The 70,973-nt window shown below is 32.7% G+C and overlaps 7 protein-coding genes and 2 long non-coding RNA genes across 12 annotated transcripts; 6 read left to right on the top strand and 3 right to left on the bottom strand.

Moving 5' to 3' along the window:
* Positions 1-2,814: 2,814 nt before the first annotated feature.
* On the bottom strand, positions 2,815-8,232 carry LOC107918966 (uncharacterized). Its single transcript, XR_001690319.2, has 4 exons — positions 7,824-8,232; positions 7,660-7,745; positions 7,444-7,576; positions 2,815-3,033 (listed from the first exon to the last, which is right to left on the bottom strand). It is a non-coding gene; the product is annotated as an uncharacterized lncRNA (long non-coding RNA).
* Positions 8,233-19,050: 10,818 nt separating this feature from the next.
* Positions 19,051-23,531, top strand: LOC107920593 (calcium/calmodulin-regulated receptor-like kinase 1). Of its 2 annotated transcripts, none has more exons than XM_016850379.2 (8): positions 19,051-19,222; positions 19,971-20,337; positions 20,883-21,036; positions 21,624-21,750; positions 22,205-22,290; positions 22,426-22,497; positions 22,673-22,876; positions 22,954-23,531. In XM_016850379.2, the coding sequence occupies exons 2-8, from the start codon at positions 20,024-20,026 to the stop codon at positions 23,287-23,289; spliced, it is 1,293 nt and encodes a 430-aa protein (XP_016705868.1). In that variant the 5' UTR covers positions 19,051-19,222; positions 19,971-20,023; the 3' UTR covers positions 23,290-23,531. The 2 variants fall into 2 exon arrangements, with proteins under 2 accessions (XP_016705868.1, XP_016705869.1); XM_016850380.2 differs by having other exon boundaries at positions 19,215-19,861.
* Positions 23,532-40,981: 17,450 nt separating this feature from the next.
* Positions 40,982-42,506, top strand: LOC107920167 (histone H2A.6). Its single transcript, XM_016849715.2, has 2 exons — positions 40,982-41,428; positions 41,952-42,506. The coding sequence occupies exons 1-2, from the start codon at positions 41,240-41,242 to the stop codon at positions 42,165-42,167; spliced, it is 405 nt and encodes a 134-aa protein (XP_016705204.1). The 5' UTR covers positions 40,982-41,239; the 3' UTR covers positions 42,168-42,506.
* A 28-nt stretch (positions 42,507-42,534) lies between these two features.
* On the top strand, positions 42,535-52,730 carry LOC107920168 (formin-like protein 5). 3 transcript variants are annotated; one of them, XM_041109063.1, is made up of 7 exons: positions 42,535-44,585; positions 45,357-46,092; positions 46,176-46,815; positions 46,895-47,088; positions 48,045-48,280; positions 48,475-49,365; positions 49,453-52,730. In XM_041109063.1, the coding sequence occupies exons 1-6, from the start codon at positions 44,382-44,384 to the stop codon at positions 49,342-49,344; spliced, it is 2,880 nt and encodes a 959-aa protein (XP_040964997.1). In that variant the 5' UTR covers positions 42,535-44,381; the 3' UTR covers positions 49,345-49,365; positions 49,453-52,730. The 3 variants fall into 3 exon arrangements, with proteins under 3 accessions (XP_040964997.1, XP_040964996.1, XP_040964995.1); XM_041109062.1 differs by having other exon boundaries at positions 42,536-44,585; positions 45,357-46,089; positions 49,493-52,730; XM_041109061.1 differs by having other exon boundaries at positions 42,536-44,585; positions 49,493-52,730.
* On the top strand, positions 51,440-52,730 carry LOC107918497 (21.7 kDa class VI heat shock protein). Its single transcript, XM_016848068.2, has 2 exons — positions 51,440-51,811; positions 52,158-52,730. The coding sequence occupies exons 1-2, from the start codon at positions 51,505-51,507 to the stop codon at positions 52,436-52,438; spliced, it is 588 nt and encodes a 195-aa protein (XP_016703557.1). The 5' UTR covers positions 51,440-51,504; the 3' UTR covers positions 52,439-52,730.
* LOC107918496 (photosynthetic NDH subunit of lumenal location 3, chloroplastic) lies at positions 52,688-53,929 on the bottom strand. The gene is made up of 3 exons (XM_016848066.2): positions 53,499-53,929; positions 53,095-53,381; positions 52,688-52,997 (listed from the first exon to the last, which is right to left on the bottom strand). Exons 1-3 carry the CDS (start codon positions 53,782-53,784, stop codon positions 52,899-52,901), a joined length of 672 nt encoding a protein of 223 aa, XP_016703555.1. The 5' UTR covers positions 53,785-53,929; the 3' UTR covers positions 52,688-52,898.
* Positions 53,930-54,348: 419 nt separating this feature from the next.
* Positions 54,349-57,463, top strand: LOC107920326 (transcription factor ILR3). The gene is made up of 5 exons (XM_016849983.2): positions 54,349-54,798; positions 55,954-56,016; positions 56,517-56,594; positions 56,687-56,849; positions 56,985-57,463. Exons 1-5 carry the CDS (start codon positions 54,659-54,661, stop codon positions 57,255-57,257), a joined length of 717 nt encoding a protein of 238 aa, XP_016705472.1. The 5' UTR covers positions 54,349-54,658; the 3' UTR covers positions 57,258-57,463.
* Positions 57,464-57,531: 68 nt separating this feature from the next.
* On the bottom strand, positions 57,532-60,848 carry LOC107920325 (probable galacturonosyltransferase 12). The gene is made up of 6 exons (XM_016849982.2): positions 60,310-60,848; positions 59,471-59,523; positions 59,220-59,375; positions 58,543-59,136; positions 58,135-58,431; positions 57,532-58,042 (listed from the first exon to the last, which is right to left on the bottom strand). Exons 1-6 carry the CDS (start codon positions 60,521-60,523, stop codon positions 57,758-57,760), a joined length of 1,599 nt encoding a protein of 532 aa, XP_016705471.1. The 5' UTR covers positions 60,524-60,848; the 3' UTR covers positions 57,532-57,757.
* Positions 60,849-64,690: 3,842 nt separating this feature from the next.
* LOC107919747 (uncharacterized) lies at positions 64,691-65,681 on the top strand. Its single transcript, XR_001690443.2, has 2 exons — positions 64,691-65,138; positions 65,439-65,681. It is a non-coding gene; the product is annotated as an uncharacterized lncRNA (long non-coding RNA).
* The last annotated feature ends 5,292 nt before the right edge of the window (positions 65,682-70,973 follow it).

Raw genomic sequence — 70,973 nt, 5'->3', positions numbered from 1 at the left:
GAAGGTCTATCAGTTCTCTTAAAAAGGGCATCTGTTAATAGTAGTGTAACTACCCAATAGTCAAGGGTGTCGAAAAGTGTATTTTCGGGACTCCATTTTTGTAAATTGGACCCGTAAATATTTTAAAAAATATTTATGAGGTTAGTTTAGTAGCTAATTAATTTTTTTGATTAGTAAATTTTGTAAAATTAGGAGTTATTAAGGTACAGGGACTAAATCGCGTAAGGGTTAAAAGTTGAATTATATATTGAAATAAATTAAAAGGACCAAAGAAGCAATTATGCCATTATTTCATTTAAAGTGGACGGTTATAATGAACATTTATGACATGTGTATGTATTATATATTATGTTAATATAATATATATATGTTATAATAAATAAATTGTATAAAATGTATGTATATTATATAATAAGAAATAATAATAATAGTTATAATAATAAAACAAAAAAAAAGAGAAGATTCATTCTCAGATTCATTCTCTATTACATACAATTAGAAAAGAAAGAAAAAGAAAAAAAGAAGACTCACGCACGGCTAGGAAATTTGGGGTTCAAGCTTAAATTGGTTAGTGCAATTTAGTCCCTATACTTGTAATTTTTACGTTTTTAGAATCTCGGTACTTAGGGCTACCTGACCCATATTGCAATTTTTAGTATTGTTCAAGATTTTAGATGTCAAAATTGTGGAATTAATTGTTGATTTTGAACAATATGGACTAAATTTTGAAAAATTTGAAATTAAGGGGTCGAATTGGAAAATAGGAAGCTAAATGTGGTCCAGAGTGAAATTAGTATAAAAATATGAAGTTAATTGTGAAGGTTAAAATTAGTCCCGGTTTCGGGACTAAATTAAAGAATAAGCAAAATATAGTGTGAAAATTGAAATTTAATGTAAAGTTGAAATGTGTAATATTAATGTGATTTAATTGTTTTATTCCGTAGCTAACATTGTATCGGAATCCTCGAGTAAAAAGGGGAAGGATAAAATCGACATCGAATAGGTCAAAATTCACAGTTTGTGTTTCTATAATCCAAATTAAATAGTAGATTATTGCATATATAATTGTTTACATATGGTAAGCATTTGAGGTGGGTACTTTGGTACTTAGGAATTGAATTAAATTCATAATTGAAATTAAATGGATTGATTTTGTATATTATGAAACATATTGATTATGAATATATGTGTATTGAGAAAAATGTGATTTTTATCAAATTGAATATATGCTTATATGTGATGATATACATTCATGAAATTGAGACATTGGTTGTATTGAAAAGTGAAATGAATCCCTATTAACTATATCGGGCTGAGTCGAATATAGATGGCATATCATAGGATAAGAAGAGTTCAGGGATTACTTCGACCTCAAGTCGATGAGGTACTGGGTGTCAATTTGCTTCGATTTAACCAATGAGACACTGGATGTCAATTTATATAGCGTTGGGCGCGGTTATTACTTCGAATTTATCTGATGAGGCACTGGGTGCCAAACTAGTGTGTTGGTTGGATCCATGTATCCGTCTGAGTCCATGTCGTGTTAATAGGGGAAAGTAAAATAATAATTTATGTGATTGATATTGAAATGGAAAAGATGAGAAATGACTATGAGATGAGAAAATATTGAAATGACAAATATGTGAAATGATTATGAGATGAGAAATGAGATATGAAATGATGAATTGAGATGTGAAACTTGAATGAATTCAAGTATTGATGAAAGATATGAATCATGCCATTACATGAAATGATGTATTCAAATGTGAAATGAAATGCCATTGATATATATATTTGGATATGTGAAATCTTAATAGATGTGAATAAGGAATGAGCAAGAATTATATTACTGAATTGAAATTTTTAAACATAGCTTACTTGTTGCATATTGCTTGTTAAATACTTATATCAAGTTTATATTATTCAGATTATAGAAATATCATTGAGTTTTACTCAGCGTGTGATTTTATTTTCTGTGCGCAGGCTAGGTACTGTTCGAATTATTTCTGACTCAGCATCAAATCACAAATCCCAAGTTCAAGTATGGTGATATTTCATTTTGTAATGGCATGTACCTAGGGAGTCTTTTGTTGATATTGTTTATAAGATGTTGTTGACTTAGTTGCTAGTGAAACAATGATTAAATGTGTATATGGTTGTGGTTGAGGCTATGTCGGTATGTTAGTCTAGTTTATATTTTGGTATGTGATAGTTTAAAGTTTGGTTGTAACACCCCTAACTCGTATCCGTCGCCGGAACAGATTTACAGAGCATTATCAGAATTTATAGATCAAATAAATAGATATTTCACATCATATAGCATTCACATCAAAAACCAATTAAAATCACTCATATCGTCCCTTATATGAGCCTTCGAGGCCCAAAATACACATTAGAAATAACTCAAGATCAAATCGAAAACTCAGAAAATTTTTCGAAAAATTTTAAAACTTTCTAAGATGCAAGGGACATACGTCCGTGGGATAGACCGTGTGCCACACATGGCTGAGACACACGCCCGTGTCTCTGCCCGTGTAGACGAAATTAGGCCATTTCCAAGGCCACATTTCTCACCCAATTTCTCTTCCACCTTCATTGACACTTTAACACATTCACAAACTAATACAAAACATTCAAATCAAGCCAAAACTAGATCATATACATGACATATCAATACATATGTTTAACTATCCAATTTACTAAAATAACCATACATACATATTGGCATATTTTACCATTTATAACATCACAAACCAATCACTAACATGTATATATGATTTTCTACATTCATCCATTTCAAATACACATCAAACATATTAAGGTCATTTTTACAAATCAAAACATACCATTTACAAGCCATACAAATGGCTAGTTTTTAACCAAACACATACATATATACATGCCATCATTGGCCAAATTTAGCCTATACATGCCATTATAACCAAAAGTAATTTAATATTTATACCAAAATGAGCTGAAGGATAGTGTGATGATGCTCCGACCAGCTTCCAACCAATTCGAGCCTCCGAATTACTATAAAACAGGAAAAATAAAATAGAGTAAGTTTTTAAGCTTAGTAAGTTCGTATAACAAGAAATTACCATTCTTTTACATCTAATGTAAGCATACAAAATACATCCAAAGAAATTTGGCTAATAGCCTAAACACATACTTCATCAAACATGTTAGTCGTTTATTTCACATGAATATCAAGAAACATGTATGAGTTCATCAAATATCAAATTTCCATTTATTTCGTGTATATACGGATAATGATTCATTTCGAATTCATATATTTTCTTATGTTAGGATTTTGCCCATTGAATTATTTAAAATGTTGATGGATACACAGGTAGTACACACAAGGTGTACATAACTATAACCAGTCAATTCATATACAAGAATGCTCATACAAACATGTAAACATGAAGCTCTTTCGAGCCATATAACGGGAAGCTCATCCGAGCCATAATCGAAAAGTTCAAGCGAGCTAATATCGAGAAACTTCAGAGAGCCAATTAATTGGGAAGATCATGAAAGAGCCTTTAATCGGAAAGCTCCAAAGAGCCATATATCGGGAGGCTCATAAAAGTTGCAGTGTGTACACAACACATGCAGGATCACAACCAATCAGGATGCTTCGAAGAGCTATTAATAGAAAGCTCGCAAGAACCACTTAACGGGAAGCTCATGAGAGCTAATAAAGGGACATTCTTTCAAGTTGTGGTGTGTGCACAACACATGCCGGACCACAACTAATACGGGAACCCTGTATCCATCAAATTTCATTTATTCAAACAGGACTTAATACTTGTCGGTCATCGTCAGATATGTGATTACTTTTATATACAGAGAAATAACACAGTCACATACATATTATTCAATTTAACATTTAAACATACAATTTAATTATATGAACTTACCTTGACAAGTGTTCGTGTACGCAAAATCTACTAATCTGACACTTTTTCTTTTCCTCGATCTAACTCTGTATTTGGTCTATCCAGATTTATATGAATGAATTTAACATCAATTTAATACAATTCATACTCAATTCAATCCAATACACATCTTTGGAAAAATTATCATTTTGCCCCTATACTTTTAATTAATTATAATTTCGTCCCTAAGCTCAAAAAATGAAATTCATAAAATTTAATCCTTATTACAAGCCTAGAAAATTTATATATATCAATAGTAGCCCATTAATTCCATAAATTCATAATTTTTCATGAATTTAACATCTTTTCAATTTAATCCCTAAATCACGATTTCATCAAAATTCTTTAACAAAATACTTTTAAATACCCAACAACATCTCAAAACCATCATATAATAACTAAAATAATATAAACTCATCAATGGTAACTTCCAAAACTTTCAATAAAATCAAAAACTAAGGTAAAGGTTACTTGGACCTAATTGTAACAATCTCAAAAACATAAAAATTTCAAGAAACGGGTAAAGATTTGACTCACATGAAGCAAAAATTGAAGAACCAGATTAAACCCTCTCTCCCATGGTTGTTCTTGGTCAAATTTGTTGGTAAAAATGTCTAGAAACCTTTAATTTTCAATTTGTTTCATTTTAATTTGGCAAAACTTACACTTTTACCATTAATTGGTTTTTATTTATTAATTTTGCCGCCTCATCCACTTAATTTAGGCATATTTATGCCTTAAGTTATTCTGTATTTATTATTTAACCTATTTAACCACTTAATTATCATAATTAGCAAGTTTTGCACTTTTTTCAAGTTAGTCCTTTTTAACAAATTAGACATGTAATCGGTAAAATTTCTTAACGAGATTTTCATAAGACATTTCTATCATACCATAGACTATAAAATAATAGTAAAATAAATTTTCTTCTGACCTCAAATTTGTGGTCCCGAAACCACTGTTTTGATTTTATTGAAAACGGGTTGTTACATTGGTAGTTTAGCATAATACTTGGTATGTGCTTAACTTTATATTTGGTAACTTTAGAAGTTGAAAGTTAGTTTAAATATAGTAAATGTGATATGAAAGAAAGTCTTGAATGTTTGATGTGTTGTTAATGTATTTAAACATATAAAATGTGGTACCAATGAGGGTACACTTGTTAGGCATATTAGGTGATGAATTTGGTATATTTTGGGCATGTTTATTCGTATTTTGAATAGGTTAAATGATTGGTAATTGAGTTTCTTAGTTCCCAAGTAAGTAGGAAATGGTAAACTTGAGTTTTAAGGTACTTTTGGGTGCACACTGCCTGGTCACACGAGTTTGTGTCGCACACGAGCAATACACATGGGCATGTGTCACATATGGATGTGTGACCCCAAGTTAGAGAGTCACACAGCCTGGCCACACAGGTGTGTGACCCTAAAATCAAAATTTTTGTAATTATTTTCTAAATTTTTAGAATTGTTTCAAATTAGTCCCTGCCTATTTTTAAACTACTTTTAAGGTCCTGTAGACTCGAAATAGGGGCTATAAGAGTAATTTTTATTCTATATTGGGGTGGATCAACAAACATAAATTAAGTGCATTCCATTAACATCATCGAAGATAAATTAAAAAGATAATCGTAGACGAACTACGGATCAATACTCTGATGCTAATAATTGGAATAGTCTTGTATGTATCTGAATTCTGACATTCAATAAGGGATAAAATAGTGATAAGAATGTAGACAGTGGAAGACTAAGTTTAGCAATGTATAAATAGTGATAAGAGTGTAGACAGTAGAAGACCAAGTTTAGCATTGTATAGCCTAGATCATTATTCGATTGTATAATATTCTAGTATGATATGATCTGATTGTTTGTGACTTGCCTCTGTATATTATATTGCTAATGGCTAGTATATATATGTGTAATTATGACTGATTAATTGTATGACATGTTAGTAATACCCGTGACCCTAATCCGACGGCAGAGAGAGGTTAGGGGTGTCACACGTAGTCTCAAAGGTGTTCGTATAAATCGGTATGCTTCGCTTATCACCCACCTGCTATTTGCGGATGATAGTCTCATATTTGGAGAGGCAACATTAGAAGGAGCTCGTCTTCTAAAGGAGATTCTAGACACATATGCTAGCAGTTTAGGCCAGCTAATAAACTATGACAAATCGGGTACGTTTTTCAACGCCAATGTGAATCAAGAAAATAAAACAAATGTGTGTAGAACTTTGGGGGTTAATTCAAGCATCAATCCCAAAAGATATCTAGGCCTTCCTTTAATTGTTGGTAGAAATAAAATGGTAGCGTTTAAAGATCTGAAAGAGAAGATGATTAAACGGGTGTTAAGTTGGAGTTCACGAATGTCGTCTATCGGGGGTAAGGAAGTTCTAATTAAAGCAGTTTTGCAAGTTATTCCTATGTATGCAATGTCTTGCTTTCTATAGCCTAGTTCTTTTTGCAAGGAATCAGAAGCAGTGATTGCTAGGTTCAGATGGCAGAAAAAAGCTAGCAAGGCTAGTTAACATTGGTGCTCGTGGAAAGATCTTTATGTGCCAAAGAATGATGGAGGGATAGGCTTTAAGGATATATCAAAATTCAACATTGCATTATTAGCGAAGCAAGGATAGAGATTGATGGAAAATCCTACCTTTTTAACGGCAAGACTAATTTGTACAAAGTATTATCGGGATTCAAATTTTCTTGAGGCTTCACTGGGTTCAAACCCGTCTCTAATATGACGCAGTATTTGGTGCTCTAAATCCCTGTTATAATCGGGCCTTCAATGGAGGATTGGATCAGGAGTTTCTATTTTAATTTGGTAGGACTACTGGTTACTAGGGGATTGAAACAAAAGGATCATCACAACTTCAGTGGTAGAGTTGAATCGGATTAGTGACTTGTGATTACCAGGGTCCAAATCATGGAATAATGATTTAATTTGTGGGATTTTTAATGATGAGAAAGCGCGGCGAATTGTAAGTATTCCTATTCCTCTAAATGATCAACATGATAAGTTGATTCGGTTTCACGAAAAATCATGGATTTATTCAATCAAGAGTGGCTACATAACCCTCATTGAGTCTCAAAACGTTGAAGTGTTGGAGTGAAAGTTGTATAAATAGATTTGGAGCTTACAATGTCTAGCAAAAATCAAGATTTTGGTGTGGAAATTTGTTTAAAATTTTGTTCCAAATTTTGAGAATTTGCCCTTCCAAAAATTATAATCGATAATCGTTGTTTACGTTGTCGTGATTACAATGAATCTAATATCCATTTAGCTCATGATTGTTCTTTAGCTAAACAAGTGTGGATGAAATTAAACTATCAATGGTCAATTTTAGTTGCAAATTTCAATTTTAATGAGTGGTTAAATTGGCTCTCTGAAAATCCAGCCAGTAGCAGCAGAGAAGAAATTGCAATATTAATTTGGACTATTTGGTACTTTCGTAACAAACTTGCACATGAGAAACTAACACAGAGTGCGGACAAAGTAGTTACCTTCATCAGGGGTTTCGGTATGGAATATCGAGAGCTGTCATCGAATCTTCAACATCCCAGACCTAGGGATATGATCTACTGGAACCCCCTTCATCGGGTTGGGTAAAAGTAAACATTGATGCTTGTTTCCTGGCTACAAGACAAAAGACAGTATCGGGTTTTATCATCAGAAATGAAGAGGGTGACATCATGGGTTCAAATTTTTTAGTCCATCACCTCGTAGGGTCTGTGGCTTTGGCTGAAGCAACCGCTCTGTTACACAGCGTCCAGTTTGCGTCGGAGATGGGCTTCAGATATGTTATCTTTAAAAGTGACTCAAGACTAGTTATCAACAACATCAATACAAACTAGGAAGACTACTCAGAAACTCGACCGCTTACCTGTGATTTGAAAGCTCGGGCAAAGAGGTTCTTGGCGTGTCATTTTCAATTCGTCGCGCTTGAGGGCAACTCCGTGGCGCATGCAATGGCGAGGAAGGTATGCAGAGGCTAGAAGACTGTTTTTGGGTAGAGGATGCACCGGTGAAAGCTTCTAATTTAGCAATTTCTAATTGTCGCTCCCACCGACCGCCATAGTCAACAGCTTTTTCTTTTTGTTTCTGGATTGAGGACTTTACGATTTGTCTGGCAAAGCAAGCCTCAATCTCCTTCTCGACGATTTCGCTGAAGGGGAAGATTTTATCGTTGTTTGGTCTTCTCTGTGGTTTTTCTGGAACGAGTTTGTTTGGTAAAGATTCTAGAGTGTTTTTGATTTTGTGATTTATTTTACCAGATATTTTTTACTTTGTTTTGCTTTATTTCGGTTTTGTTGGTTTATTTTGTTTTGGACCAGACCTCATATGTTTTTGTTTTAGACTTGTTTGTTTTCTGGCCCATTTCTATAAAACCAAACAGATTACTTTTCAAAAAGAAATATTTATTATATGAATAGATTTTTTTTATTTTTATATAAAACGATAAAAACACTCTCAAAATAATATAATTTACTTTATAAAGTATTATATTTTAGCCATTATCCATCTAAGTTTATATCTGGTTGACTTGTGATACCAACTTAATTAAGTACTTAATATATAGTATAGATGATTTAGTGTCTAATGATATTAATTATTATAATATTAAAAGGAAAAACATAAATAACATATCTTTTGAATTTAATGAAAAATCATATTAAGTATAAAAAACTTCTTAAAGTAACAATTAAAGGGTTAGTATTTGGTACATGGGTAATATACTTTTTTTTTTTATTTCACAAGTAGCCTTAAAAAATTGACATGTGTCTATTTTTTAAAAAATATTTATTTTTTAAAATTTTACTATATTCCTAGAAAACACTTATTAGCCTCTAACCCTACTTATGGTATCTAAAAACTTCACTACTATACTAAATATTTTCATAATTAAATAGCTTTTATTAACTTATTGAGACGAAAGATATTCTAAATAAATTGTATAAAACATTAATCATATTAGTTAGAAATAAATTATAAATTAATTAATTAAGTCATTCTCTCATCACTGGTTATGATGCATGAACTTGCAAAGCCAACTTTCTAAAAGCAATTTCTTTCAAAGAAAAAAAATCATATAGATTCAATACAAAGTAGAAAGGAAAAAATCATAATTAAAATTAGATTTAATTTAAATTACAAAGAATTGAAAGGAGAAATACATTTTAACTTTCATCAAAATAAATATCGACAGTTGTGTGACTCAAATCTCGTTTGATTCGATTTGAAAAGTTCAATGGGCAACTCACTTGTTAAGAAAATAAAATAGAGAAGCAAAATAGGGGGTCTCGCAGTACAAACCATACCACACAAGTTGAATTGTATACTTCTTCTATTAGATATTGATTATAACAGGATTGTTTAGCCCTTAAATTGTGTAGTCAAAAACCTCTTGTATTGTTGTTTACACATCCACACGAAGTACTGTTTTTTACAATATTATATTATATTTTATAAATAATTTTTTTTTAAATTATAATATATTTTTAACTATTAAAGTTTACTACAAGTCTGTGTATCATAGTATAAAGTTCATTGTAATCCATCTACTATTAAAAGAAACAAATTAATCTCTATATATTTGAAAATCTTACATTATAGTCTCTGCGTGTTAACTTTACTACTATTGGAATTACAAGGCTTAACGGTGACTAACGTGACATTGAATCAAAATTAAAAAGGTAAGCAACAATTGTGAAGAATGAGTAGAGGTAAGAAATTGATTTTGCTTTACCTCCAAATTAATTTAGATTCTTTATTTTTTACATGATTGTTGTGTATAAAATTTTTTTGTACTTTGGTCTACATCAACCACAATTAAGTCATGTAATTTCATTTGTTTCCAAGATCAATAATCTTTTTAATTTGATTTAATGTCACATCGACAACTGTTAGGCCACACCATTTCATTAATGGCAAAACTAACGTGGAGGGAATAAAATATCAACTTTTTAAATATAAGATGATAAAAGAAGTAAAATGAAGTTTTTGATATGATGTAGTGAACATTAATTTATAAAATTTCATCATATATATTGAATAAAATATAAACAAAAGGTAGGTGGGTGTTCACTCTAGTAATCAACTAATGATAAATTAGAAGAGTAATAAATCATGTGAAGCTTATGATAGAAATGGCATGGATGAGGAAAAGTGGTGGGTTTCTCCGAATCTTAAGATAGGAAGATTTAGTGGAATTCTTTTTTCACATCTATATCAAATAAAAGGAATATGTCTTCATCACTATCTTTTTCTTAAAATATAATTTTGTACTAAATGGATAATGCTAATGTGAACAAGCAAATACCAACAAAGTTTTAATAATTGGATAACTATCACTAATTACAAACATTCTTTTTTGGAAAAGGATATAAAATAATTAAAAATCAACAATTAAATTTATTTTTCAAATATCACTTTTAAAAAATTACAAAAATATTGATCATAAAGTATGGATATCAATGGAAATGTTTGATTATAAATTGAAATTTTAAGAAAAATCTTTATATTGATGTAAACGGTTATTTAATTGTTTTAATGTAGAAAAGTCTAATATCAAATATCGTTTAAATGATTTCACGAGTAGGTTTGAACCTGTGTTGTCTTAAGTTTATATATATATATATTTTCATTGTTTAATAAGTATTCACTCTTAGAAGTTTTTATCTGCTCTTTTGCACTTTTTTAGTCTTGCTTTTGTAATTGGTTTTAGGTATGATTTTGTCGCCGTCCTCTCCAGTTTAAGAAATGCTCGGTTCTTTTGCCATTCGCCCATTGCTTTGGACTATCCAAAGCTAATTTCCTTATTGTATTAGGTTTGCAATTACCTCAAATTTGTCGTGCTTGAGTTGGGATAGAGTCAATTGTTGGCGTGTCGTAATATTCATTTAATATTGAGACTAAAACCTTTACTGTGTAGGTGGAGTTTGCCCTTCGTCGTTTACTAGAGATATTTTTCTTTTTTTTTCTCCAATTTATATGATATTATTCATGAAATAAAATAAATTCCTCTTTAAAAAATAAAATAAAATAGGTTCAATAGTGTTATTATTGTAATTAACTTTACTTTTAATGTATTTCCCTCTACATCATTTTCATTTTAGAAAAAATGGTTTCCACTTTTTATCAATTTTAAAATTAAGCTTCATGATTCTGGCCTTCCACTTCGTATACTGAAATCATATTCCTACACACCTTATGTTTACAACTAGAGTAAATTATACAATTAGTCACCAAAATTTTTTAAATTTTTATTTTGAGCATTAAAAAATAAAAATTTTCATTTTAACCATTACTATTAATCCAATGTTATTGCAACTAAAAATATAAATATATAATTATTGTACATATAAAACAATTATTAAATTTTGAATATGCCACTATATGAAAATCACTGAAAATAATTTACCTAAAAGTATCAGGATATATATTTATACAAATTCAGATTATTTATTCCAAATTTAAACATTGAATTCTTGGATTAATATTATTTATTGGTTTAATTATATTGTTTGATGATATATTTGCAGTTGCTTAATTTAAATTTTTATTAAAATTATCACATTTAAAAAAATTAAAATAAAATTTTAATTTGTTATGTTTTAATTTTGTACTTAGATTATTTGTTATGTTGAGGGGAGTTGGGTCTCGAAACTTTAATTGAATGTATTGTTCGGTAGGAGATTTTGTATCCCTACTTTGAGAAGAACCCGAAAGGTTCAAAAGTTAGGGGGTGTGACGATTGATGTAGATACAACTTGCAAGCTTATGGGAGAGGTGCAAGTGTCGTTAGAAATTTAATTATGCAAAGTACGCAAGGGATCGAATCATCAACCAAGGCTTAAATGTCTTACCTTAACATACCCAAGCCCAGCCCAGGGGTTGTTTGAGAGTGTAGCCGCCCAGGGCTCAGGGCTAGAAGGGGTCAAAAAAATTAATTTTTCAGCTTTTATTGTAAGAAAAAAAATTCAAACTAAAATAAATTAATTAAATGCTTAAAGCTTTCAATTTTTCACCATAAATGTTTCATCTTTTAGGGCCTCAAAAATTTTTCAGCTTTTATTGTATTAAATTTTATATATTTTTTTTAAAAATGGCGCAATTTGTTGTTTCGCCTAGGGCCCCAAAAATGTTAAGAACGGGCCTGAATAAACCCGTACCACTTGGTTAGTGCAACCTTGCAGGTCGTATCTACATCAACTGAGATGCCCCCTAACTCTGTGAACCCTTCGAGCTCTTCTCAGAGTAGAGAGACAAAACTCTTGAGTGAAACAATACCTTCCGTTGAGGATTCGATACCTAACTCCCCTCAACAATCAAATATTAAAATGATAAAAAAAATAGTATATATAAATTAGATACAAGACAATCTTTTAATGTCGCTAATTATATATCAATAAAAAAATTACACCATCCTTCGACGTGTTTTCTTATGTTTAATCTTAATCGTTAATCCTAATAATTAACATCACTCTAATAAATTGTCTTAACTTATATAGAGCGGTGATTAAAATTTCTATTAGATATTCATTTGGCACAAATTCAAAGCCTATTACACCATCTTCACCTTTAATATTGTATAAAAAAAAAACATCAATTCGATGCCATTTTTAATTTTGTAATCCTTGTAACTGTTGAGTCGGCAACTCGACGTCTTACTGAGGTTAATTTCTCAAAGACTTGGTCATAGAATGTGGAGAAAAGCCCACTATTCACTTCATTTCTTGAAATGCAGTAAGGGTTGGGCCGTTTTCCATTTTTGGCCGCAACAAATTTCATTGGTTTCAACGGGTTCTGCTAATGGCTACTTATGATTATTTAACTAGAAATATGATCTCTTGATTGACTTTTAATATTTATAAAATAGAATATTTTTATTGATTTTATATTTTTATAATTTTTTTTTTTCAAATTTGAAGTTTAAATACTATTAGATCATGATACACACAGATTTTGGTTAAAATAGTAAAATTGAATTATTAAAAGTTATACATGCAAATAAGTTTTAAAAGTTTATATGAAAATATAAAATTACCCTCAAAATAATATTTATTGTTTTGTAATAATAACTAACTTTTGGTAAATTCTACGTTGAGTTGAAACTCGGTCAAAGACGAAAATCTTAAATATTAGTAGAAATAAATATTAAAATGATTATAAAATATGTTATAATTAAAAGCATAATATATTTTAATGTATAGTACAAACTTTAGATGAAAATTTTGTCTTTTTTTATTTAAGTCCATTCCTGATATAAACCAAAAGGTTTTTTTAAATGCTAAATTGTATATACTAGATTAAAAATTTTAAAGGACAAATCTCAAAACTATACATGAACTTTGGTCTAATGTGTAATTTTATATATAAATTTTGATTTTGTACAATTTTATACATAAATTTATATTTGACCCAATTCTCATAATTGATTAACATGTTTTTTGATATATCATTTTATGTTTATATATTACATAAAAAATAATTATATTTGTCCAACATAAAAACAATATGATGTATTTATTTCTTTAAAATGTGCATAATTGAATCAAAATGAAAGTTTCAAGTATATAATTGAACCTCAATTAAAATTTCATATATATAATTACACCAAATCAAAGTTTATGTATCACATTATATATTAAACCAAAATTCATGTATAATTTTGAAATTTGTCCCAATTTTTAAATGATTTAATGTGAATTAACTATAAAATATATATTTTAATGTGAAGGCGAGATTTATTTATCTATAAATATAGATGTACATAATAAATTTAAAATTAAAATTATAAATCTGATTTTGAAATATTTAAAAATATGAAGATAATGAATATTTAATTAAATTAGATCTTAAAAGAAGTTATTTTCAAAAAAAAAGTGACAACAAAAAAGAGAGGAGATTTTTGAAATAAAATGATGATTTTATCTAACTTTTTATAAAAATTACAATCAAAGTGTAAGTGTTATAGATAGCAGATTAAAACATGTAATAATTGCGTAAAGAGTATTTTATAGAGGTTAATTGATGAAATGGGGCTCATTTAACTTGTTTGAACTGGCCTAACTCATGAAATATATGAAAAAACTCATCTACTTGAAGCATTGGTGGTTCAATAAAACACTCCAATAAAACTAGAGTTACCAGGGTAAATAATGTAAGTCCTAAAAGGATAAGATTGTATATAATTTAAATCCCTTAGGCTCTCAATTGTAAATAGGCTCTAATCTTGATCGTTGATATAACTCAATCTGTTCTGTTGGTTTTGGGGAGCTTAACTATAAATAGAGGTCTTATCCTCATTTGTAATAGTTTCATTCATAGTTGTGAATATATTTAAGAGTATTTACTCAAACACTTGGTGTGCGATATTTTTTTGCTTCTCTATTCTTCGTTGCTCTTTCGTTTCGAGTTTGCTTCTGTTTTGTTTCAATGCCTTAAAGAGTTTCTGAGAGAATTTTCACTTTTTCAATTGTTAGGTTAACTTAGACAAATTCGGAACAAAAAAATTACCTAAAATTGCACGGTTTACGAAACTAAAATTTTAATCCTGTGACATAAGAACCAATAAATTTCAATAATAAGTACCTTAACAAAATTTAAATCAATCCACCATTACCATTTCTATCTCATCTTACATGGGCATGGAACCCAAAACATTAAGTCATAATGAATTTTTGGCCCTCTAACTTTACATAAAAAAAAAAGAAGAAATTATTTTAGTCTTTCATTTAATTTTTTTTTGTCTCTTTTAGTCCTTAAACTTGTATGGTTTATTTACCTCAAAAATAAATATATAACTACGATATATATATATTTTATAAAGTTAAAAGGATAAAATAAGTGATTACGTGGAATATTAATTATACCAGCTTACCAATTGAAGGCTTAAAACTGAAAAACAAGTACAGGCATTACCCTTTTCAAAGGAAGGCAAGCCCATATAAAAACCAATATTGGGCTAACCCTATATCCAAAACTTCTGGTTTTGAATGTTGTGCATCGGGTTAAAGGAGTAATTAGGAGCCTACAATTTTGTTTTTATCCCTTCATTTTAGATGGATATAGCACAAGCAGCATGCATATTAGAAGATTATGCTCCCTCAAATTGAGCTAGAAATCAAAATACCTTACTATTTATTTCTTTTAGAAGAACAAATGCACATGCACCCATATGTGCAAATCACATGCTATCCTTGGACCCAACCCTTAAGTGGCCAAAACCATGGCTTTGCTTCACTCATGCTCCCAATAATCATCACAAACAAGAAAATGGTAATATATTATTACAATTTAATATAAAAAAATTTAAAACATTAAATAGTATAAAAATATAATGGATATATGAATTTTTTTTAAATTAATAAAATAAAAATTATTAACATCACAAAATGTTATTAAATATAATTATAATACAAAAATACAATATGGATACATGAAATCATGGCCTCTAAGTAACGTGAGAGCAATCAATTGGAAACAAAGAATGGAATTGAACATCATGCTAAGAGAGTGACACTTTATTGGTGATCCACTCATACGACTTGGAACCTTAAAAGGAAAAAAGAAAAAAAGGGAAATTTAATATTTATAATTTTTTACGACTGTCATATGGTTGGGGGAGAAATTATTCTAAAAATTGAACAATTATTTTAATATTAAATTATACTATACGTCATTTTTTTTATCACCCAATTATGAACTTTTAAAATTGGTCATTCAACTAAAATAAATTATTTTTTTGTCCATTTTCGTTAATTGCCATTAAATGTCTAACATGAGAGAAACGTGATAGTTAAAAAAATCGGTATAATAATAAATTTAACCATCAACTTTTACATATTATATTGATTTAATCATAATTTTAAAAAAATTAACCCTCAAAATTTATACATGGTCTCAATTTGATCCTAATTCTAAAAAATTTAAATAAATATATAAAAATACACAAATATTTTCAAAAAAGAAATTTAATATTAATATTAAATAAAAAAATCTTCCCTTTAGTAAATTTTGAGGTTTAATTTTTTAAAAATTATGACTAAATTAATATAATATATAAAAGTTGATGACTAAATTTGTTATTATACCAATTTTTCAACTGCGAGGTCACCCTCTCATTAATGCAATTAACGGAAATAGAACAAAAAAATATTATCGATTAATTGAATGACCAATTAACCCATAGTTGGGTTACCTACAGTGTAGTTTACCCTATTTTAATTGTTTAAGACATATGGTCCGTAGACAATCTATCATAATTTTGCAACCAAGATTAGAGGGCTTTCATGATTTTGCCTCCAAATTAGATAGCAAAAAGTTTTTATTAAAGGAAAATCATAAAATTAGGATGGAATTTTTATATTATTTTGAAAAGATAGAGAGAAATGGTGATAATCATAGTTATGAATGATGAATTTCTTGTTTGATTGGTGTAATATTTGTAAGTAGTATCTATTTTTGGATTGGTAAGTACATCATTTAATTAAGAGTAGTTAAAATTAAGCATCAAAATAAGAGAAATGCAGTTTTCAAACACATGTTTAACTTAATGTTAAAGGATCATGGGAGAAATGAGGTGATTTTTGATTAGTTGATGATTGAGTGGCAAATGCTAACTAACACCACCGCACCACATCTTTCAGACAATATCTCCTAAGTGTAAGTAAGTATAAGTTAACAAGTTCAATCTTCCACACAAAATCTCCCAAGTGTAAGTAAGTATAAGTTAACAAGTTCAGGTATCTTCATATATATATATATATTTACCTTTGTTGATATTATCAGGATTATTGAGTCAGAGAGTAATGATACAAAAATTGAGTGATCAAAATGTAAACTTATAATCTTATTAATAGTTTAGTAACAAACTTGTAACTTTCTGAAATTGAGTGATCAAATTGTAAATTTACTTGTCCCCACATCTGACTAACGCAACTTTCAAATAATTTAGTGATTAGTTTGTAACTTTTTAAATTTGAATGACCAAAGTATAAATTTATTAATAGTGGAGTGACCTTAGGTGTAATTGATCTAAATGAAAAAGGCATTCAAACTCATGTATGGTAAAATTAGGGATATGAAGAGGAGACAAATAAATGGTAAAGGTTTAGGGTTGCTACTACAATAATAAAGCAACTTTTTAAGATCTGTGCTGCCTCTTTTGACCATTCCTTTTTCTTTTACAAATCAGATGTGTTTTTAATCATTTATGTTGGAGTTTGTAACCTGGAAGGATTTATTCCAAAGATTTCCCCCTTTTCAATTCGCTTTTCTCAATTGACAAATTTGGCCAATAATGTTTACATGTTTTATCAAAATAGTCCTAATTGTATTTTTGAGTCTTTTTGACCATCAACCTTTATTCTTTTTTTTTCAAATTGTTTTTTTTAACAGATTTGATGAAAGTACCGTTACAAAATTTAACGGGATGGTGTGAAATTTCATATGTGGAATATTTTTAATGAGATATAATTTATTACTTAGATAACCCAATAAAATAATTACACGTGGAAAATAATAAAATAAATAAATAATTTATGAAGTTAAAAAAAAACTCTTAATTTAAAGAAAACAAATTTGATTATCTAAAAAAAGGTTTCAAAATAAATGCATACATTCAGTATTTTCAGTTTGATTTATTAATTATGTTTTTGAAACCTCTCAGTAAACAAACGTATACATTCATTTTGAATCATTTTTTTAGATAATTAAGTTTTAAAAGTTAATTTTTATTTTCATGTATGATTTATTTATTTTATTTTTATTGGGTTACTTAAGTAATAGCTTACACCTCATTAAAAATATCCCACATCATCCGGTTAACTTTTCTAACGGTGTTTTCATCAAATCTGTTAAAAAAAAGTAAAAAATATAATCAAGACCAATTTAACAAAAACAATCTTGATGAGTAAATGGAAATTGATTGTTTTCAATCACATGAAGCAAATGGTTGCAAAAATGTATACATGTTTTAGTAATATTGTGGATCCCTCAAAGTCATGTGTCATAGCTGGGCACTTCAATATTTTAATAAAAAAATCGTTGATGTATATTCATATTTAAATTAAATCAATCATGGCAATCACCTTCTACATTTATTTTCTTAGCTGAATGTTGCCTTTTACTCTTATCTCCTTTAACTGCATTTAATGGTTTATTTATATTTTGATACTTATAGCTTAGCCATAATAATTTATTTTGACTCATTAAATAATAATCATTTTAAAATTTTATCTCCATTACTTTAAACAAAATTTCTAATTCCGTCCTTAATTTAACTCAAATATCATAATCATAACATAAAAACCGAACCTGTAGATGTGAGCTTGACCTATTTTTTATTATTATTTTCTAAAATTCCATTTTATATAAAATTACCAATTTAATTATTTTCATGTCTCAGTAGAATTTAGGTGTGTTAGGTTGAGAGGTAACCCATATCAGTTTATGAGCAACTCTCATAAATCAACATCTACTTCCATTTTTTTTTGGCAAAATTATTTACTTTCTGAATTTAAATTTTAAAATAATTTAGATTAAAGTTTGTACCATTAAGCTTAATATTATCTTTTTGTTACATCTAATACTTTGCTTCCATCTTTTAAACATTTTTATTTTGCTTTTACATCTTTATTTTAAACGTTTTATGCAATAAGATATCTCTAATTAAGTTGGTGTTATGAGTCAATCATATATCGATTTGATTATGAAAATTCCGATAATGTTATTTCTTAATTAAAATAAATTATATTATTTGAGTGTACATAAATATTTTTATTTTCACAAAAATCAATAAAAATATGCATATAAGTAATTGAAAATATATATATATATAAATATTTACTGCAGGATAAATTAAAGAGTAAATTATTTATTTTTATTAAAAATTTTATTGTTAAAAATTGATATTTATATGTTATCATGAGATACATATGGCATACTGCAGTTTGCGTGTAAAAATTAATTAATTTATTTTTTAAAATAAAAAATAAAAGGTATTTATAGTAGTTTTATCTAGTATGAATGTATGTATATCACTGTTATCCAATCAATTAAGAGTATTAATGTCTATATATAAAATAAAAATATACACTCCGTATATAATTCCATTCCATATATGTTTTTTTCAACTTTCAGAAACCTCTCTTCCTAGACCTCAAACCTCAAACCTCAGATTCTTTCTTTGAAATTCCACTCAAAGAATCTTAGCCACATTTTCATTGCTGTTTTTCTCTTTTATTCCTTGCTCCAAAGAAACCATGTAACTGAAGAGATGTATGGTTATTTTTTCTTTGTATATTGATATAGATACGCTTTAAAGTTGATGTTTTTGGTTTATTTCTTCATCAATGTATTTCATTTTACCTTTTCCATCGGAAACAAATTCTGGGTCTTTTTCGTATCTGGGCAACGTTTCATGTTTTTCATGGGTTAAAACTTTTCTGGGTCGTTCTTTTTTCTTGCTTTGTACTCTGTCTGTTTGGTTGGTGTGAAAGCTTGGGAAAAAGAAACTGTTATCTGAAAGGAAAGTGGAGATACTTGTTGGTTTACTCAAGCTTTTCGTTTTCTTGAATCTCTTTTGGAGTTTGTAAACTTTTTCTTTTTTTTTTCTTTGTAGCCAAACAGATCAATTAGTAATTCTTGTCCCATAATCCATAATCAACTGAAAGTTTCAGTTTTTTATTCATAAACGTATAATTAATAAGTTTCTGAATGATGCTAACCAGATCAAGTATATGTGCTTCACAAGCTTTAGTCAAAATTTCTTTTTTCTTTTCAATATGTGAATCTTTTAGGAAAAGACTATTCAGATAGAAGGCTGAAAATTTGTTCATGTATCTCAATTTTGACTTTTATTTCATTTGCTATATCAAAAACTGACATTGAAGTTCTAAACTTGACCTTCTAGATTCGGTAAAATTAACGTTCTTTGACTCAGTATTGTGTTACAGTTTTTTTTTTTTTTGTCAAATTGTTGATGGTTTAGAAGTGGCTTAGTTTGACCCCAGAATTGTATTTGCAGTTGTTTCAATGGATTCCAGGCCTGAATAGCAAATAACAAAAGAGAAAGTGGAGATGAGGGGGGAGTCATCTGGTTTGATTATTGGGATTTCTATAGGAGTGGTAATTGGTGTGCTTTTAGCTATTTCTGCATTGTTTTGTATTAGATATCATAGAAGGAGATCCCAGATAGGAAACAGCAGTTCCAGGAGAGCTTCAACTATTCCTATAAGGGCTAATGGAGCTGATTCTTGTACTATATTATCCAATTCAACTATCGGTCCCGATTCACCTGTGAAATCTGGAAGAAATGGAATGTCTGTGTGGATTGAAGGGTTTAGAAGGAGTAATGTTGTCTCTGCGTCTGGAATACTTGAATATTCGTACAAGTATGTTTCTTCAAAACTTCTTGAATTATGCATCACAATGGTTTGTTTTGATTGGTATTTGCAAATATTTTTCTTTATTTTTATATGTGATTATGATTCAACAGTGCTGAGTTGGTGATTGGATTATGTTGTTTTCCATTTGAAGGATTAATGATAGGCAATGGAAAATTATTTTTGTACTTCACTATGGAATCTAATTTGCTTAATTTGATTGCTTAGTTTTATATATGATATCATGATATGAACTTTTCAAGGTTCTCCAGCTCTGGAATCTGTGAAGTAGTTTGTTTTCAGTAAATGAGGGCATTCTGGATGAGACAATAACTGGATTATCGCATTTCAATATCTTTTTAATATCACAGAATTAGTATCTCGAAAATCATTCTAATGGCTTGAAATTAAGAATATGTTTGAGCACCTAATCCTTTATTCATGTTATAGCAAACTAGTCCCAGAGTTGGATGGTTTATGGCTTGAATATCTGAAAATTGATTTTTCCATGATCTTTTCTCTTTGCTAATCCGTTGATGGCATTACTCGTACAGAGATTTGCAAAAAGCAACCTATAATTTTACAACACTAATAGGACAAGGAGCTTTTGGTCCAGTTTATAAAGCTCAGATGTCAACTGGTGAGACTGTCGCTGTAAAAGTGCTTGCTACTGATTCTAAGCAAGGGGAGAAAGAGTTCCAGACAGAGGTAGCGATGGTTAATAGTTAATATTTCACTCTCATTGGCATCTTTCAATGGCAAGATATATCTATTCTGTATTAAAAATTGCAGAAGCATTTGTACAATAGTATTATTATTGGCTTTTACAAGATACTTCCACTTTAGCATCTTTTTGTTGTTACCATCACCCATCATGCTTTCTAGTTTCTTATGAACTAAATACAAGTCGCCATCTGAGGAAGAATATTAGTACTAACATCTATTTCCATTCTTTCTATAAGAAAAAAACCAGAAGAGAAGCAGACTAGGGATTGATGATAGTTACAGGGTTTTTCTTTTAGGTGAATAAGGTAAATGAAACAGTGATGCATGGAACATCATATTGAATTGAAAAAATCCTCATCAAATGCATTTGAATTTTGACCACATGAAATCCAGGGAAAACTTGCTTAGTCAATTATAATCATGCACAACCCTTTACCCAACTTATTTTTTGCCCTTTTTAATGTGCCTTTATTGCTGGCATTTCTGTGTGTATGTGTGCTTTTTGTCCCTTTTTTGTACTTTTCTGCAATTTCAAACTCGTTTAATGTTTCACCCTCAAAACGTTTCAGGTTATGTTGTTAGGAAGGTTGCATCATAGAAACCTTGTAAATTTGGTTGGATATTGCGCAGAAAAGGGTCAGCATATGCTTGTCTATGTATATATGAGTAAAGGCAGCTTGGCTTCTCATTTGTACAGTAAGTTGTCTCAATTTTCGATAGAAGATCAGTATATTTTTTATGAATGACCAGAACTGAAATATTGTATTATAGACTTGTGTATAGGCTGATTTTGCTCTTCTCTCAGTTAACCTTGTTTTTGTGGATCTTTGGCATTCAATATTTTCTGTCACTTGTATTTTCTGCTCTTCTTCCTGTTGAATTTATGTGCTCCACTTTACTAAAACAAAAGTTCATCTTTTTGTGTTTAGTTCGTCAATTCATTGATTATCATTCCAATGCTAAAAACTGTGTTAATGAGCTGGCCAACCTTGCTAGTTGTACACTGTCATTACTGCGAATGCTTTACATGCTTAGATTATGCAAATAAGTGACATGGTTAAAACAAGTATGCATAACAATCAATTTGTTGCCTGCACTTTGATAATTCAAGCATGTGCCCAATTAGAAACAGCCTCCCGTCTTTGTGCAGGTGAAAATCATGAACCTCTGAGCTGGAATTTGAGGGTTTATATCGCTTTAGATGTAGCAAGGGGCTTGGAATATCTTCATGATGGGGTAATATTTCTTCTTATTCAGACTATAGATGGACCTGTCTGTGTTTGCAGGCATGTATCTGCAGATTCATGTGCATGCATTTTATGCTTCTCGACTTCGTATGCATTTATAAATTTATTCATATTTCTTTTTCAGGCAGTTCCTCCTGTAATACACCGCGACATCAAGTCATCCAATATCCTGTTGGACCAGTCCATGAGAGCTAGGGTATGTTCTTCGTGCTTGTTATATATTTCATGGAAATCTGTTGAAAATCTATTTGTTTTTGCTTGGGTAAACCTTTGATGTTACAACTAACTTTTAGTTTCTGAAATATTGTTATATTTATGCACATTAACGAAATATATATGGTTTAATCTTATGGGACTGTCATTTCAAGCAGGTAGCTGATTTTGGGCTTTCAAGAGAAGAGATGGTAGACAAACATGCAGCTAACATACGAGGAACTTTCGGATATCTTGATCCAGAGTATATATCAACAAGGACCTTTACGAAGAAAAGTGATGTTTATAGCTTTGGGGTATTGCTATTTGAACTCATAGCTGGCAGAAACCCTTTACAGGGTCTCATGGAATATGTTGAGCTAGTAAGATCTCTCTTTCACTTTCTCTCGTATAACTTGATTCTTTTATGTTCTGAATATAATAATGATACGACAAGCAGGCAGCTATGAGTACCGAAGAGAAAGATGGGTGGGAGGAAATTGCGGATTCCCGATTGGACGGGAAATTCGACGTGCAAAAGCTCAATGAAGTAGCAGCTCTTGCATATAAATGTGTCAACCGTGTTCCTAAAAAACGGCCTTCGATGAGGGACATTGTGCAAGTGCTAACACGAATCCTCAAAACAAGACACATCAAGAAGCATCAGATGTCTTTATCTGTCGCCACTGCAGGTGAGGTCCCGGTTGACCTAGAGCAAGGAGAAACTAAGATTCCGATAACCGTACACCAGAGAGACGAGTCCATGGATAGTGCAACTGACACATTCGAAATGTAGTCAGCATTTCATAAATTGTTAAAAATTGTCACGGTTTGATTTTTGCCATGTGACATAATTCGGATGTAAAGGAGCTAAAGCAGACGCCAGGTTTGATGATAGCATTTGAGTTGTGTTTAGGGTTAAAAAACCATCGTTTTGTAATTTGGTGTAACATATATAGGTTTTTTCCTTCATTTTTCTGATTTAATTTTGTATACTGATACCTTAGAAATGAAATTATAAATCATGTCTTTTGAAAAGTGTTTTTATTTTTTATTATTATATAAATTTCAAACTAATATTAATATAATTAAAAGCCCAATTTAATACCTCACATACTCAATTAATCATTTGGTAAGTGTAAAGAGGAAATATGACCAATGTTAACATTATGATTGAAGTATTGAATATGAATGTGTAAAATATAATTTAATATTGATAATTCCTCTTATGGATGCACCAAAGTCCAAAACAAAATACAGCCCATAAACCCAAGGCTTGATCCAAAAGAAAACCTAGCTACCTACTTAGCGGTAAAAATTAATTATCCTCATCATATTTTATAATTCACATCAACATATATTTGTTTCAATTCACTGGATATCGCTTGATAAGTATCATATCGAGTTATTAGGATTTATGCATAGTTTATGAATAAATAAATATTTAAATATGATTATTTTATATTTTTTTCAGACTGTTTTTAATGGTTTTTGCATTTAAATTAAAATGACTAAACAAATTTTGATTAATTGGTTACCTAAAATTTGACTAATATTAAGCTGCATTATATAGTTAAATTGTAATGCAAAAAATAAAATTATATTAGTAAGTAAACTAAATTGTGCAGAGTCTATGGGTCAATTGAACAAATGTCTCATGTTAGAACTATTATGTGGTCTTTAAGTTCAATTGGGGAGATAATTTGTCTTAGCTATTAGAGTTTGTTGAAAAAATAGATTTTTTGGAAGCTTTGAGGCATATTCTCGATTAGTAAAGGTTGAGATTTGAATCATAAAATTATGATTTTATATTCTACCCCATGAGACCTTTTCAACGGTATATCATATGCTCAAAATAGTTGAGTGATGAATGAGAAATTGATACTCAAAGTAAGCCACTTGTGAATTATGTTGACGAAAATGGAAAGCTTAGTCCCACATTGGTTAGATATCAAGTGTGGAATATGTTTATATATATAAACCAACTTATTAATTATTAAATGACTAAACTAATGCTCTTATTTGTGTGCAGGGAGGTGTAGATCCAAACTTACTGGGGTTAGGAGCTCACTTACATGGTGTGAAATGTTTGGGTTTGTGGTTATTTTAGTCCTATATGTTATCTTATTTTTCCTCAACAGAGCTTATCTGTTTGGGGCCTTGACTACCAGTCAGATTTCTACCTACCTACGAGTACAAAATTTCAATCATTTGATTACCAATTCTTGTTTTTCCAGATTTTCATATATATATATATTGTTCTAGTTCGATCTTGTGATTTAAATAAATATTTTATATTACTGTTTATTTCACTAACGTGTGTACAACAGAGTTATATTGACTCCCAAAAATAAAGTTATAGATATGATTGTTTTGACCGACAATATATCAAATATGACTCAAGTTTTATTTATCCTAGATCCTTTTATGAATTAATTCATACATTATGTGACTTATCTAAATCCTGAGTAAGTGGACGACTATGTGTGTATGACTCGTGTACTTCGATATTATCAAAACATGTGCTCACAAGATAATGGGTTGAAACTTAGTATGTTACGTACATGGCTTATGTAACACCCTACATTTGACTCGAAAGTCAATCGGACACAAGACGCCATATTTGTTGCTGAAACAACTCAAACCAATCATAAATGCATAAACTTTTGCTTCAAACATGAGATAAACGAAATGTTTCAATTAAAAGTCATTACAAGTGTTAAATGAACTCAAATAGGCCCACATATAATAAACATGTAATGCCATGTTTCAAGACATACTTCCCCTATTTTTGCTATTTCAACTTTGAAGTTTGAAGTCTCGAGACCTTAGTGCCTATGTCTTGAGGAAATAAACCACGTCTCGAGACATTGTGTTCAATATTTGAACTTTTACACCACGTTTGGTTCATTGAATGGAATAGGGTGGGAATGACACAAATCATTGATTGGAATAAGGTAGGAATGGAATAAATATTTATAATAACATTACACTGTTTGGTTGGTTGAATTAAGTGGCAGATCCAGAAATACGACTTAGGGGGACAAACTTATATTAGCATTGTCGACTATGTAAATTTCTAAAGGGTTTGGGGCACAAAATTTAAATTTTTAAGGGTTTAATGTAATAAAATTCATCTTAAAAGGGGTGCTATGTAAATTTTTAAAAGCTAGGGGGTGGTGGCCCCCACCTGCCCCATTGTATCTGCCAATGGTTGAATTATTAGTAAAGAGCATACAAGTGAAACAAGGCATAGCAAGTCACATATATGGACAAAAAAAGTAAATGGTAAATAGAGAATTAACACTAAAAAGAGTGGAAAAACATTTCCAAAACATAAAAAAAAATAGTAGTTTTAGTAGTGGACCCGAGTCAACAATAAGAAAAACATAAAAAAAATTAAATGACTAACCGCATAAAAATCAACCAAAACCAACATAAAAAAAATAACTTTCTATTGGAATTAACAATGAGAAAAATATAAAAAAAATGAAACTATCACATTTTGCAAATCATTACCAAAAGTAATCAACCATGACAAATAGTAGTTTCAGTAATGGATCTCATTATAAATAAATTTCTACAGCAAATAAGTTGTTTCACTAATTTTGAAGCATGACAACAACATATAACTAACTAGCATCACAATAATATTGAACTTTTATGTGTAAACTGATTTCCCAAATTCTACTAATAAAACTATCGAGACATCTAAATACGTCTTTCCCATTAAGAAATGGCACACTGGTAGGTTGAGGGTATATCCCTCAACTGATGAAAATGCCAGTATCAAGACCCTGTAAAGCTCAAAACTTGTATTAACTCTACAATACTTAAGAAATAAGACAAAAAAGGATGAAAAAATATGAAAGAAACTGTGGAAGTTCTAATTTTTACTCCCAAATTTGGCTTTTTCAAGAAGATTTTCCCTTTATTTTTATAAAGAATAAAATTTTTTAATATTATTTTTAATACTATAAAAATATTGGAGGGCCTACTTCATTTTTTGGGAGGGCCATAGTATGGGGGAAATTGAAAAGTCTTAAACCTTAGGGGGGAAATGAAAAGTCTTAGACCTTGGAGGGGCCATGGCCCCCTAGGTCTCTTAATGGCTTCGCCACTATGGTGAATACACAACCAAACATGTTAGTTTTGATATTTTCTGTCTTGGGACATGCACTTAGAAATGCATGAATCACATGGAAATGTTCTTAAAGTTTAAAAACATGTTCTTGACGTCTCAAGATGCAAGCCTAAAATTTTAGAAAATAAACATTTCAAGTCATGCAAACATGTTCTTAAATGTCTCTAAACAATACCAACATGCAATCAATTCATGTCAAAACAAGTTAAAAACATGCAATTTCAAAGCTATTAACACTTTAGATCAAGAAGTCACTAGGTAAGTAAAATGGGAATTGTAACAACAAGCATCTAGCATGAGAAATCACATTAAATATCCATTATAAAGATGGTCAACAATCCCCAAATATTACCGAAACATACCAGATATGTCAATCATCTCAAAACAACATAGAAATTAGTTTAAAGACATGAAAAATCCATTTAGTGATTTAAGTACATTCCAATGACCAAAAGTTTGAAAAGAAAAATTACAAAACTCAAGAGATGAGTTGAAACTTGATCCTTGGATGCAAATAAATGTCCAAAAAAATCAAGTTATACATGTTATCTACGTACAGAAAAAACATCCTCACATTGAGCTTCTATAAGCTCAATGGTGCTGACCAAACCAATTCCATAACATATATCCAATAAGAATTAAATGTGCTACAATATTACCATAACATCAATTAAAACATGCTTAAAATAATCTATCACACCCTCACTTGGTGAACTGGTATGTTTGGAAGGTTGTACTGGTGAAACCACCTAAGTCACAAGATTTAGACTGGTTGGCGTTGGCGAATTCCCTAGCGAAGTATTTCGTTGAGTTCACCAAGCTTGCGGACTCTCATTTCGTAGTTGGCGAGTTCTTTGTTTGGCGGATCCTCCCGCTAATAAGTCTACCACTTGTGTTTTGTGTTACTGTAAACGTATTAGTTATGTTAGAAAGCATAGTGAGTGAGACACATATAAGTCATGTAGCATCCTAGTGGAGGCAACATGTTAATAACTAGGACACCTGAAGAACCTTGTAGGATGTGATTAATTAATAGAAATGTGAGTGCATGAGTATTGATTAGAGAACCTACTTAGAGTGGGATTTGGATTAGAGTTTACTATAAATAGGACAACCCGATAGTGGAGAGAAGAATTTTATTTTCATCTTCTTTACACACCTTCGTTATCATCGAAGAAAAACTCAAAAGTGTTCTTCATTATTAACGGAGGAACTGATCATTAAGCTTGTCGAAGCTACCTTCTTTAAGTTGTCTACTGGTAAACTCTTAAATCCTTCTTTGAGTTTTTACCAGAAAATAATATGTAGTTGTATGAGCTATTCATTAGGGTTTTTATCTAAAATACTGGACATGAAGAAAACTTCATTCTGGAAATTGTTTGCATGTTTTCTAATTTTTACTATTATGTTGAATTTCAATTGTTTTTGTATTTAAAAGTGTTATTTGATTTTTTTAGCTAAAGAAACTGGAGAAGGTCCTAGTACAAAGGGAAAAAAATTTATCGATAGATAAAACCCTATGTGAAGGTTTCTGGTGAGTTCCTTTGTACTCTGTGTTTGTTAATTGTATCAACATGTTTAGACTATCCTACTATTTACTTAGGTGAGTTGTCCTAACTTCTGCATTAAGGTCGATGTCCTAGGGTGGAAGCACTTATACCGAGGGGTCATCAACCTATACCAGTTGGCAATCCAGTGTAAAATTTGTCGAGCATATGGGGTATAGAGGAACTGATGACTTACTCTTTACGATCGAGTCCAGAGAGGGTACATTGAACCCTTTGGTTAAAGATGACAATGAATGTGCAGTTGAAGAAGAAGATGCAGTCAAGGAAGAAGGGGCAACAGATGTTGTTGACAGAACAAAGTCAATCTCTAATCCAATTAGACAGTACGATTAAAATGGTTTGGAAGTAGTACTTTTTTTTAACCAGAATAGGTTCTAATTGAACCAAAACTTTACAATTCTGACGATGATAGTTCGGACAATGCTCCAGATTTAAATCTATGATTCAGGGCATATGAACCTTTACCCCACATGACCAACATCGACATTTTCACCAATGGTGGTTTAGAGTTTTGACAGCTCTCGCACAGAACACCTGGCCATGCAAACTCATTGTTAAATGTCTAGGTACTGGAAGTTGGCATGGAGTACCCCGGTAAAGATTTTTTTCTTGCTGCACTGAAGCGGTACAACTTCAAGAATGGCTTGAACTATCATATTATAAAATTTCATTCAGAGAAATTCGAGAGAAAGTGTGCAATGAGCGATGGGAGGTGTAAATGGAAAATCATAGCATTTTTTCAAAAGAAGACGAGCTTGTGGATGATAAAGAAGTATTATGTTCCACATACTTGTGTTGCAGCAGGTGTGCAATGTGATCACCCAATTTTCTAACATAATGTAACTTGATCAGGGTCTTCGTTTTTTCTAAATACATAACTTTAAATCGTAATTTGTAGGTGTAAGTCAGGACCATCCGAGGCTAGACTTTTACTTGATATCTAACATAATTCTACCTATGGTGAAAGTGAGTCCCAATATTCTCATCCTTGTGTTAATTGACAACATCCTTAGCCAGTATGATTACACGCCATCGTACTATAAGACATAGGTCACAAAACAAAAGGTTATGGATAAGTTGCATTACGGCTAGAACAGGTTGTACAATGATTTGTGGAAATGGTGTCAAGTACTTGATTGGTATGTACCAGGTTTCGTAACCAATTTGGAAACACACCTAGCATACTTTAGCGATCGTCTAGTCATTAGGAAAAAATAGAAAAGGGTTTTCGTCTACCTCCCAAGCATATGGCAGGCTTATAGGGCGCTGGTCTCCACCGATTCTTTTGGACATTTGATCAATACAAGAAAGCTTTTTGACACTGCAAGAATTTGGTGCAAATTGACAGCACTTGGCTATATGGGAGGTATGAGCATCGATTGTTGATTGTTGTTGCCCAGGATGGTAATCGAAGATTCTGCCGATTGCATTTACAATAACTCCCTCTGAAAAGACAGATGGCTGGGATTTCTTCCTTAGCTGATTGTGCCATCATGTTTTCCTGCTACTCGACATATGTGTCATATTCAAAAGAGGAATCAGAATCTTGACCGCTATTAAACGGCATGGTAGCCTTTGGGATCGCACCTACCATAGGTATTGTATAAGGCATGTCAGCTTTAACTACCTCTTAGAATGACCTTCAAAAAGTGAACGAGATTAATGCATTGACATGAGTACATAATTTTCACTATTTCTGCAATCATGCTAAACCATATATAGAGTATATTGTTTGCATTCATGGGTATATTTTTCTCGATAGGGTACGAGCTCGTCCAACATCATTTCCATGAGATGTTGGATAACTTCCACCCGTCAACAACACTGGTGAAAACTACCTCACCAATATACCATTCATACAGTGGATGCAATCGTATGACGAGGGTATATGGTACGTGATATGAGCACGCCTGAGGCACCCGCAAATTCAACTTTCGGTCCTCTCAAGCTCCCTAAAGGCCCCATAACTCGAGCCCGAGCCAAACAACTCCAAGAAGCTGTTTTAGCTTTATTGATTCAATTTTGGACTGAGGCTCAGCTCGATGAAGATGGAAAAGCTTGGGTCAATGTTTTAGAGAAACCTTGCACCTTAGTGCAAGCTGATTTCAGCTCAGTTCAGCTCACATGAGCTTACTTTAGCTCGTTTGAGCTTGGTTTAAGTTTATTTCAACTCATTTATTTTAATGTTTGAATAAATTAAGTATTTTATTAACTTAGTTTAAATTACTACAGCTCATAATTATGTCTTGACTTATTACATGTTTTAAATGTGTCTTAGCTGAATTTAATATGTCTTGTTCAAGACTTTATTAAATTTGTCTAATTTAATTTATGTGTTAATTAGTGTGTCTAAATTATATTAATGTTTGATTCAACTAAATTTTATGTGATTTAATTTTGGTTCATGTGTTTTTGTAGGTGAGCCGAATTTGGAGAGTAATTAAACAAGGTTCATGCATGTTAGGTTCAATGTATAGGACGGTGCATGTAAGGCCTCTTTCAATGAATGGTGGCTGATCCATTTGGCTCTCCAATGCACCTATTCGGCCAAAAGGTGTCCAGCAACTTAAAGCCCAAGCTTGGCCAATTGTCTTCCCAAGGCAACATTTAAGCCATTCACGCCTTAATTTGACCAATTAGCTTCTATACATGCATGGGTGGAGTCATGAACTTCCAAGGGGGGAAATAATACCTTATTCCAGCACATTGAATGAATAATGCGCATGCACAAATGGGATGACAAATTTACAAAGGTGCATGCTACCTTTCATGAACCAGCCCATCATCAAAGCTTCAATTAAGGCCTTGGCTGAACCTAGACAAGTGCTTTGCACTCTTCAAGCTTCCAAATTCATCCAAGTTCATTTGCTTAAGCATGAAGCTGCCTCTTGAAGTCCCATTCAGCCAAATCTTGCTCCAGCTCTTTAATGGTTTATTCTAGATAATTCTAGCTCTTAGGCATTAAGCTTCTGAATTTGTCCATTCGGCTACCTCTAGCTAAGTAGTATAAATAGTTAGCTGATTTCAGTTGTAAAGGACTTTTGGTTAGACAATTGAACTTTGACAAAAATTTTATGAACATTTTACTCTAGAGTGAGTTTACCTCATCTTTTATTTCGTACAAGTCTTATTTGACTTATCCAGTGTTGCTAGTGGCGTCTTTCAACTTGTTTTGAACTTATCACCGTAATTGGTGTGGCGTTCATCCTACTATTCCCATTCGACCACCTTAACCATATAAGAACTGGGGTGACACTTTATTTTGTTTTGAATCGTTCTTGCGTTAAGTTCACTTTCCATTTCCATCTTCCAAATTTCGTATCCCACTTTAAGCCATATAAGTCCTGGGGAAATACTCTTTATAGTATTGAATCGTTCTTGAAGCTTAAGTTCACATATCCGTTCCATCATTCTATCCAATATTTACTTTTTTTTCATTCTTAAACCGAACCTACTATCCCTTATAAACCTACCATCACCTCAGCCAACTTTAAAACCATTTTTGAAAACTTCCACAACCCTTAGCCTAAATTATCCCTTTCAACAACTCAATCTTCTCATCATTGACGAACGGGAAAACTAAAGTGACTCGAATCTACATCATCGAGCCGGATCGTATCATTTGGTATCAGAGTTAGAAAATAATGAGCGTTGAAGATTGAATCAAGCCGGAGTAGGTTCGTAGAAAAAAATTTCAAGTTGTAATTTATTTTCTCTTGTATTCAACATATTATTGTATTGAAATATAAAAAAAATTAAAAAAATACAAAATTATAAAAAAAAGAAGAAGAAAAAAATATACGAGTAAAAAAATATAAAAAAGGTGTTGAAAGTTTGTGACTGTTTTTCATTTATTTCTACTCCGATCATCAAGTTCCTCCTCTTACCATTATTTTCCCAACACTAACACCACACTCAAACCCTAAATTTTCTTTTGGTTCAACCTACCTACACCTGAAACATCTCATCATTTGAAACCAATTTGAAACTGACCCCGAAGCAAGCAAATAGGTCTTTTGAGACGAAATATGAAATTGTGAGACGAGGTCGAGTGAAAAAAGGCAAAGAGAGTGTAAGGTGTAAAAGAGTGCTAAGAAAAGCCTTAAAACGAGTGTAAACACGAGAGTGAGTGATAATCATTATTTTCTTTCCAAGTGTCCTTGTGAGATTTTTTTTGGTGAGGTATTTAATTTTCTGCTTTTGTTCTTTTAACATTTCTTCTTTTCAGTAAATAATCATGTCTCGAGAAGAATTTTCAGCCGATGAATTTTAATATTTGTTGAAAGAAATGGAGAACACGCTCGACCAAAAAATTAAGCCTATTCAAGATAAGCTAGAACCTCAAGCAACATCCCGACGGAAGTAAATCCCACCAAGTCGAAAAACGGAATCACGATCATCACGATGACACATTTTTTATGACTATTCGAGAAGAGATTCTTATTAGGATTCCTAATCGTCAAAGAATTCAAGACTTAGAGGAGAAATCTTCGAGTTTGAAATCTTTCGAGGTGACGAACGAGAAAGTACGAGTTATTCTTCGTATGCCTCAAATAAGTCCTTTCTGGAGAATCATTCACGAAGACTTGATCGAGATACCTATGAGAATACTTCCTCTTTCTTTGAGCAAAACACTTATCTTTTTTATTCTTTTGTATCATCCTCATGTTGTAATGAAAAAGAAAAAGAGATTGTAAAAGAGGAAAAAAAATTGAAAGAGAGAAAAGAATCGAAAAAGATTGTGAAAAAGAAAACAAAAAAGAAAGTGAAAATGAAAGTGGGAGTGAGAAAAAGAAAGACGAAATTGAGATTGAACAAAATTGTGTAGAGAAAATTGAAAAAGAAAAAGAAACGAGAGAAAAAGAGACAAGCAAATAAGAAAAAGTGAGGAATCTGTTTACTAACCCAGATATGAAATTGTCTCGTTGTGTTTCTTTTCAGGTTTCTGAAAGATCAAAAACTAATTTTCAACTTCAATACCTTCCTGACGAGCAACGCTTTCGCATGACCGAAGAAAGTAAGGTTAAAGATGAAATCACACCACACGAGCCCAAAGGTAAGCGAGGTAAGGAAATTTTAACAACCGAGTCACGACAATCATGTTTGAAAGTTATCAATAACATTTTTGGTGACTTAGTTTTTAAAAGATTCCCTTATCTTCATCTGATTAGTTTCTATTCCTTAATTGTGGTTAATGAACTCGTTCCAAAAAAAAGTACAATGAGTTTTACTCTTAATTGGCCTTGTGAAGTAAACTTTATTGATGTTGTTCGGTCTGATCGACAAACCATGAATTTAATCTTGCGTGATAATGATTTTTCACGAAAAACACATAATTTGTTTGAATATGATATTAACGTGTACCCACTAAAGTTTTTTGTGAAATTTTTGAATTTGTGCAAATCTATTTCGATGATGGGAAAGAGTTTTGGTTGTTTGTTCTTGTGTATGCAAAAATCCTTCCGGTTTGACATATTTGATTTACTAAACCCTTTGCTACACTTTAGCATAAGTAATCAAACTCATGTTTTTAAACCCGGAATATGTTTTGATTCATTTTGCGGGAAAAACCAGCATCTTAAAGTTTGTGCAAATAATTTCTATTTGTTTGATACTTGGTTTTTGAATAAGGAAACGAGGATTGACAAATTTGATTCCAATTTAAATTTGTTCCTTACTCTTAATTGGCCTTGTGAAGTAAACTTTATTGATGTTGTTCGGTCTGATCGACAAACCATGAATTTAATCTTGCATGATAATGATTTTTCACGAAAAACACATAATTTGTTTGAATATGATATTAACGTGTACTCACTAAAGTTTTTTGTGAAATTTTTGAATTTGTGCAAATCTATTTCGATGATGGGAAAGAGTTTTGATTGTTTTTTCTTGTGTATGCAAAAATCCTTCCGGTTTGACATGTTTGATTTACTGAACCCTTTGCTACACTTTAGCATAAGTAATCAAACTCATGTTTTTAAACCCGGAATATGTTTTGATTCATTTTGCGGGAAAAAACAGCATTTTAAAGTTTGTACGAATAATTTCTATTTGTTTGATACTTGGTTTTTGAATAAGGAAACAAGGATTGACAAATTTGATTTCAATTTAAATTTGTTCTTTACGTCATTTTGTGGTTGTACATGAAATTCACATGTCATTTTAAAAAGGTTAACTCAACCACGAAGTTTCGACTACTCTATACCCCCGAGGAGCGAAAGTTTGTGTTGATCGAGCAAGGTAAAAACGATCTTTATTTTCTTGCTCATAAAGGTAAGACACTTGAAAGTTTTGAAATGTTTTTGTTCTCCTCAGATGGTGTTAAAAATCGTGTTGATGATTTAGCTTTTGTAAAACACTTAGATTGTGACGTGCGTAATTGTTCTATTTTGCTTCATGATGATCTATCTGTTTTGGTTGTTGATAAAAAGATTCTTGTTTTTTATCATCGTGATTTTGTTGGTAAACGCGCGATTAAATGGAAATTACAGTGCCCAACTAAGTAAGACCATGAATCTTCTAATTCTTTTTATTTGCCTGTTTATGATGCCTACGTACATCTTTTGACTTATTAATCGTATCTAGGCTATGATTTGTGGAAACCAATTGAGAATTTTGAATGTCTTACAACATATCTGTTTTTGTCTATATCATTTGAAGAGACATTGACAAGTAAGATATTTTGTTGGCATGATTGCAAACGTGGTATTTTGCATCTGTCCATTCCCATACGTAGCACTTGTTTTTGTTTTGATTATGTTTGGACTACAAGTTTGTTTGCATTGCTTTTTGTTAACGCATGATTATAAATTTCAGATCACTCATTTGCCATTCGCCCCTTTCAACCAAGGCTAGCCGCGTGAACGCTTTCGAGTAAACCAATGGCTCGACTTGAGGACAAGTCATTCTGAAGAAGGGGGAATGATGTGAGCACGCCCAGGGTGCCCGCGAATCAACTTTTGATCCTCTCGAGCTCCCTAAAGGCCCAATAACTCAAGCCTGAGCCAAACAACTCCAAGAAGCTATTTCGGATTTATTGATTCAATTTTAGACCGAGACTCAGCTCGATGAAGGTGGAAAAGCTTGGGTCAATGTTTTAGAGAAACCTTGCACCTTAGTGCAAGTTGATTTCAGCTCGATTCAGCTCACATGAGCTTACTTTAGCTTGTTTGAGCTTGGTTTAAGTTTATTTTAGCTTATTTATTTTAATGTTTGAATAAATTAAGTATTTTATTAACTTAGTTTAAATTAATACAGCTCATAATTATGTCTTGACTTATTACATGCTTTAAATGTGTCTTAGCCGAATTTAATATGTCTTGTTTAAGACTTTATTAAATTTGTCTAATTTGATTTATATGTTAATTAGTGTGTCTAAATTATATTAATGTTTGATTCAGCTGAATTTTATGTGATTTAATTTTGGTTCATGTGTTTTTGTAGGTGAGTCAAATTTGGAGAGTAATTAAACAAGGTTCATGCATGTTAGGTTTAATGTATAGGACGGTGCATGTAAGGCCTCTTTCAATGAATGGCGGCTGATCCATTTGGCTCTCCAAGGCACCTATTCGGCCAAAAGGTGTCCAGCAACTTAAAGCCCAAGCTTGGCCGATTGTCTTCCCAAGGCAACATCTAAGCCATTCACGCCTTAATTTGACCAATCAGCTTCTAAACATGCATGGGTGGAGTCATGAACGTCTAAGGGGGGAAATAATACCTTATTCCAACACATTGAATGAATAATGCGCATGCACAAAGGGGATGACGAATTTACAAATGTACATGCTACCTTTCATGAACCAGCCCATCATCAATGCTTCAATTAAGGCCTTGGCTGAACCTATATAAGTGCTTTGCACTCTTCAAGCTTCCAAATTCATTCAAGTTCATTTACTTAAGCATGAAGCTGCCTCTTGAAGTCCCATTCAGCCGAATCTTGCTCTAGCTCTTTAATGGTTTATTCTAGATAATTCTAGCTCATTCTAGCCGAAATTGCTTAGGCATTAAGCTTCTGAATTTGTCCATTCGGCTACCTCTAGCTAAGTAGTATAAATAGTTAGCTAATTTTAGTTGTAAAGGACTTTTGGTTAGACTTTTGAACTTTGACAAAAATTTTATGAACATTTTGTTCTAAAGTGAGTTTACCTCCTCTCTTATTTCGTACAAGTCTTGTTTGACTTATCTAGCGTTGCTAGTGGCGTCTTCCAACTTGTTTTGAATTTATCACCGTAACCGGTGTGGTGTTCATCCTACTATTCCCATTCGACCACCTTAACCATATAAGAACCTGTGTGACACTTTCTTTAGTGTTGAATTGTTCTTGTGTTAAGTTCGCTTTCCATTTCCATCTTCCAAATTTTGTATCCCATCTTAAGCCATATAAGTCCTGGGGCAATACTCTTTATAGTATTGAATCATTCTTGAAGCTCGAGTTCACACCATCTTTCTATCCAATATTTACTTTTTTTTTCATTCTTAAATCGAACCTACTATCCCTTATAAACCTACCATCACCTCAGCCAACTTTAAAACCATTTTTGAAAACTTCCGTAACCCTTAGCCTAAATTATCGCTTTCGACAACTCAATCTTCTCCTCATCGACGAACAGGCAAACTAAAGTGGCTCGACTCTACATCATCTAGTCGGATCGCATCAGTACGGGCACATGACAATGAACCAAGCTGAATACATCAATTCCGTACTGAAGGGAACACGTCATTTGTCGATAACATCGATTGTCAAAGAAATATACTTTCACCTAATTGCTTTATTTTCAATGCGGATGGTGACATATGTTGGGCAGTTAGAGGGCGATCACATTTGGTACGAGTATATCATGAAAAAAATTAGACGAAATGTAGAGAGAGCGAATACTATGTATGTAGTGTGTCACTCGTATTCAAACCTGAGATTTCGGGTCACGGAGTATGTTAGACTCGACCAAGACATGTAAGGAGTATCATACCATGTTGACCTACCAGAAGGGACGTGCGATTGTGAGAGATTTCAAGCACTTCGATTTCCATACGCACGTGTAATTGCTGCATATACTAATTTACGAATTGAGTGCATGCCTTATACTAATAGTATGTACAATTGGAACGCATGTATAATGTATGGAGATCTAAATTCTCACCCATCCTAGATGAAAGTATGTGGTCATTAGTGTTTAGTGCCCCGTTCGAGTTGGCTCTGAACATGAACTTGCGTCATGTCCCGAAAGTTCGCCCGACTTCCACTCGAATGCACACGAAGATGGATGTTTGGGAGAGAGATAATATATAGAGGTTATGCGGGTATTGTAGAAACCCAGGGCATATGAATGTAACATGTTTTGTATTGAGGGATTCATTAAGGCCTTAACATCGTTAACATTTTTTTTTGCAAAATAAAATTGATTACAATGCTTCCTTTTTTTGTACAAAATCTGTTCTTTTTTATTGCTTTTATTTGTATTTGCCACCTCTACATTTATATGTTGGAAAAATTACTACTTTAAGCGCTACTTCAAGTACCAATTACAATTTCTTTGGCTTTTGAACTTTTACCATTTTTACGATAATAATTCGATAAAGGTACCTATCTAAAATTACATATTTCATATCAAATATTATATATGGAAAATTACATATAATTACATTAGAATTTAATGAAGATAAATATGAGTTGCAATAGAAATATAAAAAAATGATAATTTTGTTATTGATGTCATTTATATTTACATCATAAAAAGTAAATGAAAAATACATCATTGGTGTCATCGGGCCGAATGCGTGCCACAGAACAGTGGCTAACGGTTATGTGTAAGATTTGTGTACAAGTGGTGATGTCGGCTCCTGCTTTTTATCGTGATCATCGTCTTTATCTTTTTTGTCTTCACCTTGATCTTCGTACTCATCTTCATCTCCACTATCGTCTTCATCTTCATCTTCATCTCCACCATTGGCTTTGACTTCGTCTCCATCGCCTTCCTCCATGCTTGAGTGTGTCCTATCCTTCTATTGTGTGTCCTCCACTCCACGAGAAGGTGGTTGCGCCGATGACCCACCTCGATAAAGCAACAACGTAATAGGTGTTTGTGACACTATCAGTGAATAATCGTATCATGTCACAAAATCTAGATACTTTGGCATTAATACTGGCATCGATGACTACATCGTTGTCAGTATATACGTCGACATCTGTGTCGACATGGGGCGTAGAATGTTGGGGACGGAGGTGCCCCAAAAAACATACCTGCGGGAGGTATAGATGTAGGGTGTTGTGGTGGTGCATAGTATGGTGCTTATGAAAAAACCATGGGGTTAGTGAAATGAATAGGAATAAGTAGAATGAACTGACCGGGAGTGGTGTAGACATCGGTGGTGCTTGTTGGGTTAGATTTGGGGACAAACTAGTTGCGGTACCTCCTCCAGACCTACGCTGCTAGGGCGGTCATTGTGGCCTCTTTTGACAAAGTTGCCTACTCGTCGCCTCCACCGACAGTAGATATAGCTTTCCAGCGACTTTAAACCAAGGCATGTACTCCAAATAGGTCGCTCTATTTGATAAGAAAAAGAGTTCACAGATGGGTAAGAATTTCATCCTACGATCCAAAATGTCGATGAACTTATTGTGGTAATCTCGCCAATTTTCATTGATTTTCCCCCATAGATCAAGCTTGTGCAGTACTTTAAGGTCTTGCAATGACAACATAATTTTTTGCCTCTATCTGAACTGCCGCATCACTTGATCCGATTCGTGCATCTCCACCGTTGCATACACTATCAATGGCACTTTCGCGTCCAACATACTTTAAAATGGCCAAAAATTCTGCCGGGATACATTCTATGATATTTGGATCAGTGTATGGCATCCATTCAAACTTTAATGCACAATTGTAAATTTTGTTATGTATGGAATTTTAAATTAAAAATCATTGCGTAATTATTATAAGTTTGAAAAAAATCAGTAACTAACATTAGCTTCCGAACGTTGATCTAACAACAGCCGAATATCTTCGAGCTGCTTTGGTAGTCCCACGTAACTTGGCCCATGGTTCCTTCTATTCAAGCGATATGTTAATTCAAACATATAATAAATAAATAACATTTACTATATTAACTACATATTATAATCAAATGGTTTTTACCTTGTCACCAATGGAAACGTATAAGGGTCGTTCATTCGGGGATGTATAAATGGTAGTTGCCACCATGCCCATGACTGCAGAAGGAGCAAACAACCACCGATTGACATCTTATCCGGTTTCATCGCTCGACATAACTTCTATACAACGTGGCCAACATGGCTGATCCTTAATTCAATCGTCCAAATTCTTTGAAGTCGACTAGGTGTAGTAGTCACCTTATATGTACCAAATTTCGAGATTTATCAGGCATTAGAATGCCCTCGATTAACCTTAGGATGAATGATCAGACGTATTGTTCTTTGACAACGTCGGGAGCGTTCAAAGGAAGTTATTTGAAATTAGTTTCCAACCACTTCATATCTATCTAGTCACCTTGAAATTTGTTCGACACCTTCCCAAAAATGCATCGCAAAGGTCCTCTTTATCAAAAACGATTCTTGGCCTTGTAACAATTGGTCCATCCACCGGTAAACCGAGTTGTACACCTATGTCCTCGAGTGTAATTGCACACTTGCCGCATGGAAGATGGAATGAGTGTATATCAGGTCTTCATCATTCCACCAACGCACTAGTGAGTGTAGGATCCAATTTGCAGCCCTTGAGCATACGAGACACATGTAAGAATTTCGCATCTTGCAGATAACCACAAATTTTGGTGTTTAGGCTCTTTGACAAATTATGTATAAACCTGTCCAAAACACGATCATTCGCCTATTTATATCGACAAAATAAAATATTTTAAAAAATTAAAAAACTTCAAATTTAACTTAATTGAAAATAATGAAATTTAAAATTTCTTTTTACCATTATCGCTTGAACGACAGAAATGTGCTTGTCATCGAAACGAATCAGAGAGCTTGTCATTTGTGAAAATTTAATCAAAATGAATATATGAAATTTCGAACAAAAATTGAGAAAATTGAGAGAATTGAGAGTTTAGAGAGAGTTTGATTTGAGTGAAAAGAATAAAAAATGGTCTGGTATTTTTAGAAAAAAAATACGGTTGGCCTTGTTAAATTTTTTATCATTGCTAATATTTAAAAAGCTGTTGGAGGAAAACGCACCTAGCTGGACCGCTTTCACACATTTTCTCAAAAAACGACCTATTTCCTTAATTAAAAAAAACATATTTTTCTAATTTAACCTAAGATTCTAAATTAGCAATAATTATAATTACAGTCATCTAATAATTATATTCAAATAAAAAAGTTGAAATTTTAATTTTAAATTTATTAGAGATTTCTTTGATAATTGAGAGAGAAATGAGTCAAATTTTGATAGAGATTTGCACAAAGCTCTTCGCAAGAATTTAATACTTCCATAAATTTAATTGAAGTACAAAAGAAATGTTATTAAATTGAATTATGTGATATTTTTAACATAAAAAAAAGTTTTTTTCTTTACTTCTTCAATTTCACAAACTCAATTCCAATAATATGATATGTAAGGTTTTTCTAAAAAATTCTAAAATTTTAAACTCAACATTTTATTTGCTTATTTAAAATAAAAAACACTAAGTTTTTTTCTTTACTTCTTGAATTTCGCAAATTCAATTTAATGGAATTTCTTTTACATTATTATTAATGAGACTTCAGATCTTAAAATAAATAAAAGAACAAAGTGACTAAATTTAAAATATGTGAAGAATGGAAGGATTGAGAGCAAAAAAGCTGAAGCGGTGTTCGGTTCAAATCTGAACCGTTTATCTCTTCATCATCCAACGGTTTTCGTCATCGATCCGCGTCCTCTCTTCCCACTGGCTAATTCCCGTACGCTTCCAATATATATGTATATATACCTAAACAACCAACAATCGTATCACTTTGATCTTTTTCCGTTCCATTCCTTTATATTTTGCATTTTCGTATTTTTGGAATTCATCATCTTCGTTGCGAGTATACAATGGCAGGTCGGGGTAAAACTCTTGGATCCGGGGCCTCGAAGAAGGCGACATCGAGGAGTAGCAAGGCCGGGCTTCAGTTTCCGGTGGGTCGTATCGCTCGGTTCCTTAAGGCTGGAAAATATGCTGAACGTGTCGGAGCTGGAGCTCCTGTTTACCTAGCTGCCGTTCTTGAATATCTTGCGGCTGAGGTACCGTCACTTTTCTAATATGGGTTTATTTTACTTTAAATTCTTAGGGATTAATCGATAAGGTTTTTTTTTTAAAGTTGTTTATTTTTGTTTGTGACCTAATCCAGGGTTTCCAATTGTCTCCCATAACTTTTGAGAAATTTTGTTCTTTTATTCAAAATACTTTAAAACGAGAAACTTTCAGCAATTTTGTTTTGAAAATTTGGCTTTTTTTAAAAAAAAAATTATGGATCTGTTTCCAAACTAGGGTTTCCATATAATTTTTATGAATTCAGATCTATGCTTTATATTTTTAAATGTAATATCTTTTCAGTTCATTGGGCTGCTAAATTAGGGTTTATCCACTGAAAAACAATTTGCTACTAATTCTGAAAGCTTAGATTTTCACGAGATTTCGATACTTTAATCCTCAAATTTAGAAGAAATTAGGGTTTGTATGTACATAAAAAACCATATTAAATTTATTGAATATTCAGTGTTTTCTCCTTTCCTAATGTCAATGCAAATTGTATCCATATTTCAGGTTCTCGAGCTTGCTGGAAATGCAGCCAGAGACAACAAGAAAACCCGAATTGTGCCACGTCATATCCAGCTTGCTGTGAGGAACGACGAAGAACTGAGCAAACTACTTGGAGATGTAACGATTGCCAATGGAGGTGTGATGCCCAACATCCACAACCTCCTCCTCCCCAAGAAAGCCGGAGGCTCCTCAAAGGTTTCCGGCGGTGATGATGATTAGATCCAGATCAATTAGTTTAGATTCTGAAAGCTGGCGAGAAATGCATCCCGGTTCCTTGTGTGTTAATGCGGTTCTGAGATGGAACAGGTCTTGAATTTTAGTTTTGATTGATGTCATTAGTTTCTTGAGATTAGGGTTTGAAGAAGATGAAGAAAAACAAGTGTTTCAAATGTCTTTTGTGGGATTGTAGTTTGTTCACGGTGTTTAGTTTAGTAGGTAGTCTAGGCTTCTTAGTTTAATGTGAATATAATCTAATCATCAATATCTGTTACTTGGTTAATAGAAGAGTTGTGACTTTTTTTTTTCATTAATGAAATTAATGCTATATTTCAATTTCAATTTGTGTATTTTCTTGGGTTGGATCTTAATCTTGATGATTGGTTTTGTTGTTTGTTCGGGTTAACATGTGTATTAATTGAAGCTTGTTACTTTTGCATAATGAATGCTTATTTAATGTAATAGTTGACTGTTTTATTTGTAATTATATGCATTGTAATATTTTAAAAGTGTGTTTTTACTTTATTTGTTAACAAAATAAAAATTCTTATTATGACAAGTGTGAAGGTGATTAATGCTTGTGCTGGTTAAAGTTTTGGTGATGTATTTTTGTGAAAATTTGTTGCCATTTGGAAGGGGGTAGTATTTAGATGTGTGTGTTATATGACTACTAAAACAGATGTAGAATCCTATGTAGTATGTGATGTGTGTTGTGAATTTGTAGGATTTCATGATTTGGATTGTAAAAAGACGTTGGAAGTGAGATTGATGTGATGTTGTTGGGATTCAGAGTCTTGTTCTGGTTTTTTATGTTGCAGGTTGAAATTGTAGGCCAAAACCCTAAAAGTGAACCCCCCAAAAGCCATTTTTTCATGCAACTAACCAACATGTAAGTGCAAAGGCCCGAAGGGCATAATGAAACCAACATTTGTGGCAAAATCAAAGAACCCTTTTAGCTGAAGGACCTAGACATGCATGTTAAGCTTAGCTCAGTTTGTGTTGCTATAATCTATGCTATAACATCCTTGGGAATGATGTTGGTTCATATTCGTGTTAATTGGTACTATTTTTCTATTTTGTATGTCTATGTTGTATTTAAATTATTTTGACATCGTTTTTAATATTAAACGAAAACGGTGTATTAAAATGTTGTTTTGGCTAATCCCAACTGATGAGCCTCAGTGATCATTTTAAGACTTTGATACTTGTCATGGTTCAATGGAAAATCAGCTTGTCATAATTCATTTTTAAAATTTTTATTGATGAAAATAGACATTCATATACATAATCTAATGATCAATTGAATTTATATGTCCTTGTTAAAAAATAAAGCATCCAAAATGGATAATATAACATCCTTGTTAATAATCTGTAATATTTCATATCTGGTCCTTGTGTTTGTTTCTATTTTAGATACAAAAACATTAGTTAAAAAAAGGAATTATCTTTTCAAAACTACTAATAATTATCACTAATTTATGAAAGGTTTTTTCTCCATGTATAATTAACCTGTCATAACAGATCCTTAATTACTCCACTAATTACCCACCCCCTGAAAGCCTCATTTTATATCCCTAAAATGCATTCTTTAAAATTAAAATGCTTTTTTTGCCCCTTTTCTTTTCTACACTATTTTTTCATTTCAAACCGAACAAAAAGAGGAAGCCTTAACCTTGGAAACATTTTATTTTATCTGTTCATTGTCAGAACCCGTGATCAAAATGAAGGCAATGTTTTCCTTTTCAACTTTTCTACATGCATGGTAACAGCTAATGTATATATATGTTTTCAATGAGTTGCTGCCATTGATGGGATCTCGTCATAACAATAGGATCCTATCTTTCCCCATTTTTGGTCAAATTTCAACATCTTTGAATTACCAATACAAATGGTCGGTAAAATTGAGAAGAAAAGATTTGAAATTTATTGGTTTTTATTTTTATTTATTTTTCTTTTCAAGCTCATTTCTGGGTTTTTTGTTTCAAAATAATGATCCTCACCCCATTTTTTTTATCTTTCTGAGGGAAGATAAATTCCGTGTTTTGTTTGGTTTCTGGATTTCTGATTCCAAGTTTCAATATTTCATCAAGTTTTGGAGGAAAAAATTCCAAGGGTTTCTTTTGAGGGAAAATTGAATTGAATTGGTGCTATATGATAAGGATAATTTTGAAAGGTTTTGGGTTGTGTTGGTGGTGAGGGGTTCTCTTTATTGATGAAATGAAAAGGAACCCTTTTCTGTTTGTGATGATGCTGATGGTACAAGGACAAATGGGTCTCATAAGAACCAATAGTTTGTGGTTTTTGGTAGTTCTGCTTTTTGCATCATTTGCTGTCAGCTTAGATTACACTAAGGAAGAAGAAGAAGAAGCATTCCTTAATCAAATAGTGGATCCATCAACTGGGGAGATTTATGATGATCTGGTAAACCAGTTTGCTCTTCTCTTCATTCCATTATTCTCCCATAAACTCATTGTACACAAACAGTTGGTTTTGTTGTTTGTTTTGTTTATTTTACTGTCCATTGAATGCAATTGGTTTTGCTTGAACAACGTTTGTTTATGGATTGAAATCAATTATGGATTTGTTTATTAGAAAATACTTCAGGTTCTTTGAAACGGTGCTTAAGCCTTTTATTGTTGGTGTTGAAATGGTTGACAGCTTGTTCAGTGAGACCACAATCTAGCAGTTAACCAATGCTTATTTAGAAGTATGAAGTAGTTTTAGTAATTTCCACATTGATTATTGATGAGGTATGTACGTAAGTTGGTTGGAACAATATTAGAGGTGGAAACAAGTATGCATCAATGCATTGAAATATCTGCTGCAATTCACGAGGTTTTTTTGATAATACCAGCAGCTTGCATATATGGATGGACGGTGCATGCTCAACTTTTGAGAACTAGAAGAGGCATTACATGTTTGACTTTTTGAAAACTGCTGAAATTGTCTTGAATCATGTTTTGTAATGTTTTTCAGGCTTATTATTACTGTTTTCTGATCACGGTTGTATTGAGTATTAACAGCATAAATCATGAAAACAAATGTTAAGTAATGGCAATTGTTATTAATAAGGCAACGCTTGTAATATGAACTGTGAATAGGTTAGGACATTAAGATGCTTTTAGGAAGTAAAAACTAAGTCTTTCCTTCTGTTGTAACAGTGTTTGAAATTCTTAAGTTGTTTACATACAGGCTGAGCTGTTATGGATAAGTTGCAGACAAGATTTGAATAATTTAAAGGAAGCTTTTGAAGATCCCAAGTTACGTCTTTCGGAGGAAACACGAAGTACAATCAATGATATCGGTGCAAAAAGTCACTCATTAGCAAAAGAAAAGTTTCAGAAATTTATTAAGGTTATCCGTCCAGAGTTAAAGCAAGTTCTTTCTGATTGCGTAAGAAAGAATAAACTTCTATTCCAAGAATCTGGAGAGGATAGCTGCTTTAAGACTTGTTACCCCCAGTATTCTGGGTCATTGTTTCGCTGGTGTGAGGTTTCTAGGAAGAGTTTAGCTGCTCAGAGCATAGCTGTAGGCTCTGCCTTGAACTTAGGTCCAACCACACCCCGATCCTCAGCTCCAGACCCTTCTCTTGCTAATGAATCTCCTGATTCTAGTACAGATCTATCAGTAAGTCTGGCATTTTCAACTTCTCCACCCGGTGTACATGATAAACGAGCTGTACCTGCAAGAGAACTTGCCGATGATTCAGGTTCAGATGACGAAGAAGATTATGAAGAAGAAGGAGGAGAAGGAGAAGGAGAAGGAGGGACTGATCACAATAAAATAATTATTATTGCTTGTGTTGCAACGGCAGTAGTAACGTCTCTTATTGCAGCATTGATCTTATTTTTATGCTGTCATAGAGATTCTGGATCTATGGTAAATGATGAAAGCCCCCTTCTCAGTTTAAGAAGTGACGCCTCTGGTGGTATAGGCTTTCCCTTTGCCACATACTGTTGTCCTCTAGAATCATTTGACAAATTTTTTAATTGAAACATTCCTTTTCTCCAGGCTCTACTCATGCTCCTGGATCTAGTAAAGAATCAAGCCAACATCAAAAGGCTTCAACTAATGGCAGTGATTACATTGAATCTGATGCTCTACAAATCTCCTTGGATGGAAATTCATCAGATGGAGCTGCTGCTGATGCCGCCAAAGCCTCATCTGAATCTTCTGAGACACCAGGCAATGCTAGTTCGCTGCTACCCTTGCCTCCAGGAAGGGCAGGTCCTGGCGGATTACCTCCTTTGAAGCCTCCCCCTGGCAAAGAAGATCTCACCCCTGAAGCTCCTGTCCCAGCTAAGTCTGCTCCTCCTCCTCCACCACCTCCCTCCCTGAAATCTGCCTCCACCAGTGCAGGCCCTCCACCTCCTGGTGCTCCTCCACCACCTCCTCCGAAAGCTGGTGCTCCTCCACCACCTCCTTCTAAAGCTGGCGCTCCTCCACCACCTCCTCCAAAAGCTGGTGGTGGTCCTAGACCACCTCCACCCTTGGGTTCAAAGGGGCCTCGACCACCAAATGCTCCCGGTCGGGGGGGACCTGGCTCAGGCAGTGCTTCTAAAGCCAAACTAAAGCCATTTTTTTGGGATAAAGTTGCAAATACCCCTGAGCAAGGACAGGTGTGGAATCAGATTAAAGGCGGATCATTCCAGTATGTAACAACTCTTTTCTTGTTTCCTTTCTCTTGATGCCGACGGATCAGTATGGGATGCTTAATACTAACATTGCAGGTTAAATAATGCGAAGATAGAAACACTGTTTGGGTATTCACCTGTTGAGAAGAGCAAAAGTGATAAAAAGGAGTCCACTGCACAGGAACCTCAGTTTATTCAACTCCTGGACGGCAAGAAAGCACAAAATTTAGCAATCATGTTAAGGGCATTGAATGTGACCTCAGAAGAAGTTTCTGATGCACTTGTTGAAGGTGCTTTCCTCCACCTTATTTATCCTTTCAGAAAATGAGCAACATATGTGTAGTTTGATGAATCAGTGCTAAGGACAGATGTTTACATGGTTCATACCTAGAGATTGTTGTTAGCAGCATTTTCACCACTATAATGTCCCTCCTTTCGATTGCTGGTGGATAATTGTTGATAATTAACTCAGCCAGTGCAAATTCTAATACCTTTTGTTGGTCCTTCAAAGTAGCACAACCATCCATAGAATCGGGAAATTTCCTATATCCCTCTTAGTTGATTCCTATTGACTTTTCATACATTGTGCCTCATCTTGAGAAAGGATCTTAGTTACCATGTTCTATATGTCTACTATGACTGTTGTTATGCTAGTGCCTGAAGAGAGTTGAACATGGATATCTAGTTCAAGCTAAGCATATGAGATAGAATAGCCTGAACTGTTCTTCACATTTTCCCTTGAAAAGGAGTTATCAAATTGAATGATCTTTTCTATCCTTGAAGTTAATTTGAGCATAACATAGGCATGAATATTCCGCTCAAACCTGATTAATAACATTATTTGCTTATGCATCTTTGTTACCCATCTTGAGGTTTGGAGAAAATGGACATAACTACATAAATTAAAAATTTGAAAATTAGTAAAATAAGCCAGGTTCCTAAAATTCGGTTAGAACATTAGATTATAAACAGCCAAACAAAATTTCTTAAATAAGAAATTATGTTAGATAAATCTTACTATTAGCCCTGAATCCAGTTTTGGATCTGAAAATATTTAAGAAAATATCGTGAGGGAATAGTTCATAACTGAAATAGCTTCAAGAAACTTTACATCACTGATCAATCATGTGTTTGATTCATGTTATGCTGTTACTCTATTGTGCTCTTTCATTTGGTATAAAAAAAAGGTAGTACTAATGTGTTGATGTTTCAGTTGTGATATTCTAACTAGTTATTCTGAAATTAGGAAATGAGCTCCCTGTCGAACTCCTTCAAACTTTGTTGAAGATGGCACCGACATCAGATGAAGAACTCAAACTTAGACTGTTCACTGGTGAAATTACTCAACTTGGCCCTGCAGAGCGGTTCCTGAAAGTCGTGGTTGACATCCCTTTCGCTTATCAAAAAATGGAAACACTGCTATTTATGTGCTCTCTTCACGATGAGCTTACCGCCACTAGAGAGTCCTTTCAAATATTAGAGGTGGGTCATTATATTTTAATTGGGTGACTTGCATGATAATTATGGTCTGGTAATTCATACAAGGTTTGTCATGCATCGGAAACATATTTTGGATGGCAAACCAAAGGTAACTTTAAGGATGTGTATTTTCATGGAAAAGCACAATTTGTTTAATGTTTTATTCAATCAAATTTAGGCTCTTTCCTCTTTTTCAGGCTGCTTGCAAGGAACTTAAAAGTAGCCGCCTATTCCTCAAGCTTTTAGAAGCTGTCCTTAAAACTGGAAATCGCATGAATGATGGAACATTCCGCGGTGGGGCACAAGCTTTCAAACTCGACACACTTTTGAAGTTATCAGATGTTAAAGGAGTAGATGGTAAGACAACACTATTGCATTTCGTTGTCCTAGAAATAATACGCACTGAAGGTTTGAGAGCTGCCCGTATTGCAAGAGAAAGCAGAAGTTTTAGTAGCATAAAATCCGAAGACCTGCTTGAGGATGTTTCCCCTGATGATGAAGAGTACTACCGCAACCTTGGTCTCCAGGCGGTTTCAAATCTGAGTAGTGAACTTGAATATGTCAAGAAAGCTGCCGCTCTTGATGCTGAAAACTTATCATCTAATGTTGCCAAAGTTGGCCATGCAATGGTAAAAACACGTAATTTCTTGAACACAGAAATGAAGGATAGCGGTGAAAAAAGTGGTTTTCATGAAACACTAGAGAGTTTTGTGAAGAATGCTGAGTCTAGTGTCATGTCGTTGCTTGAAGAGGAGAAGAAAGTAATGGATTTAGTAAAGAGCACTGGTGATTACTTTCATGGTAATGTAAAGAAGGATGAGGGCTTACGAATATTTTCTGTTGTTCGGGACTTTTTGGTTATTTTAGATAAGGTGTGCAGAGAAGTTAAAAATGCACCTAAGAAGCCAACACAACCACCGAAAAAACAGACCTCCAATGCATCAACTTCCTCTGAGTCTCGTGTTGCACCACCTTCTCCCGACCCTCGTCAGAAGCTTTTTCCTGCAATTGCTCAACAAAGGAAGGATGATTCTAGTTCAAGTTCTAGTTCAGATGAAAAGAGTTGATATCGTTCACATTCGAGAAAGGTAGATGTTCTTATCCCTATCAAGCAAACCTTTTACCTTGCCACATTTATTTGCTGAAACTTAATACTAAGACAATATGTGGCATAGATAATGTTGCTGGTGAGATCTAAGTTCCGTTTCTCCTCAGATGCATGTTCCATTGGCAGTTGATCAAGATGGGATACCGCCAAACCAGCGGTGATGCAATTATCAAATACATGCCAAATCTCAACTGAAAGGGGATAAGCTGATGGAATTACAGCTGCAATGCTAGATAGCTATAGAGCTAACATTGTGAACTGCAGTTGATCTTTCTCTGGTACTTGATTCATGGTTCCTGTTGGATTCCCTTCATCTGCCAACTTGTGCATATTCCGATTTTGAAGGAATATTAATCAGGGTAGAGTTGAAATTAGAAACTGCTTTAACCTTAGAGGGAAGAAAATTTGATATCTATGATTCTTGATTGAGTCTGGAGAATGATATTTGCCGCCTCATCCTGCTTTGGATTACTTAATACTCTGCTAGGTAGGACGGAAAGGGATCAAAAGGGAGGGAAGTTGAATCCCAAATATTAGATATCATTATAAATTTCAACTATTGTATTAGATTAATGGTTAATGGTTACTTATTGCATTTTGCCTGGGATGCCTGCAACCTGCAAACCAGGAGATCAGATATGATCTTTAGATTCCTATTCATTGAAGGAACTGCAACTTAGGGGCAATGAATAAAAAATGGTGTAATGCTTTCTTTTTGTAGACTTTTTTCTTTCTGTTTGACTCAGTTCTGTATTAGTTTACTAGTAATTTCTGGTTGAATGCTGTCAAATTATTCCAAGATTGGAGTACAAGATGAGCATTTATCTGTAGGAAAGGAATTGTTATGTGGCTTATTTTCCAATATCCAAAGTGGCTGCTGCATATTTCCACAGCTATAAATTCAAGCATCTATGAAGGAAAAGGAAGATACCATTTCTTCTGTTCAAGGAAAAGTAAGGTCTAAAAAGATGCCAAAACCAGATGCATGTGCCATCCAAATATTTATTGCCACTATAATAAGTAACAGGTGGAAATGGAACTAACAGCTGCCATCCATTTCATTGAAACAAGTTAATACTCATACCCGAACTCGAGGTAAAATATATTCCTTTCACACACTCTTATATTATTTTAATACAAGTTAATACTTATACCTGAATTCCAGTGAGGAAAAGAAATATTCTTTTCATACACACCTTTACATCATTTCCAAGTGTTTTTCAACCTGTTCATTGGTAAACTGTTAAACTGGAATAAAGGACACATGTATATTTCAACAACAAACTATAACTGTCTCATGAAAATGGATTCAACAGTGAAACTCGAGATTCCGTAGTCATCAACAGTTTGTGTAGTCGTGTGGTTCATTGGTGCAGCCAAAAACACAAAAATCTCCATAGTCTTGAGTCAACATGGACTCTTCTGTGTCAACTCTCACAGGTTTTATCCACCATGCCTGATCATGATAAGTCTCGAGAATCTTTGTGATCAAACGATCATGTTTTTGAGCCTTTTATCCATGAATAATAAGGAATAATGTTTATGTCATGCCATATGAGTTAGCTTTGGATTAACGTCTCTGGTCTGTAATCTTCTGAACAATCAGTTCTTAGTTTCTCTATGGAACAATATTGGAACTTTCATGAAGATTATGATGTAATGATTGTTGAAATTTTGTGGAGAGCATAAAAGCAAGAACTGATGGTTCTGCAAATATTTCCAGAAACTTATATCAGATTCTCAGCAAAACAGCATTAGTTCCTGCCTAGTGTACAGCCCGGACTCGAAAGTGACAGAAATGGACATGTGTCCGGTACCCATTTCTTAAACTTTTTTTTAATATACTTGGAATTCATATTGGAATATGTATGGGCCATAAGTACTTTAGACCAAATGAAAAGTCCGGGTTCCATCTCATCGGTGATCAATGTGCAGAAGAGAATGATTCTTTTTCTACTTTTATACTTTACACTCTTCAAAATATTCCAAGGGAATTTGTCCACTGCTTTACCTAAAAGACTCTCTCTACCACTATAAGATGCTAAATTCCACAAAAACTCTCTCACAGAGAAACTCTGAAATCATAACATTTTTTTTTTGGTTTGGTTACAATCTTTCAATGACTAGTTGCCTTAAGCTTGAAGTTCAGACAGAAGACCAAACTCCTCACAAATGGTGTATTTCATTAGCCGAGGACGAATTCAAGAGGTTACTCTCCCATGGAAATCCAGTAGTGCATAAGGTATTTGGAGAAGGATCATTGTTTAGTCCATTGTTGTTTGGGAAATTCTTTGATCCATCAGATGCCTTTCCTCTATGGGACTTTGAATCAGATAGCTTATTATCAAATCTAAGGAACTCTGGTAAGAGCTCAGTTGATTGGTTTCAGACAGATCAAGCTTATGTTCTTAAAGCAGAACTTCCAGGTAAGTGTTTTTCTCCAAGCACCCTTTTTGGAATTCTCAAGTTAAAATATAGATTTAATGTTCATAAAGATAGATATGAACCCTAAGTTGGAAATCATTGTGTGCCTTTTAAAACAAGGAACCTTGTTTTTGGAACACCTTTTGGTTCTGAAAAATGGGAAAAATAAGATGAAGTTAGTTATAAAGATAGATATGAACCCAAAGTGCCTTGTAAAACAAGGTACCTTGTTTTCGAAACATTTTTGGTTCTGAAACTGGGAAAAAGGAGATGAAGACATTCCTTAGGTTAAGTGATTGTTTCTCTTTGTCAAAACTGATCAAATAATGTTTTGATGAATTGAAGCAGGGGTAGGGAAAACGAATAATGTACAAATCCATGTTGAAAAAGGGAAAATTGTTGAAATTTTTGGACAACTGAAGTTGCTGCAGAGAGAATCCCAGAAAAAGGATTGGAGAAGCTGCAATTGGTGGGAATATGGATATGTAAGGAGACTTGAACTACCAGAAGATGCGGATTGGAGAATAGAGGCCTATCTAAGTATCGACGCGGTTCTCGAGATCCGAATTCCTCGAAATCTTTTGCATTCTGATACTTCTGCCAGTGGAGTTGGAAAAAATTCAGAATGAATGTGGAACAATTGACACAGAAACACAAAAATGTGATAATCTTGACATGATGAAAATTTTTTAATCTGATTTAAAACCATGAGATTGACCATGTGAGAATATGTGTTAAAGTTATGAACATTTGGTTTCAGATAGCAGATACAGGCCATGTTAATTATCTGCAATTCAGACCTGGATCTCTTGTTTTTCCATGTATTTGGTGGGTCTTTGGAGGGTCATATTCCCATACTCATATATGTGTCGACTATGTACTGGAAATGAGCACTTCAATAAAAATAAAAAATCCGGACAACATGATAATCTGCTGAAATTGCTTCCTACCATCAAAATGAAAACAGACACCATAATCCCTTTTCTTTGTTCCCTTTCATATATGCTAATGTACTTAAGGACAAATGAGCTGCATCAATGTTGGAACATATAGATTTTGCCAATATTTGACAAAGAAAATGCAGCAGATTTAGGCCATTCGGTCCATGACCTCTTGGAGAATAACTTTTGTGTCTTGATAACATGATTCCGTCTGGGGCAGATTACGCATCTTTGCAGCGTCTTCGAGCTGCCAACAAAATCGGAAAACATTTACAGTTGTTAGCATCTGATATTAAACTCTCATTTTCTGCAAAGATTGATTCAGAGATTGAGTTCTTTTTTACCTTTTCAAAACTGTCAAATAATCTGTTAGCCAAGGTAATAAGAGGTTGCTTATCATCAGTGGCTGCGGCGGAGATGATTTTGTCGAAATCGTAGTACATAACAGTAGATTTAAGTCTCAAATACTTCTTAACATAATTCAAAGTGTCTGGTCCAATCAAATCCGCCATTGCAAGAAGATCAAATGCATATTTCTTGAGCCTATACATGCGGTTCTTGGTGTTAAGATTAGCCACATACAGTCCTTTCTTGACGAAAGATCGAGTTCCGGTATCCGCATTCGTTATCTCTGAAACCAAAAACCAAAATGAAAAACGCATTTCAATTCATGTCATAGTAGAACTATTTGTTCATTGCAAGCAACGAACAGCAGCAAGAATGAGCAAATGATGATAAGAAAGCATACTGTTTTCGACGGAAGGAACGGGTAAAAGATCGGTAATCCAATAGCCGTTATCTTCGGCAAGGGAGATACCATTGGTAGAAGTTCCAATAAGAGCAATGGAGGCAAAGGCTAATGCCATTCTTCTGGTAGTTTGCAGTGGTGGTTGTCCGTGGAAGTTTGAGGTGTTTTTGCCAAGAAATCCGATGATTTTCGATGTTTTGCGGGTTCTTCGGATGGTGGGAAGCTTTGGGATAGCGGGAAGGGTCTCGGTGATTCCATTTAAGCTGGCTAAATGCGCCATTTTCATCAAGAATTTGAGGATTGTGTTTAAGTTGGTGATAAGAGTAAGGTTTCTTAGTATTTCAGTTCATATCCGTTGGGAGCAGTGGAAACTACTGTCCACCAGAAGGATATCCATAATAAGGGTAGTTTAGTCCTTTTGGCCCATCTCTTCAATGATTTTTTTAATAAATGTTTAAATGTATTTATTATCCATAAATTATCTGAATATTATGATTCAAAGTAAATACTATTATTCATCTCAGATCTAAAATCATATAAATTTCTAACCATTTTTCCAATATCTAAACTTTCAAATTTCTAAATTTTATAAATTAAAATTATAAATATTCATATATCTAAATTTTAATCCGTTAATTTAAATAATGAATACATATTTTTCAAATAATAATTTTTAAATTTAAATTTAACTATTATCTAACTCTATAAAAAAAACAAATTATAAATACTGTATTCTGTGGTGTCTGCTTTAGTTGACCTTCATTCAATAAATTTGAGTTGCCAAAGTGGGCTTTCCAACTTCAATTTTCCAAACATTTTATAATTAATCAAGTTTTATTAAAAATACTCTCCATTAATTAAGTTTATTACGACTAGTTTTAAACATTTATTAAAAAAATTATTAGTTCACAAATAAATACGTGATTTTTTTTTAAAATTAAATGAAAATGAAATATAATAAAATAATTTAAGTAGCAAGGTAAAAATTGGGTATAATTCCGTATCAATTTGCTAGTAAAGTTTTTATGAGGACTGAAATAAGATAGACGCATCTGTTATTTTCTCTCTCCCAAACAGAGCCCCCTCCTCTTTTTGAAAGCCGGAAAATCAAACAAAACCCTTTTAAAACTTTCCGGCAAAAATTTCGAAGCCAGCGGAGAATGGTGCCCCCTGAAAACCCCAGTTACTGGTCTCACTTCGACTACTCAACCTTGATCGACGATATCCCTGTTCCCGACGGACCTTACACCGGTTTTTCTTGGTCCACGCAGCCAACCAACGCTCCTTCTACTGCTGTCAAGTATCCCGCTAAAATAATCTCTCTCTTTTTTTTCTCGCTTTTTCTAATTTTCAATTAGGGTTTGAAAATTGTTTATTTGAGTGGTTGCCTTTGTTTGGAGAATATTTTAATCATCTGGCGGTGTTAATTTTGTTTAATCCAATTAGGGTTTCTTGGAGTTCGTTATAAATTTTTTTTACCGGTTTTTCATGGAAAAGTTAAGGCATTTTGGTGTATAAATGGGGAGTTGATTAAGGTTCTTCTTTAGTAAATTATGAAAAATGGTTGGTCTTTTTTTTCCTTAAAAATTGTAATTTGATTGAAAGGTCTTTCATAAGTCTAGTTCGATTGTATTTTGATGGTTATATTGGCAGATTAATTTGTTCATCACAAGGGTGCACTATATTTAAGCGACCTGTCAAGTTGTGCATTTGGTTTGACTATAGTGTTTGTATGCAAAATAACCTGCCAAGATACTTTCTGTAGTGCTTTCGTCATTTGTTAGTGTTAATGTGGTTTCTGTATCCACATTCCACTAATACTCTCTCATGTATCTCACATTTTGTGTTTCAAACCTGAACCACAATTGAAATGATCTGGATTTTGTGGTCATGCTACTTGGAGGATTCTTTGAAATCAAAGCAATGTTATTGAAAGTGAGATATGAACTAAGCTGCTGCATGTGTTATGAACGTATGCTATTTGGTGAGGGCGCTATAGGGTGTCCCTTTGAAGTGTGTTACCATGCAATACAGTTGTTGATGCCGACTTGATTAGGCATGTTGTTTTTATGAATCTTTTCTTGCTTCTCGAATCTTTACGATATTTATAGAATAAGAATTCAAATTCACTGGGAAGGTAGGAGCACGTTAGGATCAACTTCTTCGAAGTCCTAGGCTTCTAACAAGAGCCTAATGAGGTCCTTAGTTATCACTCCCAAGTTCACCAGTGTGTGTTGATTTAGCCACAACACCTTGAAATGTTGAGGATTTTCATTTAGCGACATTTGTCATTTTCATGCCAGTGTGTATATTTCAATACTTTGTTTATCTTCATTTAAGCTTGTCTTACTTCTTGCATTGGCAAGCAAGATTATCTCTCTTTTATTTTTGTGTGGTTGCTTGTGTTTCTCCTGTCTTATTTTTTTCTTTATGGTTTGGTATGATCTGTTCCTAGTGTGGAAGTTGACAACTCGTTTGGGGATCTGGATGGCCTTACGGAATCTGGTTCAAAGAAGAGGTACTATTCTGCCCTTTCATACTCTCTATTATCTAGTAGAGAAAATACATATATGTATGTATATATATATTTCCAGTTAAAGTTTCATGATGAGTTGGCTTTCGCTTCTTATTTACTCATATGTGTGTTTAGAAAAATTATAACTGTTTTGGTGGGTTTAGAATACCTTTATTGAAGGAGTTGCATTTAGATTTTCGAAACTTCAAGGCTTACATATGGCCTAAGGGCCTTTACGGACTAAAGCATTTTAATTTGTGTTAGCTTTTAACCTGCTGCTATATTCTCTCATTAAAGCTGGAAATAGTGTCAGTCAAGTCGCATTTATAAAATGATTTAGATGTAGCATGAGCTTCAGAGTTTACTCGAGTCTTCATTTTGCATTATTAATTGACATAGTTAACTTGGTATCTGCAAATGTGTCAATTGTGCTAACAAAAAATCTACTTGAAAGAAGTTTGATATAGGAGGAACCTTGTCACTTGTTTTGTTGCCTGTTGCAGGGGTAGATCTGAATCATGCAACCCTTCTAGCTCCAAAGCATGTAGGGAGAAGTTGCGTAGGGATAGGCTAAATGACAAGTACTCTCATCTCTCTTCTCTTGGTTTTTTCTTTGCTTTCTTTTCTTTTTTTTATTTGCATAGCATGACTGTTCAACATTTCAAAATTACAGGTTTATGGAGCTGGGAGCTATTTTGGAACCTGGAAGGCCTCCCAAAACAGACAAGTCTGCTATTTTGGTGGATGCTGTTCGAATGGTGACCCAGTTACGAGATGAAGCCCAAAAAATGAAGGATTCAAATTCAAGTCTCCAGGAAAGGATTAAAGAGTTAAAGGTGAGACTGCCATGAGGGTCTTATTTTGATTAAAATATTATCGAAATGTTTAAGCTTGTGATTTTTCTATTTAGGACTAAAAGAAGCATGAGCATGTCCATTGCATCATATTAAACTGTATTTCTGCTGGTTTAGGCTGAGAAGAATGAGCTTCGTGAGGAAAAGCAGAGGCTGAAAGCCGAGAAGGAAAAGCTGGAGCAGCAACTCAAAACCATGAATGCACAACCTAGCTTCATGCCTCCTGCACCAGCAATCCCTTCTGCATTTGCTGCTGCTGCCCAAGGTCAAGCTCATGGGAACAAGTTGGTTCCTTTCTTTGGTTATCCAGGAGTGGCAATGTGGCAATTCATGCCACCTGCAGCAGTGGATACCTCACAGGATCATGTACTCCGCCCTCCGGTTGCATAAGGTGGCAACCAATAATGAATTGAGATTTGCATCAAAATGCAAACAAGGGTATTGGTTTTGTCATTTTTCTGGGATGTTCCAGTATTTACTGAAGTTCTCTAACTGGGATTTCTTGGGTGACTGTCATTTTACTCTTACAATTCGATCCTGGTAATCACATGTAAATTTTTAATAAGTTAATCAGGGCAACCTGTGTTTCTCTGTTCTATAAGCCTCTCATTATTTGCGACTATTATTAGGCCTTTCTTAGAAGTAAAGGGACCTAAATAATTTATTGATGAAATCCCGAGAATTGCATTTTATTTCCGTCGCTAAAAACCACGAATCAAGAGCTCCACAGAATCAGATGCCTTTTGCAACATTTCAGTCACAAAATCAGTATTGAAGGCCATGATTTCGTAAAGATCTCTCACCTCATTTGGTTGTCATATACAGATACTTAATTTTATCATCACTATGGGACACTGAAATTCTCAAAAAAAAAAAAAAAACCCTTTGTTTTAAGATACCCGAATGTGACAACCCTTGATGAATTTATCAGAGAAATCAATGTACTTGGCCCACAAAGGTCGAAGTTGAGGGAAAGTAATGTCAAGCCAAGGCTTTGCTCTGCCATTGAAATGGATAACCCCAGCTGTCTCAGCATCAGATAATGTTGTATTATCCTGGTAACCCAATCCCAGCATGTGCCAAAATGGATCAATCACATGAACTTGACCATGGAATGCAATTAGACCAGGCGGTAATGTTCCCAGTTGCCACAAACTCAGGTCTGATTTCAAGTTCTGCACCCCCAATTGAATTAGTCCAAAGTTGGATAATATTATATACCTAAGTTCCACTGTTACTGAAATCAAAGATATTTAATGAAGCTTACCTGTTCAAGCCAGTGATAGTATGTGAGGGTAATGTTGGTCTTCCTCCATGCCTCAAGATCAAAAATGTTCATACCATAAGCCCATGCACATTCATTAGGATCAAAGTTGGCAATCAAAGGGTGTGAGAAGTTGAGATAGCTCTTGAATCTCTTTGACATGAACGAATCTTCGCCTCTGCATGTCTCCACTGCTCCATTAACTTTCCCATTCATATCAATATCCCATAGAGCCGAAAGATCGGTTTGTATCACAATGTCATCATCTAAGAAGACTACCTTGTTCAGGCTCGGAAACAACTGGAAAAAAAGAAAAGAAAAAAAGAAGAGTTTTTAGCTATGTTATTCGGACCCGGAAATGAATGTCGGATATAAGTACATGTCTAACATAGTAGGAGGATTATACTTTACCTCGGGTAAATGTATGCGAATGTGATTCATCAAGGAGTTGTATTTAGGACTAAGTGCTTGTAGTTTTGCCGCAATGACTTGAGGCTTCTCAGTATTATTTTTTGCTACAATTGCTGATGAACCCCCTCTGAACTTGGACCTTACTCTTTGATCTTTTTCCATGGCTTCTAAAACAGGGACCTTACCTTTCGAAAGCCAATCGAATTGATGCAATGCCTTCACCTCAATTACAGCAGGAGCCAAAGGATGCAACGAGAACCATGCCTGCATGGGGGCATACGTCTTACGATCGGTTATTATGTGTAGCACGAACTTTCGAGGGCGCAAGGCATTTTTAATGAGGGATTTTGAGACGACGGAGGCGGCAAGCACATTATCGGAGGCCAAGACAAAGTGGAAGTAAGAGTTGTCGACGAGGGTGGGGACGAGATCGGCAGAGGGGAGCTGGAGGCGAGCGGCAGCGTTGTTGGAGTGCTCATTGGCTAGCTTTAGTGCCAAGCAATGCAAATGTTTTGGTATGCTGCTTGATGCTACATGCCGGTACAAATATTCTTGGATTTTGGCTTTTCTTGTTCTTTGTTCAAGGAGAAGTACCTGGAAAAAAAATTATTTTATGTTAGATCCAAAACAACCTATTAATTTAAAAGAAAGTATATTTTAATAATTGAAACACATACCATTTGTCGAAGCTTGAGAGCAAAGGCTTTAGCATCAGGTGTGGTTTGTTTGATGTCAGCCATGAAATCATGTAGTGTCTGAGGAATATCAGATTTTGGTTCTACTTCCTCTTTGCTGATTGCTTCATCTAGTATTTGGTATATCACCTCTGGAACCTTTAGTTGAAAATAACCCACGATTTAATGAAATATTTAACAACAACAAAAAATTAAGTGAAATAACTGAAATATATATGAGTTTAAGAATTTACATTTGACTCCATTCTTCCCAAAATCCTTGGCCCTATTCTTTTTCCCAAGCAACCTATCATAAATAAATCAGTAATTAAAATTGAAACCCAATTTTATTTCTATTATTATTACTTTTTTTAATGCTATAATAATACTAATAACAACAATAATAAGTGATTGGAGGAAAACATAAAATCTATTTTCTTTTTTATTTTAAAACTACTTATTTAGATATCAACATGAATACCGCTATATTATAATTGAGTTTGTATTACGAGTTAAACGCAAATTAATTTAGATATAAATAGAAAGACCTCATATTTAATAATATATAATATTATTGTAAAAGTATTCTTTTAATGTTTGAAAAAATTAAATTTATAATTAATGAGATTTAAACTTAAGACACAAATATTTTCAAATTTTGTAATATTTTTTTTAAATTAGAAAAAAAAATACATTGAAAGAGTTCAACACGCTCCCATTTGACCCATTTGACTCTTGAATATAAATAAAATAAGAGAATAACATTATTCGGGATACTTGTATTAAAAGTTAGATTATATTTTATTTCTTTTTATTTAAGAAATGAATAAATTAATCCTTGTAAGTTAAATCAAATCGTAAACTAATATTTTCAATTAAAATTTTCATCAATTTTTATTATTAAAAAATTATGAGATTAACGGAATAAACAAATAGTTAAACTTAACATACAACAAACAAAATGTGACATCTAGATCTGCTAAGACCCCTAAAAAACCAAACTAAAAAGCATACAATAAAATTAAAATAATATAAATTATTAGCAGTTTAAAACTTAATGTATATAATAGGTTAATAATGAGATAATAAATACCAATGGTGGAACACTTGGAAAGATCTCCATCAATGGTATCAACGGTGGAGAAAACAAAGATGAATCTAAGAAGGAATGTGAAGAAGAGAAGCGAATAAAACAGCATTCGATAGGAAACCCATCTGGAACCAATCCTAACTTTGATGAATTCTCTTACACCTTTCCCAGGAAACACTGTTACATGCCTCAAACTCGGTGAAACATGAAGCTGCATTGCTGTTTGATTTCTTGTCTTCAAAATAAAATAAAAAACCCAAAAATACCAGAAAAAAAAAGGACAATGGGGTTATCAATCTGCTAGAGTTCTTCTGAGCAGTTTTGAGAGAGCTGAAGAAGAACAGATAAAGAGAAGAAACCCGAGGGAAATGGGTGTGGAAATGGAGGATTTTGAAAGGCTGCTGTGTGTTGGAATTTGCGGCTTTCATTACTTACCTAACATTGCTTGGAACCAGGATGGTTTTCTAGAAGTTTTTTTTTTTTTAAATTTTGGAAATTAAAAAAAAAAAAGGTTGTTCAAGAGAAAAAGACACAAGACTTTGTAGTTGTTGAGTTCGCAGGTTTTGGCTTGGTTTTAAAGTATAGATATCGGGGATGTTGGGAGATCATACTTGAGAAATAGAAAAAAGAGTATATTGCGTGAATATCACTAAACTATTAATAAATTTACGTTTTGGTCATTTAATTTTAAAAAGTTATAAATAGTTATTAAATTATTTGAAAGTTGTCATGTAAGTTATTAAACTATTAAAATCGTTGCGACGTAACCTTTTCTATTTGCACCACCTGCATCAATTGAAACATCTTATTCTCCATCTCTTCTATAATTCAGTTTGTTTTCATGGAATAACTTTGAATGTATCTAAACAACTTTCTTCTCTGATCTCCGACATTGAGCATCAAATCAATTTGAATCTAAGATATGTTCTTCTACTCGTCAATGTGTATTGATCCACTATAAAATTATCTAATTGTCACTTAGAACTTGCTAACCGAACTTTTAAAAAGAATATATATCTATATATATAACAATCCAATGACTTTAAATTTTTAAAAAAAAAAAAAAGAGAAAAAGAGACGTCTGAATAGTTGAATGATTTAAATGAAAACTTTTAAATAATTCAGTAACTTTTTAAATTTAAATGGTCAAAATATAAACTTACTAATAGTTTAATGGCGTTAGATATAATTTATCCAAAAGAAGGAAGATTGGGTTGGGTGTAAGTAGCTTTGCCTCCATATGAAGCCTTTATGTTTTTGGTGTGTGCTAATATTATATTCTTCTTCTGAGTAAAAACCAACATCAAGCACTAAAGCACGAAGGTGTTGTTTTTAATACACTAAATTATCCTTTTGGTATGAGATTTGGGATTTGACTAGCATTACGCTTAATTTTTTCACTCAAAATTTAAACCCTAATACATTGCTTAAAAGGTGATCCAACAGATGTTGGTTATTTACTAAATTATTTTACATACCAGTCCTAAATAAATATATGAAATTATTCTTTTTTATTTATATACAACGATAACTAAAATTTTTATTAGACATCCATTAGATCATGTGATTCTTATTCTCTACCCTAATTTATATAAAAAAAATTTAATTATAATATTTTTTTACTAAAAATGTTTTTACGATAGTGGTATCTATTTAAAAAAAAAGTAATAGACCTTTTTAGATTTATTTTTTAAAATATTAAAAAATATATAAACATCTTTATAATAACATATGTTTAACTCTATCAAAAATTTGTATATACTTGTATTTATATATGAGAAAAGAATTTATTTACAATTGTATAAAAATAATTTAATTTTACATTTTAACTCTTTTTTATATACGATGCATAAAATTAGGCATACTTTTTCTTCAATTTTAAATAAAAAATTAAATGTGTTTCAGTGCATTACACTGATAACAGTATCAACGCCAATTGAAGTAAAATTCAATCGATAATTTTTTTAAAATTTTTTATATTTAATCCTTTATCGTATTGATTATACGCACTACAATGAATCAAAATGTATGACAGTTAATGTTTTTTGTTTTGTTTTGGAAGACATTAAATTAAATGATGAGATGATAGAAATGAAAAATATGTTGAACAAGAAAGCATGGAAAGTATAACATCACCGTAAACAATCTCTTCATATATTAACATCAGTTGGTCAACGGGAATCAATTTAGCTTGCAATTTAATCACAATTAATCATTTGTGTGATGCCAGATTCCTTTTAGTTTTGACCTCATATCTCACCTAACTTGTATTCTAACAAAATGTCTAAACCAAGTGAAATGCTTCTCATGTAGGTAAAATAAGATTTTCGATTTAATTGGTTTAATCATTAAAAAATTAAAAAAATTTCATAAAAAATAGAAAATTCATTAAAAATAAAGAAAGATAATTAAATAAATAATTCTATCCTCTTTTGATTATAAGGTATTGATTAGATCACTAATTTTCGATTCAATCAGCTGCTTCAATTTAAATTTGATAATCATGGGATCGAGTTATAATTAAAATTTTTGAGTTTAGATCAAGATATTTATATATATATATATGTATATATATATCATTGTACTTTGGCAAAGTTCGAAAATTTTTATTTTTCTTATATAAAACTTTCAGTCCAATCGTTGACATTATTTATATTTTTCTTGTCAAAAATTTTCTTACTTTCAAGTATGCTTATTTAGTTTGTAATGATTTGCTTTAGAAGTTAGTATGATTGCAAGGATACATTAACCTAAATTTTAACAAAAAAAATACTAATGATGATTGTCAAAACCATTTTTATATATTTCAAAAAAAAGGGATTGACTTTGAAAATGGAAATGGGAGTCGCCACCGATCTTTTATTGGGGTGTGATCGGCTCACCTTAAAACGATTTTGATCTACAAGATTTGAGAAAAAATAGGTTCGGGAGTCGGTTACGTACGAGGAAGGGTCCTCATAACGCCCAAAATTGGTACCGAATTGATTGTTTAATGTCTTAATGTCAAAATTTTGAAAAGATTTTAAAATACGATCCTTTGAAAAGAAAATTTGAGTAGACCAAATTGAATAATAAGATACATTCATTTTGAAGAAATAAATTGCCATACTCAGTGAGTCAGAGTGCAACAATTCATCGTCAAAATTAAGTATTTCTTTTTAATTTTCAATTTTTAAAATTCATGCATTTTGATAAGGTTGTTCGGTCATTTAAGTCAAACGAGAAATCAGAATCCAGTAAGTTAGGGTTCAATTTCTCGAAATTCCTAAGCATCAAAAATTGCCTTTTTTTTGAAAATCGAGATAACAAAATGTTGTATCCAGTAAGTTAGAATCCGACATTTTGAAGTCTCAAAAGTATGGTTTTACCAAAATAAACACTTGGCTATTCAAATTCATCGAGAAGAATTGAAGCCCAGTAAGTTATGAACACCAGGTCCTTTTGAAAATTATGAAATAAAAATGATTTTGGTGCTTTAATAAAATACAATTTTTACAAATGAGACATGACTCAAGCAAAATATAAGGTAAAAGATAAATCACAACCCAAATATACACTAATAAATTGTAAACAAATAGTAGGTAAATGTAGATAACCATATGATTTGTCATATTATACAAACACCGATATTAACAATTAGGTATTCCATGAATTAATAATCGATCTCAAAAGACATTTCAAGATAAGGATAAAAGAAAAGGAAAATAATAATAATAACAATAAGATTTGACACAAATTGGTAATGGAACTAAAAAGTAAATAAAAGTTTAAATAGATTTTACTGGAAGATTAAAAAAAATAAAAAAACAATAAAAATAAAATAAAATAAAAGTGGATAATTTAATACCCACCTTTCTATTTATATAAATAAGTCTAATGTAAAAAATAGTATATATGTACATACAAAAGTTAAAATAAGTAAAATAAAATAACAAATTTAAAAGGAATGAGGCTTTTGTATATATAAAGAAAAATTTATCATTTGAAACTAACAATATATTATTACATACATACATACATACGTAGACTAAAAAAAACATATTATATATATATATATGAAAGAACATGAGATATTATTGTGAGAATTTTTTTGAAATTAAATGTGCATAGATATTTATATATATATGAATAAAAAATATGTATAAATTACACCTAGGTAATATAAAAAGTATAAAATATTTACAAAAATAAGTAATAATACATAAAGCGAAAAACATAACTATATGATGAAATAAGAGGATTTATAAAATAAAATTAAGTAAAAAACAATAATAATAATGACAAATGAAAGTAATAACAATAAATCAATTAATTTAACAAAAGTGGACCTATTTCGAATTCAAACAGAATTTTTAGGGCTGATTTGAAATAAATAGATAAACAAACGAATTGAGAACGACTTAATATTAAAGGGACCATTATAGCAATTAAACGCATAAATTCAGGCACTCAAACCCAATCATCGAAACGACGCCGTTTAAACATGGATCTAATTGAAATTGGGACTAAATATGGGTAACAATTGAAAAACGAATAAAAATCGAATTAAAATGAAAGCAAATGCGGAGGGGTTTGTTGCGCAATAATCCCATCAGACCTAAAGCGCGCGGATCCTTCCCTCGGGTCGGGTCACCGCGCGGGTTGCTGGGGTTAATCGACCAATACGGCACCGTTTTATGCACCAAATAAAACCCCCCTTTTAAACCCTAAAAATGTCTGTTAACATAGACATTAGCCTCCACCCCCTCTGCGCCGCTTCAGTGTTGAAAACCCCCATCGCCTGTTCAATCTTGGCCTGAACGGAGGAGGGATTCGGCAACGCACCGATCCAGGTAAGGTTTCTCGACCCTTTTTTCCTTTTATCTTTTATTTGCTCTACATATATACTTGTATATATATGAAATACCAAAACACACAAAAAAGAAAAGCAATCGGAAACCGAATGAAAAAAGCAACCTTTTTTTTTATATTCTGCTTTTGATACAATTTGCCTCCCTTTAAAACGATTTTTGTTTGGCTTTTATATAGCCTAAATAACCGAAAAAGAAAAAAAATTAAAATCTATTATGTTATCCTCTTTCTTTGCTAAGTTCTTTTTGTTTCTTTGCTCTCTGCTGTTTGTTTGTGTGCAGGTACGGGTACGCGTGACGTGGCTTGACGCGTACGGAGGCAGAGGCTGGCATGGAGCAGCTCAGAGGCGTGGCTCGTGGGGCACGTGAGGCCGAGGGAAGGCGGCGGCTGAAGCTGAAAACTGTTGAAGGCTAGAGTTTCAACTTGAATCGGGCCGTGTAAATTGGGTTAGGTTATTAGCTTTAGGATTGGGCTGAGTTGTTTATTGGGCCAAATTTTGTTATAATAGACTGTTATTTTATTTTTATTTGGTTTTTATATTTATTTTTTTGTTATTTGGGTCTGTTTTGCTGGTATGGGCCCAGGAAAAAATGTTCTCTTACAATGATAATAATTAAACAAAATATTTTAAATTAAAAAAATAAAATAATTTATCCTTTTTTATATAATAGCTAAATCTCACACCTTGTTTTTTATATATTTTCATCAAAATTTTTTAATTTTGTAAAGATTTTATAATATACTAGGGATATGAACACCTTTGCATGGTTCAATTTTTTATTTTTTAAAATTTTAATAAATTATTATTAATAAATTATTTTAAAAAATTGGGTTAAATTATTTTGTCTTGAACTTGGCAACTATTCTCACATTGAGACTTGATTTTTTTTGTCAAAGTTTAACCCTAAGGCCTAAACTTGACAATTGTTCCCACATCTGGACTTTGACCTTTTTTTGTCTAAGTTAGTCCCTGATATTTCCTTGAAAATCGTAAAATTTAGCCCCAATGTGAGAATAATTGCCAAATTTAAACCCCAATAAAGAAACAATTACCAAGTTCAAGGACTAACTTGGGTAAAAATAAAGTTCAAACCCCAATGTGGAGCAATTTTCAAGTCTATATTTTTTTTTGCCCAAACTCATTTTTCAAGTCTATATTTTTAATCAAATCCTCCCACTTTTTGAGTAGCCCAGCCCATGGACAGGTCTACATTCAGGCCATCACGTAATCTCATACCACAGAATGGTGTTAAGATGTCGTGATACAGGATGTAATCTCATTACAATTGATTCCTTAGGTTAACTGAGATTACGGGCGTAATATTGAAATTTAGACGTCCTTTGTTTTTTTTTAACCAATTTAGATTTTTTTATTAAATAAAAGTTTAAGACTAATTAAAAACAATTTTTTTATTAATAGAAAACCAATAAATGTCATACGGTACTATAATTATTATATTTTATTTAATAATTTATTTATTAATATATTAATTATGATTATAATTATAATTATGGTTGGTGTTATAATAACTTTTCATGAATTATTATAATTATGGTTTATAAATTATTTCAACATCATATATTTACTTATTAATATATAAATTATAATAATTTTATTATAATATTATAGAAATTGAGACTAAAAATTATTAAAGGAATTAAACTTGTTAAGAAAACAAATTTTATAACAAGGATAATTGAGTAACATGTGATTCTACATAATCTTATATTCCGTCAACTAAACACTTGAATCTTGCTTCCCAACCAAATGAACCAAACAATGTGATCTTACATTACACCCATAATCTTACATTCTCGTAATTTTATTACGGAATGTAATCTAAGATTCGGCAAACCAAACGTCCCCTAAAAAGTTATCATCAGTGTTTTCTTCAATGACCAAAATGTGTAATTTTGTCAAATATAGATACCACATTGGACCGAAAAAATAACATATATATCACATTTAAAAAAGCGTCAAACTCAAGTACCAGCTTATGCATTAAGCCATAGTTGAAATATAGAGATAAATTATACTAGATTATGGGACACCCACAATGTGAACGAACATTTTATATAACCAATTTTAAAAATTTTGATATAACAACCAATATAACTTTAATTGAAATGGAAAAATTGAGTTATTAAATAATGTTTCAGATTTGAATCGTGCAAATACTTTTTTTTTCTAAATTTTATATGAAAAAAATAAAATTACTCTAAAATTAATATCTATTACTTAATAAAGATAAAAGGTAAATTCTTTGTTGAGTTGAGATCTAATTGAAGTTAGACACCGACTCAATAATAATTGTAATAATCTTAAATATTAGTATAAATGAGCTACAATGTCCAAACGTAAGACTTGAATTTTCATGAATCATAATCAAATAATCTTAAAACTATACATGAAATTTGATTTTGTGCATTTTGTCGAAACCAACTTTTATTTTGAAAAAACAAAAATTATTTATCGATGAAAATTGGAGTCGCCACTAATCTTTTATTGAGGTGTGATTGGATCACCTAAACAATAACTCTGGTCTACGAGTTTAAAAAAAAATAGATTCGGGAGTCAGTTACGTACAAGGAAGGATTAGCACCCTCGTAACGCCCAAAATTGGTACCTAGTTAATTAATTAGTGTCTTAATGTCGAAAATTTAAAAATATGATCCTTAATAAAAACTAAAAAACGTTACTTATTAAGACTCTTATCATTTCAGAGAAAGAAAATGTCATACCAAATGTCACACTCAATGCGTTAGGGCATGACATTCTATTTCCTCAAAAATGATTTAGTCCAAAATACTCTTATAATAAAAATTTAAAAGAATATCCATTTATTTAAGATTTAAGAAAATCGCGGCCCAATACGTTAGGGCACAATTTCTCAAAATCCTAAACTTGGAATATTTCCTTTGTTATCATTTTTTTAAAAAATATTTGTCTCGAGAAATCAATACGTCACATCCAATACGTTAGGATACAACATATTAAATTCCTGACAACAAGCTTTTCGTTTTATTTTTTGATTAATGAGCAACTCTCGATCGTTAGATTTAACGAAGAAAATCAGAACCCAATACGTTAGGGCTCAATTTCCTTGAAAATCTTAAATACGAGTATTATCTCAATTTTGAAAATTTTTGAACAAAATGATTTTGATGCTTGAATGATATCGAACATAGCCTTTTAAGCGAATAGAATGTGATAAATAATAATATACAACATGGAGTGATAATTCGTAAATAAAACATACACTAATGAATGATAAATAATAAATGAATTCGAAAGAAAATACATAAACCTATTTAAGAGAGAATTTAAAAGTAATAGATAAAATAATATGAAATCAATAATATATAGAATAAAAATAATTTATTACAAATTATATATGTATATATAAAATAGCATTGTATAAAAATATTTTCATATAAATCTTTAAGACATATAAATATGTAAAGTGAATTTCGAAAATATATTACAAAATAGGGATATCAAAGAATATATACAAATCATGTTGAATTTACCTAAAATATAAAAAAGTGATAAATCGAAATAATAGCAATATATATTGAATTTCAAAATAATGATACATTATAATTTTTTTAAAAAGGGTAATATATACTTATAATTCAATAAACTTATAGCCATAATACATATAAAACGTAAAATAAAATGGAAAATACTAAGCTTAATCATTAAAATAGTATTAGATTCAAAATTAAATATATATATTTTTAAAAATAGTGGTGTAAGAAATTAAGCACATTGAATTAACAAGGATTTAAATTGAACATCAAACAGAATTAAAGGGAAAAAAATGAAGGGCCCAATTAAAATGCGCGAATAACTCATAGGGCTCGAATGGGAAAATATCTCCATCCTTTGAAACGCGCCATTTTATTAGGGCTAAAAATAAATAAATAAAATTCGCAATGGTATCACCTTCTCCCTTTTTTAAAATCGTAAATAAGTAAAAAATAAAAAAACAGTAAGCCACCTTTAAAAAACTGCCAATCGTTCTTCCCTTTTTTTTATTGATTTTTTTCCTCCCTTCACAATGAAGGGAGAGGCCTCTATTTATAGTTGAGCCTCCCAAATCTAACGGTACAGATCAATTACATCAACGGCTAAGATCAAAGGGTATCTACAAATTAAATCTCTAAGATTACAAAATCATATATTCCAAGATTGCATATCATATCCAAGATTGCATATATCATATCTAAGGTTGCATATCCTTGAAGATTATGTTTCCATAAGCTTGTAGATGAACCTTTAACCTTTTTAAGTAATAGGCCATTCCGATCGGGCCAAATGATATAATTTTGTACTGGACTTAGACTTTATTTTATTATTGTGAGCCCGGGCTAAAATTGGGTATTACAGCTGCCCCTCTTTGCTCGTTGTCGTGTAACAGGAACGAAGCAAAGACTTTAAAAATGACCAATTTTTACCTGGTCACGCTGGATCTTGGTGCTCTTCTTCTTCAAGCAGCCACATTCCATCCTACTGCATCTTCAGAGGTATAGGAATTAGTGCTTCAATCTACTCCACTGCAACTTCAGGGAGATAAGACTTGTATCTTCGATCTACTTCGCCACCAGTACGGGAAGACATGATCTGCTACATTTGATCTATTTCATGTCGATACATGAAGATAAGATCTGCTTTCTTCGATCTACTTCGCCAATACATGAAGACAAGATCTACTTTCTTCGATCTACTTCGCCACTAGTATGGGAAGACAAGATCTGCTATCTTCGATCTACTTCACGCCAATACATGAAGGCAAGATCTATTATCTTTGATCTACTTCACGCCAATACATGAAGACAAGATCTACTATCTTCGATCTACTTCACGCCAATACATGAAGACAAGATCTACTATATTTGATCTACTTCACGCCAATACATGAAGACAAGATCTGATTTCTTCGATCTACTTCGCCACCAGTATGGGAAGACAAGATCTGCTATCTTCGATCTACTTCACGCCAATACATGAAGACAAGATCTGCTATCTTTGATATACTTCATGCCAATACATGAAGACAAGATCTACTTTCTTCGATCTGCTTCACGACACCCAGAGAGGCAATGCTGGTATCTTTGATCTGCTTCACTGTCGGTATAGGAAGGCAAGATATGCTATCTTCAACCTGCTCCACTACGACCCAGGGAGGCAAGGCTGGTATCTTCGATCTGTTTAACTATTGGTACAGGAAGGCAAGATCTGCTATCTTCAACCTGCTCCGCCACAACCCAGGGAGGCAAGGCTGGTATCTTCGATCTGCTTCGCTGTCGATGTAGGAAGGCAAGATCTGCTATCTTCAACCTGCTCCACTACAACCCAGGGAGGCAAGGCTGGTATCTTCGATCTACTTCACTATCGGTACAGGAAGGCAAGATCTGCTATCTTCAACCTGCTCCACTACAACCCAAGGAGGCAAGGCTGATATCTTCGATCTACTTCACTGTCGGTAAAGGCAAGATCTGCTATCTTCAACCTGCTCCACTACGACCCAGGGAGGCAAGGTTGGTATCTTCAACCTGCTCCACTACAAATCAAGGAGGCAAGGTTGGTATCTTCGATCTGCTTCGCTGTAGATGCAGGAAGGCAAGATCTGCTATCTTTCAACCTGCTCCACTACAACCCAGGGAGGCAAGGCTGGTATCTTCGATCTGCTTCGCTGTCGATGCAGGGATGCAAGATCTGCTATCTTCAACCTGTTCCACTACAACCCAGGGAGGCAAGGCTGGTATCTTCGATCTGCTTCGCTGTCGATGCAGGAAGGCAAGATCTGCTA

The sequence above is a fragment of the Gossypium hirsutum genome, chromosome D13 (genome assembly GCF_007990345.1).
Source record: "Gossypium hirsutum isolate 1008001.06 chromosome D13, Gossypium_hirsutum_v2.1, whole genome shotgun sequence".
In the NCBI taxonomy this organism is placed as follows: domain Eukaryota; kingdom Viridiplantae; phylum Streptophyta; class Magnoliopsida; order Malvales; family Malvaceae; genus Gossypium; species Gossypium hirsutum.
The sequence above is the reverse complement of the archived record's forward strand: the minus strand, read 5'-3'. Positions and strand labels throughout refer to the sequence as shown.

Bases quoted from the DNA above. Each gene is read 5' to 3' on its own strand.
- LOC107920593 (XM_016850379.2), top strand. From the start codon at position 20,024: ATGAGGGGGGAGTCATCTGGTTTGATTATTGGGATTTCTATAGGAGTG. The intron at 21,751-22,204 runs GTAAGTTGTCTC...GTCTTTGTGCAG, and splicing joins CTTGGCTTCTCATTTGTACA to GTGAAAATCATGAACCTCTG. The intron at 22,498-22,672 runs GTATGTTCTTCG...CATTTCAAGCAG, and splicing joins ACCAGTCCATGAGAGCTAGG to GTAGCTGATTTTGGGCTTTC.
- LOC107920167 (XM_016849715.2), top strand. From the start codon at position 41,240: ATGGCAGGTCGGGGTAAAACTCTTGGATCCGGGGCCTCGAAGAAGGCG. The intron at 41,429-41,951 runs GTACCGTCACTT...TCCATATTTCAG, and splicing joins TTGAATATCTTGCGGCTGAG to GTTCTCGAGCTTGCTGGAAA.
- LOC107920168 (XM_041109063.1), top strand. From the start codon at position 44,382: ATGAAAAGGAACCCTTTTCTGTTTGTGATGATGCTGATGGTACAAGGA. The intron at 44,586-45,356 runs GTAAACCAGTTT...GTTTACATACAG, and splicing joins GGGAGATTTATGATGATCTG to GCTGAGCTGTTATGGATAAG. The intron at 46,093-46,175 runs GTATAGGCTTTC...CCTTTTCTCCAG, and splicing joins AAGAAGTGACGCCTCTGGTG to GCTCTACTCATGCTCCTGGA.
- LOC107918497 (XM_016848068.2), top strand. From the start codon at position 51,505: ATGACTAGTTGCCTTAAGCTTGAAGTTCAGACAGAAGACCAAACTCCT. The intron at 51,812-52,157 runs GTAAGTGTTTTT...GAATTGAAGCAG, and splicing joins TCTTAAAGCAGAACTTCCAG to GGGTAGGGAAAACGAATAAT.
- LOC107918496 (XM_016848066.2), bottom strand. From the start codon at position 53,784: ATGAAAATGGCGCATTTAGCCAGCTTAAATGGAATCACCGAGACCCTT. The intron at 53,382-53,498 runs GTATGCTTTCTT...TTTTGGTTTCAG, and splicing joins CGTTCCTTCCGTCGAAAACA to AGATAACGAATGCGGATACC. The intron at 52,998-53,094 runs GTAAAAAAGAAC...TTTTGTTGGCAG, and splicing joins TATTTGACAGTTTTGAAAAG to CTCGAAGACGCTGCAAAGAT.
- LOC107920326 (XM_016849983.2), top strand. From the start codon at position 54,659: ATGGTGCCCCCTGAAAACCCCAGTTACTGGTCTCACTTCGACTACTCA. The intron at 56,017-56,516 runs GTACTATTCTGC...TGCCTGTTGCAG, and splicing joins GAATCTGGTTCAAAGAAGAG to GGGTAGATCTGAATCATGCA. The intron at 56,595-56,686 runs GTACTCTCATCT...TCAAAATTACAG, and splicing joins AGGGATAGGCTAAATGACAA to GTTTATGGAGCTGGGAGCTA.
- LOC107920325 (XM_016849982.2), bottom strand. From the start codon at position 60,523: ATGCAGCTTCATGTTTCACCGAGTTTGAGGCATGTAACAGTGTTTCCT. The intron at 58,432-58,542 runs GTAAAGTATAAT...CTTTTTTTCCAG, and splicing joins TTCGCATACATTTACCCGAG to TTGTTTCCGAGCCTGAACAA. The intron at 58,043-58,134 runs GTAAGCTTCATT...TTGGGGGTGCAG, and splicing joins ACTATCACTGGCTTGAACAG to AACTTGAAATCAGACCTGAG.